At 32.3% G+C, this 60,948-nt stretch overlaps 1 protein-coding gene and 1 long non-coding RNA gene across 2 annotated transcripts; both read left to right on the top strand.

Moving 5' to 3' along the window:
* The first annotated feature begins 9,917 nt into the window (after window positions 1-9,917).
* Window positions 9,918-34,435, top strand: LOC132949887 (uncharacterized). The gene is made up of 3 exons (XR_009665149.1): window positions 9,918-10,051; window positions 10,118-10,161; window positions 34,308-34,435. It is a non-coding gene; the product is annotated as an uncharacterized LOC132949887 (long non-coding RNA).
* Window positions 21,377-26,657, top strand: LOC132950932 (neurogenin-3-like). Its single transcript, XM_061022562.1, has 2 exons — window positions 21,377-21,865; window positions 24,365-26,657. Exons 1-2 carry the CDS (start codon window positions 21,678-21,680, stop codon window positions 25,131-25,133), a joined length of 957 nt encoding a protein of 318 aa, XP_060878545.1. The 5' UTR covers window positions 21,377-21,677; the 3' UTR covers window positions 25,134-26,657.
* Window positions 34,436-60,948: the final 26,513 nt, after the last annotated feature.

The raw sequence follows: 60,948 nt of genomic DNA, 5'->3' as shown, positions 1-60,948 counted from the left end.
ACTCTTATATTACAGGTGTAAAATAAAATTAGATTAGAATTAATATCATAGGGAATAAAGTTATTAAATAATATATTCTCCATAATATATTCCTTATACGACCATTTTTAAAAATGTTTGAAGAATTTTCTTTCTATTATTGTTTTAATCAATTCTTGAATGCCAATTGCCACACATTTTCTACAATGGTTTTCTCTTAATGGTTTTAGCTTACATTGATTTAATACTATTTTGCAAGTGGTTTGTGTTGATGGTAATAATAATATAATAACGTATATTTTTTCTGTATATATTTTGTCGGAAAAATCTTCTTTAATATTTAATAAATCTCATACTTGAAATACACTATAATTTTTTTAAAAGAACATAATTTTTGGTACAAATGTAATATGTAATCATAATGACTAGCGGTTACGGGACGCTTGTCGTATGCGTTCTACCACTTGATTACAATGATGGTATTTAATGTACATACTCAAAGGATAGAAAGTTTGTGGTAGACTTTGAGGCTTAATCCTGATATGCTTCCGACATATAAAATTTATATATAATAATAGAATTTTTTATATTTATAAATATAATTAACAGCTATTACACGTATCTTATTGAAACATGATGGTAATGAATCAATGAAAGGGACACATTTAACACCTTTCTAAGGGACATGGCATTAATATTTAATTATTTTTATTCTAATTATTTATTATTTTTTAAAAGAACAAAATTTAAAAGCATACATTTGTAAGTGATAAATAACGAGACGACAATGACAGTGCTGTTGATAATATTATAACAATAACCTATTTGGGTTGTCTATAAGGTCGTCCTTTAGTGTGCATTTTATCAAAAAAGTATTATAAATTTAGTGTGGATTCTACCCATAAAATATTTCAAATTCTTAAAAACAAAGATTCTATATTAAAAAATAATATACACATTTACTATAAGTTTTCTTAATACTTCCTAATCGTAATAATCATATTTTAAGTATATTATGGATTTGTCTTCTTAATCTTTATTGGTTTTAGGTATTGATAACATTCATACCCCTCAGATGATGTAAAATACAAAGAAAATTTGGTTGACGCAAATTCTAGTACAAATACCCAAAGAATAAAGATTGGAAAGTCTGCAGTGAACACTTTTTTGGAAGGAGTAAGATGTGTAAGATGTGTGGAACAACTTAAGATTTACAACCTAGGTATAACATCTATTATTTATATTTATGTATATTGTATAAGTATGTATATTAAAATTATATTCCCATTACCTTATATGGTTAATGATTATATAGAATCATTGGCGGAGAGCTATGAATGCCGACAATATTTGTTGAGAATATTTTGAGGCTTGTCAATTGTTTCTTGTATGCCGTGTTCTTTTAAATTAAAATTTTTCAATTCTAATGTTTATTGTATACATTTATAGGTGCCAAATGGAAGTCAGTGTGTACAAGGACCAATCATGAGCTAGGCCAACACTCTTCAAGACTTAAGCCACTCATGAAAGTTATTCTATTATGGTTTACGCCTCAGTTGTGATACCACATGACAAATAATAAAAAACTTAGCATGCTACTTGATATTTTTTCTCTGAGAGGAAAATCTATGAGTCATGAATATGTTTTCTGGGGTAGAGGGACACTGAACTTTGTCTGTGAACTATTTTTTAAAAAATTCCAAATAACGAGCATTGTCGACATTTGTCAACATACCTAATTGTATATTGATATCAATATTATCACAATAATATTGTTAATCTGTCTTATCTGAAACATGTCTAGTATAATATATACGTAACTTAATTAGTGAAAAAATAATGAGATATTATATTTTAATATAATATTTATATCTAGAACAGAGGGTCTTCCAGCTTTTGTTTTCTGCGTACCTATTATTCATGTCTATTACCGATCAGTCATGTATTGCTAATGGCTAATAATAGAATAATTGAAAATTTCAATACATTTTTAACAATAATAATATATAAAAATAATAATTTAGGTACCTACATTTATTAATATAAGCAGTGGCGGCACCACATATTTTTTATTAAGGGGACGATACGGGGGCAAATTTTTTTTTGGTAGGGCATTTATGTATCGCTACTTGATCACCCACTAATTTGCATTAAATCATATATTCAGAAAGTATTGCTAAAAATGATTAGGGTATAATATGCTATAATACCAAATTATCAAAAAAAAAAAAAAAAATTAAATAATTAATAAATAAAATGTCTTTATTTACTTACATATTTTTAACATAATAATGGAATCCAAAGTAGGTATAAGGTATAACTTAAAGTACTTATAATATGTTTTATATTAATTTGTAATAAGGTTATATGACTTATGACATACGAATGTGTTGTATGTACATTCATTGCAATTAAATAAATAAAGAGAGGGATTTTTAAATATCTAAATAGCAACATATTGGTATTACCTATTAAAATAAAAACCAATAAATGCAATTTATTTCGTTAAAATTATTTATTTTGTATTATTATTATGATTATATCTAAATATCAACATACCATTAGTTATTAGTTAGAAATATGATTATTATGACACACATCAGGGGACAGGCATCACCGTCATAGGCGCAACAGGAATCATATTAATATCGCATGGATTATAAAAATAGAAATATTGCCCCGAAACCCAATAAAAATCAACAAATTATACTTAAAAATAATCTAATCAGCGATAACAGAACAAATTAATAAGATGCATTTTCAGCTTAGATGAAAATGTTCAACATTAAATTATAGGGGGGGGGGGCAAAGGAGCGGCAAAATCAAATGTTAGGGGGGCACTTGCCTCCCTGGGCCCAGTATAGCGCCGCCCCTGATAATATAAGTGAATATAAGTGAAAACAATATCCCATGTAAAAAATATACACAGTGTCAAAACATATCAAGAGTTTCAAGTGTCAGATATCTAGGTTTTATTTTTGATAAAAACTTGTGCAAGAATTTATATGTTAATAACCTTGTTATGAAACTACAAAGTTTAAACTCTAGTTTCTATAATTTACGTCGTGTAGTTACTATTCATACCCTGCGTTTAGTGTATTTATCTATCAATAATTAATATATTTTTCAATATAGATAACTTGTATGTAGGCTTGAATGATAATGCATTATATCCTTTACTAAATGAACAAAAACAAATTGTACGCATATGTCTGAGAAATGGTATGTTAGAAAGCCCTTCAAAAGAAAATGTTAAGACATTTAATGTGCTACCCTTCAAATTACTATTTAAAAAAGACCTATATTGTGGCTTATAAAAAATTTAAATTACTGGGTAAATTGTAATGTTGAAAAAAGAAAACATATAATGGCCTTTAATGCCAGTTATTTGTTTTAAGAAATCTTTATGTAAAAAATTTGTGGACTATCTTGCACTGACCTATTATAATTCTATGCCATTAATTTTAAAATAAAATATTTATGTAAATAAGAGTTTAAATGTTAAGAAACTTATACTTGAATGGTTATTTTCATCATGTATTTAATATTTAATATTTAATAATGTATAATGTATATTGTGTACCTATAAAACCTAAATTATGAATATAATAACAATAATCTTTTGTTTTTTTCTCATCTAATTTCTTTTTTAACTGTATACTAAGAAAGTCTGTTATTTAAAATTATAAAATGTTAAATCTAATATATTAATAATCTATATATTCAACTCTCTGCTGTCTTCACCACAAGCGGTAGATAAATTATGTAGTTTTGTTCTTTGTAATATGTAAATATTGATATGTATAATTTAAATTTAAAAAAAAATTAGTTCCTATTGCATTATAGTAATGTATTAAGTACATAATATATTTAATTTATTTTAGAACATTATAAATAATTTTGTTTTATATTAGATATATTTTTATATAAGATTTTTACTAATAATAGCTAATAATATTTTCATCCAATATTTTCATAGGACTATATATGTAAATATATATGTACTATATGTGAATCATGTTAAATACACAGGGCTCTTAGATAGCTCATCTACCACCATGTATAAATGCATCCTTCTTATCATTATTTATGATTTTATTATTCTTGGTTTCCTTAATTCCAGATATACCGACGTCTGAGACCATAGATTAAATAACACTATAGATAGTCAACGCCAATGTAATAATTTATGTTCATTATTTTAATTTAGACTTGACTTACTAGTGGTAAATTGTGGCAGGTGGAGGCAGGAAATAAGTATCTATCTATTGTCTGCTGCCATCATGAGCCAAAGACAAATCCAAATTAAAATAAATGAGCAATAAATTATTGCCTTGACGTTGCCTACCTATAGTGTTATATTTTTATTCTATGCTGATACTTACTTTATCACATATTTTGCCAGACACAACCGACTGCAATACAAAAATAGTAAATATCTATATAGGTACCTTTAATCTTTATAACTATATACTTAAATAAACATCAAGTGTACCTACAATAAATTTGTGATTAAAAATAATTATAATTGGGTGAAGCTATCGGTTTTTTGATTTCTTTTTTTCTACACACTAGTTTTTCGCACGAGACAATAATATTTCCACCGTTACTGGTAAATGCATGTAGGCATTATTATGTAGGTATACTCTTTACTCAGTTTTACCCGCGGTTATATCTTGATCAAAAACCAGACTCGGATAGAGTTAAAACAAATTGAGATGTCAAAAAGAAGAAAAAAAAAATGTGAATTCCGACTGTACGCATACAAGACAAGAACAATATTATAATATATTATAATTGGTCATTGTCCTCGGTGTTTATTTGTTTATTTTTTCAGTTTTTCAAATCGATCGTAATTAGTAAGTAGTCATTGTGCCGATCGTTCGGATGATAAATAACGTTTACAATAGAGCGAACGCCGCCGCCGAATAAACAGGACGAGAATCTTTATAATAATATTAACAGTGATCGGGCTTATGCAAACGAGCTCGGGTCCTGACCGTTATATTATAATAATTTGTAATGTGCAGTGAATAAACACTTGAGCGTCATTCACACATAGAATTCGTTTATAATAATTGAATAGGTTGGCTTTATTTTTTTTAAATAAAATATCTCAATAACAAAAAAGTAATCAATAAAAACCTACCTACCTAATATTAAATAATAAAAAGGTTGATTTTGTCTTATTTAATAATTTGAAACAATATACACATGGAACAAATTAAGAATAATATCAAATTACAATTATTAATGTCAAAAATAAAACAGCTATTTATATTATTAATTATTAATTACCAACTAAAAGCTTATTATTATGATGAACAGACAGTGTATATAACTCGTAAATCGTTTGTCTATTTATGTAATAGTAATAATAGGGTATAGAAAATCTAAAACTAGGTATAATATAATGGTCTGCAAAATTGTATTTGTTTTAAAATGATAGCGTTCCGTTAGTTGGTGATCCAGGATCCTATAATATCTCTATTCAAGTATCAAAGGGCTTGAACTTTTTTAAATAGACAATCCACAAAATAATAGATAATTTTTTGTTGAGACCATTAAATATATTTTTCTTATGTTCATACTGCATGCATACATTATCTTAAAAATGAGCGATTTAAATTATGGGCTAAAATGCACTTTGACACGCTCCTCTCGAATTCCAATTTTTTTTTTAAAAATACGCGTTTTTTCAATGCTGATTTCGAAACTGTTTGAATTTTTTTGCGGAAACAATTATTTTGGAAGTTATAGTTATCCATATTTTGCGATTTTACGTTTTTACGCATGTGCGCAACACTACTTTAATGCTGCGCAGAGGAACTCGTTTTTGGTGTTTTTTTTGGTTTTCCAATCATATTGCCATATTGGTAACAATTATTTTGTATGGGTACCTACATTTACTGACGTTAAATTAAATTTCGAATCTCTAGTTATAATATTAATTTAATATTTTGATGATAATGAACGAAAGTATTAAAATGTTGGATTAGGGGGTTTTCATACAGGGTGAAATTGTTATGAGTCATGGCGTGGCAGCCGTGAATACCGATTTGGTTTAGTTTTCCATGACGATTGTGTGCCAGTGTGGCAAGTTGGCGACACTGCGCGCAAGTGTCTTCATGCACTGTTGGAAACGGCGTCCGGTGGTCGGGTCGAGAGGAACGCGTTCTTTCCACCCTACGTCCATGTCAGTATACACTTTAGCCGTTCGCCATTTTCAATTTTCTCTGTTCTGAAGACACCGTAACTGAATTTCGTAAGTATTAATTTTTTGTAATATTTTCATGGCTTTATAGTTTATATGTGTACGTTTTGCATTTCGAAACCCGCGTAAACCGTATTCATCGTATTCTACGACCAACCTAGTATCGAATCGCCACCGCGAACAACGACGATACGGTGTAGAACGGTTCGTTCGGCAACCTCGTGACTTTTTTGCGCGCAATAGTTATTTTTTTTAAATTGTTTAATTTATTTTTACATCATGTTTTGCAGGTTGCGTTTGAAACCGTGTCGAAACTCGTTCCATGATCATCCAAGTGCCACCTGCGTATATTAAATCGGCACCTGTAAAAATGGCGACGGATTGAAGTCATGGCACGTGGAATTGGGACGATTCAGACAAGACTGCCATCATTTTGTCCACTACCTCGTGAGTATTGTTTATTTCTTCAATTTTTCGAAACCAGAACGTTCTACCTTAAGCGACCAACCGAGTGTGGCCTGCGTCTATCGAATCTCCGCCGATAACAATGGAGGATGTGCTAATGGCATGACTGAGAATGATTCAGAATTTGAGATCGTTGTCATTAATGTCGGATGTCGACCTCGTAAATTTTTCACACTCCTAAATTTACGTTTGTTGTCATTTTAAAACCCCTGTTACCTTTTCGTGAGTAAAATAATGACGTTTTAGTTTTGGTGTTTTTTAAGGCGGTGTTTCACTATTAAACTTCCTCGTTTTTTTTCTTATATATTAATAAAGGGTTTTCTATATTATGTTTGATATTGTTAACACATGATGACTTATATGGGGCGTTGATAAATGCTGTTACCACGCATCGATTTAGTAGGAATATTTCAATAGGTCGATAACATGAATTGAGCACTCGTGGAATAGGTGCCGGTTTTTGAAATTTTCTGCAATTCTATAAAATTATATTTTTTATATTTTAGTTGCTACATTAGTTATAATACTTTTCAACTGATCTACTGCCCTTTAGCGGGAGTTGATGCAGTGAATTATATCGAAAAAATTAACAGGAATAGTTCTCAGGCCTTGTAGAATTGTCGGATTTTTGTAACTATTTTTTTTATCTAAAAGATACAAACCTACAGGCCGCATTTAACTCCGATTTTTATTTTATTTAAAATAATGATTTAATATAATTTGTAAAAAAAGCTTAAAATTATACTATTTTTGAAGACATATTATAAAGTTTGATATTAGTATATTGAAAAAACGGAGTTCAAAGCAGCCTGTAGAATATTATCCTCTATTAGTTAAAAAAAATATCAAAATTTGTTTGATTTTACAACCAGAATCATTATTCCAGTACCGTATTTTTGTGGACAAAATTATCTTGGCACCGGGTGCTCCTGTTATTTTAACGCGAACGTGGAAGATGTAAAAAAGCACCTTGTGTGACCAGGTTATGCACCACAAATCAGCTGTTCATAAAACTAGTTTAGGTTAGTTTTCAAGGTCCTTGGCCCAAGGAGCATCGTGTATCTGGACGGTTGGTGTGCTTTGAATTGTAGGTACTGCTACCTGGTGGCATTTTTTCGTTCACGCGTCGGTCTCGGCGCGTCGTGTATTTGGCTTTCTTTTATTTCTTTGCAACCGTCTCGACATACGGTCTGCTGTTAATCCGTTTTTGTCTTAAAGTTTTTTTATTTATGATTTTTATTTTTATTTTTTTATTCTCCCAACGTTTGATTGCATTTCAAAAACCGCGTAGCCGTATTGACCACATTCGACGACCATAATATCTATACCCGAAAATGGCGCGACCGCCGTAGTTTTCTTGAGTTTTAATTTTCTGAATTCCCCCCTAGGTCTGTTTGCGTGTCGTTTGCGTATCGAAACTCGCGTGCACGAAATCGTTCGACGACCAAACGAGTGCCACACATGGCAGCTGACCATCACGTATCTAAAAGCCGCTAAAAACAATGGACAACGGATCAATATGGCGGACCACGTTTCCGCCATTTAACGATCGACCCACACATTTTTATCCACTTTGATCCAGCCACTCGATTGCTGTGGAGTCCGTTGTACTCGGTATACGATTTCGTGAGTATTTAATGTGTTTATTCTCCCGTCACTTTTTCCGTTCGCCGTGTGCGGTATTCACTTTTTTCGAAGACTATCTGACTCATGATAATGGCGACCCGTATTTATCAAATTTACGCAGACGACGATGTTTGAAGGGTGCCAAACGTTCTTAGTTTCTAGGTCTGACGATTAATCCACGTGTTGTACCCGCTTGTTTGGGTCTAAGGTTTTTACAGATAGTTTGTTTCCGAAATGTTCCATGTTTTTTTTAACCAATTAAACAAGCGCCTCAACACGGTTACATATTTTATACTTCGTTAAGTAGTTAGTAGATGACGTTGCATGTAACCTAACATAATATGAATATAGGTAGCGCGCGAATCGATACGTCGGTCCTCCTACATAACACCGAGGCCACAACCCATGCGGCCACGCGTCCGGCCTCGGCTCATCGTGTCCCGTACAGTACCGCATGGCTGGTAATTGTGATTTTTTTTTTGATTTTTCCATCGCGTTTGACGGGCGTTTTAATTTCAAATTCCGTGTCAACTGTTTTCACCGCGTACTATCCGAGAGCTGAAAATGGCCGTACGCAGAGATAATTTATTTTTTGCAAATCTTACTACTGCTATAGTGTTAAATCCATGCGTTGAAATTAGAGGTGTTCCGGGTACCCGGCTATCGAGTCCAAACCGGGTACCCGGTATCATATTCAGTACCCGACTAATACTCGTTACCCGGCGAATTATTAAAAGATGACTTGGACAGTACCCGGTACCCGGTGTAAAGCTACATTTTTACCCTGGAATATACCCGGTACCCGGTTTAATAAGCCCGGCACACCCGGGTTATTAATAAAAAAAAAAAAATGTGTGCCCGCAATCGACCAAACGAAAATATTTTATAAAATTATAATAGTACTAGCCCCTCCGGCCACCATGCTAGTTGTTATGACTATAAATCGTTACGTAATTAATAATTATACGTTTACCGATAACGATTTAAAAATAGAGTTACCACGCACAGCGATTATAAATGTTGACAATTGACAATATTATCTTGTTTATCTAAAATCTACTATTTATAATCAATGGGTATAATATTATTAATATTTAATATTATATTGTTATGGGTTGTAGACTTGTAGCTTGTTAGTTGTTGCTTTATTTCTCAGTTGTCAGTTGGTTGTTCATACATAAATGTATAAAAGTGATTACTTCCTAGTGTCTACCTACTGGCTTACTGCTTATGAGTTGTGAGTGACGATTGATCACGAAAGTTGTATACAAGGTACGAAGTTCATACTATATAATATATAATTAATAATTATTATTTTAAAAAAAATTATTACTCGACCAATACTCGAGACTCGGTTTAAAAAAAATTATTACCCGACTAGTACTCGAGACTCGGTTTTAATAAAAATTATTACTCGACCAGTACTCGAGACTCGGTTTTAACAGATATTGTTGCTCGACAAATACTCGGTACCCGGTTTATAAGTAAAAACTGTACCCGGAACACCTCTAGTTGAAATTATATCAAACCTGAACAAAATAGACGTACGAGTATACGATAACCCAAAGTGCCTAGTTTTTTTTTTATTAATACTGTGTGTGTCGGCCGTGTTTAACCATGTGCTTCTGTTTAGATTAGAACTGTTCGAACAAGATGGATCGTATGCAATTTCAACCGAGTGCAGTAAAAACGTCAGTGTGTTCCAGGTTCCTGTTGAATTTAGAACGAGATGGAGTTGGTCTCCAGAGCTTGCAGAGAGTGCTGCCTGTAAGTATTAATGTACTAATTTATTTTAGTTTTGTCAATTATTGAGTTATAAATGTTTTTGTTTAGGCTAGAATAACGGCCCAACGAGATGGAACATAACATCAAAAGTGGTAATTATTTTACTTGATTTCCGTTTATTTTTAATTTTTAATTTATTAATTTAATTTGAGCATGTGGTTTGGTTTAAGTTATTAGTTAGTAGATCACTAGAGCTTTAAAGAATTATTAGGTACACAATCATTCAATCTACTTATGTATTTGTGGTTGTAAGAGGTAGTAATTTGCTTAATTTATTTTGTTTTATTACCTACCTACTTTTTTTGAATACAATTTAACTTTTATATGAGACATGAATTTTCAGTATTATTACTGTTCGATCATCTGCTCGATACTTTGCTAACAATATTTATTACCTACTAAGTCCTCGTTTAACGTCGCCTCATTTAACATTGTTTTGCTATCATGTCGTAGAAGTTAAAGACTTAAGTCCTTTGTTTCTTTTAACTCTAATGAATTCGGCACAACGTAGATTTTATAACAAATTATGCACCTACATCCAAGGCTGTACATTAACGAGTTAAAAAGTTAAAGTTAAGTTAAAAAGTTAATTTAATTTAAACTTTTTAACTTAACTAGCTGCTTTTGGCTTTTCATTAACTTAACTGTTAACTTACTAAATTTCTTTCTTAATTAACGTGAAATTAACGAGTTAATTTTTCATTTTAAGAAGTAAGTTAAGTTAATTTATTTTGTTTTTAATTTTATAGTATTTCACTATTTCAGTCTATTTCGTTTTCATGTCAAAAAAAAAGTATCAATTTTTTTAAGTTAAAAATGTATATCATTCGAATCTAACTTATATGGAAATACTGTATGAAGTATTAACACTATATATCCTATAATTTAGTCTTGGGTTGGAAAAAAATTAAGAACGCTAGCGTTGTATAAACAAATTAACTTTTTTTTAACTTAATAAAAAGTTGACAAAAAGTGTGTATTTACTTTTAACTTAACTGAGTTAAAAAAATCATTAACTTGCCCAGCCTTGCCTACATCAGATTGTTATATTTATATGTATTTTTATGTATATATTTGAATTTTGTCGACCTTTTTCAGATAATACTGTTATTGATTTTATTTTATCATTTTATTGATATGTAGGTACTATTTTTATGTATAGGTAGTATGTAAATATGTATTTCGTATTAATTTTTAATTTTATCGATAATCAGTTGTTTGATGACATTTGCTGTTCGCAATACAGTTTTCACAAACATATTACTACTATGGACTATTTATACTGTTAATTATTAATTTATAATTAACATCGTAACTAAACACCCAGGCATGTCCAAAAATATTTAAAAAAATGTTTTAATTCTCGTTCATTATTTACTAAAACTGTGGTACATTTCTCTCGTGGAACATTTAAGTGTACATTAAATTAATTTAAAATACAATTTTCCATTACTGTACAATAATACATAATAATTACCATTATAATACATTAACTTTATCTAAAAGGAGGTACCTATTACAACCTTATTTTCTTTATCCAATTGTCATGGAATTTCTAAATTTGAGATTATTTAAACTGGCCCTTCCTGTTTTCAAATAAAGTTGTCTTCAATGTTAAACCAAGTATACTTAAAATTACATTCGTTTGTAACTTTTTTAGCAATCCATAGCAGATTTTTATTATTGCACATTTGTATTTACTGTAGATTCATTAAAATGTTTGAATTAGTATGTAACTGTTTAGGCAGCTTAAAATTATTTAGAATTGAATCTTTAATAGTAATTGAATTTAACTTCACTACAATTTTGGTAGGATTCTCCCCTAAAGGAATCTATTATATTACGGTTTTGTACATTAGTTTTGAACTTGTCACTCAATCACTGTCTTAGAAATTTCAGACAGGTTTTAATTTGATGCCTTAAGAACTCTGGAAATTTCTATATCTATATCTAATATACCTACATTGTAGCTTTGAGCATTATATTATTTTGTAAAATATTTCTTAAATCTTATTTTAATAACTATTGTATTATGTACCACTAATATTGTCTCAAACTATTATCTTTATTACCTGTAAAAACGTTTCTCAACTTATTATTACAACTTACAAGTCTCACAATTTCAAACAGTTTTTACTACACTGATATAATTTGTCTATGTTTTAAGTTTGCTACTCTTAGGGTGATAATTGGAATTACATCTGACATCACAGTTTTAGATGAAAACACTAATATTATACTTTCTTCACGCCATTATTATCAGTGTAATTATATAAGAACAGTCACAAAATTGCAGACTAGAGTCACTTGTGACAACTGATCTGTATGAACTTATATTAACAGAATTGCAGTATAAACACAATATGATTCTCATTAAACAAATACCAAATTTAATAAAATACTTTAATAATGCTATTATTTCTTTCTTAAAATTTTGATTATTTACTTGATTTTTTAGTAGGTACAAGACATATTTTAGATAAAATTATTATGTTTGCTTTGCCCTTATTAAGAATAACTATAATAATATTACTATAATTAATAAATTTACTAAGATAATCTAAATTATAAATGATTAAACCTTGAAAACTATGTTGAATTTCGGCAAACAATTATTTAATTACCAGGAAAAGTCTATTAATGGGTATAAACTGTATACCAAAACCAAATTTATATTATTTTACCTATAAGCTCGTACTTTTAGATATATATTTTTTAAATATGACTAGAATTTCAGTTAGAAATACCTAACAGTTATAACTTAGTTGTAAAAAAATAATACTAAATTAGAATTTAACTTTGAAAGGCAGATATTTATCATAAATAATATTATGTAGGTACACCTAGTAATTACAACTATTTTGTATGCATATTGAATCATATGTAAATACATTTTACCTAATTTTTGGAACAAAAATCTATTGAGAACAAAGTCTAAAGTGTATATGACAGTGCGTAAATATCAAATCTTGTAACCCATTATACCTACTCTCCACTTGTATTCGCAGCTCCATCAAAACTTACTAAAATATTTTTCACTACTTCATACTGATGTTTCCCAGTAGATGATTTAATTGGAACCATGATTTATAATTGTCCTTGTATACCTAATTGACACAAATATTTAATTGGTCAGTTACTGAAATATCTAGAGGGAAAATTGACTTGTCGATCTTATTTTGTTCAAAATTAAGTGTTGCATCTTTTGGTAGATAATTTTAATTTAATTTAAATAATGATTAATTTAGACAAATAAGTAATCAAACTACTTCATCTATGACTTACATATTTTCTTTTTTTCTTTTATCATATTTTTGTGGTTGAAGTATTAGTGTTATTAACTCTGTCAAAAATGTAAAAAATGTATTTGTTTATGTAATGTAACTGATTCCGTACATACTAATATACTAGTTTTATCATTTTATCAATTATAATAATTTTATATAAATGTATAGGTATTGCTAGTGATTTTAAACTACAAATATACAAAATAATCGTACAGATAAAAATTAAATCAAGTATGTGCTATATATATGTATATACAGCATGTATATCTTTATAACAATGCATAAAGGTATTTTTTTTTAAACAAAAGTTATTACCTACCTATTTGACTTAAAATTCAGTTTACTGGCACCTTTCAAAAATTGCAGGGACAGCCCAGACACCCTTGATTGCCAATGTACCTAACAAAAGTATATTATGTGTTTAATGATACTCCTAACTTGAATAATTGTGTGCATTCAATAATAATTATTAATGCTTATTTAACTTAAGTTACAACTATAACTTAGCATTCTATGACATTATCATAAATTAATTTTTCTTATTTAATCACTTCTAAATCTCAGTTATTTGCATTTACTAATATAATTTATTTTCTCAATACCTAATTATTCATAAATTAATTCAATATTTGTTCTCATTTATATTCAACTCAATATTACATTCGACTCCACATATTTTGGTGATATTATGTATGTATATGTATCTACTAAATCAAAATAAAGTCTGTCTAAAAATCTTAGCTAAGCTTTAAAATTCAAATATAATATAGGTACATGCTAGGATATGATTACTTATAAGTTGTCATTTAAAAAAAAACGATTGTGGTATAAATGTATACATTATATTTAATGCAAACTAAGAATATACCATGATGTTGGTTGGTTATTAACTGTAGCTACAGTTTTTTATGATTGCTATTATAAAAGCCATAAGTAGTGTAATAATATGTCGGTTTCTAGTTCAGATATGAGAATTAACATTTTAAAAGAAGTACCTACCCAGAACTGAGCACGCGCGATAAACAAACATACGCGATAGACATTCCTCTTCGTCAGCCACCGCCGTGGTGTCGCGGTCGATGCTTTTCTTCTCCATTGGTGTTTTCACAATAATTATGGCCGGAGGGGGGTGGCAGTTGATGTGTGGCTCGCACCAAAGAGTCAAAACAAATCGTCGTGCCGCGAGGTCTCAAGTTTCAATAGACGGCGGTGGTAGCTTTACAATAACATTTATTTATTTTCATTCCTATTTAAATGTCGAAATATTTTTCTATTCATGTAATATTATTATGGGTAGGTATATTATAATAACGAATACCGAGGACTCATCGTGACGCGCGCGTAGAAGGTAAAAAAGTACACACACACTTTTGACACGTCATCTTTTCTCTGTGACAAGCCATATTATTTTTTCTTACTTAGGTTTACTATTTCTGTTTTTTCCATCATCTTCTTTTAAAAAATAAGTATAATATATACCTATTCAATAATATTATTTTAATACTGTACAATTATACCTGTATTATTGTAATTATTTTTAGTCTCTAACCGTTTGGTTAGTTTTTATAACAGTGAAATGGTAGATTGGTCGGTAACCCGCGACATTGCATCATATTCTTCTTAACAACTTCTCCCTAGCCCTAATCGGAATGTAACGCATATATTACGGTTATTAACATCTAATAAATTATTAAATAATTGAATATAGGTTTGTCACCTTGTATCTCTAAAAATACAATTTTTTCTTAGGTATTATTTGGTTTTAATTTAAGATATCAAGTTTTTCTTTTGATTCTATAAAATATAATATGATTATTATTTCAAACGATATTTCATGACATTGTATATTTTACAGATTAATACAACTTTAAACTGTTTCTATAGGTTTTTAGATTGTCTTAACTTAAAAGTATGGGTAAAAAATAATAAGGCAATTAGTGGTAGTCAGCGGAGACTAAATTTTAACAGTAGGTAACTAGTTAAAAATATAAAATATATTATAACATAATTTATTTATCATCAGAAAGTCTCATAAGTCATAAACTCATAACCAAATAGGTACCAATACAATTACCCATCGGCCATCCCCATAGTTACCTATTTTATGATCATAAAAATAAGTTCCAAAATGTTGGTAAACTTTTCCATGGATTTCTAGTTTGGAACTAATTGTAAAATGTTTACATCATTTGCCATGATTTATTTTATTGACTTTGGCTAATTTATTAAAATATTTAAATTTCACAAATTAATGCCATTAATGCCATTATTAGCATTAATTAATTTTTACATCTATGAAAATCACGAGACAATAAATTATAAAAATATCATTATTAGAATACAAAACGACTTTTTTCTGGGTGTATATTTTATAGTGGGCATCAGAGAGAGTTCATTCATGAATTCATGAATTCATGAATGAGTGAATGTTGTATGAAGTAATATTAAAAATTGTATTGTAATATATTATGTGATCAAATTTTAAGAGGGATTTATGACGTCCCCATAATAAATGTCTATTCCTGGTTGCCTTGAGTTCAGTGATACTTACGAGTTACGAGTAGGTGGTACACTAGTCTCTGTAGTTAGTGTCCTATTCAAATTACTATATGGAACAAGGCGACGACGGCGATAACTGTTGACCGGATGACGTAAAACTGCTGTTGCTCAACGACTGTCGATCGATATAAACATACATTTATATATATATATATTATATTATCTTATAATATGTATATACATTATACACATATAAAAAAGTAAATGTACTTCAACAATTCCGGTCTATTCTGTTTTGTAATTTTTAATTTATAATTCACATTATAGGTACCTACTTATATTAATTTTTTAATAGCTATAGGTATTATCAATTGAATTATCAGGGTATATTACAAAATACTTTTATTATAGTGGTGGGTACATCGTACATTGTATAATACTTATCCTTCTATTTATAAATGTAGATAATTCTTTACATTCTAGGGGGGCTTCCCATCAGTGGCGTAATTATGGGGGGAATATATCCCCATCCAGAGCCTTTTTTTTAAAAAAAAAAATAGCTGTCTTAAATTCTTGTGAGCCCTTGGTTATAAAATATTTTAAGGTTATTAAATTCAAATTAATGGACAATGGTTAAAAGATAAGATCCCGGATAAAACTGAAAAAACTTACAATTTACGACTTCTGATATCATTTTTAACGGCCTTATTATTTATACCTTCGTAGTAGAAACATAGAATAAATTAAAACTGTTAATATTATTAATAATTATTATAGTTGTAAATTATACAATAATAAGGCCTGGGATTGTAATGCCATAAAAACCACAAACATAATATAAAAAAAGCTTTTATGCCCTTAGACTATGAATAATACACTTTCAAAATGCTCTACATTTTTTGTACTTTTTATAATATCGTTACAAATTCTAATATAAATTTGGTATACCTGCCTAAATTATAATATACCTACGTTTTAAGGGACGGTAAAAAACTAACTGATCTTTAATCTGGAAAAACAATTATTTTCATAGATCCTATGAATTTTTATTTATATACCCTAGATCATATATTTATTTACATGTACATAGTTATAGTTTGTTCAATTTATATAAAAATTACATAAAAGAAAAATATTTAAATTTAAATATGCCTCAAAAGTTCTAAAATGTTCTAAAATATAAAATTTTAAATCATCAAAAAATGCAAATTAACACTTTTTATAAAGATGTGTCTATGTTTAATCCAAATCTCAAGTAATACGCGCATAAAATTTAAGTTTTACCCGGCATGCTTTTTTTAATAAAATAATATATCGATTAAGTTGATATTAATACAATTATTAAAATTTAAGAACTATTTCTTTTTTTTATCTACCTACTTAATATAATATTAGACCTATTTCTTATGATCAATTAACAATTTGAAAGCATTATTGCATTAGTTATGTTGCATAAATAATAAAATCAATTAAATTTTTTTGAACTATTTTTCGTTGGACCTCGTTGGTAGGTAGTGCTTTTTTTCTAAAAATGTTGACAGTCGATTCATCTATACATTTGTGGTTAAGTACAACCATCTAAAGTTTGGTAAATGTATAAACACAATAAATATATTTCAATATTTTATTAAGGTACTATAGCTGTATTTTTTTTTTATAAAATCTTTTAATACAATTTCGTATCTTTTATGTTTTTTAAATCAGAAATTTAATGATAATCAAAAAAGTATTTCATTTATTTTTGTTATAGATGCTAACGAAATATTTAGTAACAGTTGTACGACAAACGAACTAAAACCTTGCTTGGCTAAATCCATGGCTTTAATATACAAGGTTATTGCACATAGATATACAACTAACAGTGTTAGGGTATAAGTTCAGGTATAAGTTGTCCCCTTACGCTGACATTTCAATTCCTTAACGTGACAAGTGAGGGTACTATTGCAATAACCTATAGTATATTTAAGCCATGGCTGAATCATAAAACTTTTTCTCCATAATAATTATACGCCCATGTTAGAATACTTTAGTTTCAATTATTATTATAATACCTATTATGTACTAAGTAATCTCTATAATGTCGCATAAGAATGTGAAGATATTATAGGTACTTTATATTTATTTAATCAATACGTTGTAGGTACTGGTGTGGTGTTGAATACACAAATACATGTAATGATTGCATACCTACTATCGTAGTGACCGTGTGAGATGATTAACTCAAAATTCTTCGAACAATCGGGCGCAGGTGTGAGCTAAAAATAAAAAATGAGGTACTTTATATAAGAGACGCGTCGCGCGTGTGCAACACTCCGGGACGCGTTTCATTGACGGGAAAACGACAGTGGCGCCAAGGCTGTTCTGTGCCGCCGTTGCCGCCGCTAGTGGGCGGATAAGACTATTTGGGCGCTGTTCTGTCGTCCCACACAATGTTTTTGCATTTTCGCTCGGTCTCTGTGCGTCTTACGTCTTAGCACCGGGGCACCGCCGTAGCCGCCGTGCGTTCACCGGAAGTCGTCGACCGTGATAATTATTATTACCTGCGGTGTACCTACGTGTATGATAATGGTGTTATACGAACGTGTTCCGACGACGACGGTATTTAAATATTACATTATAATATAATATTATAATCGTCATTACCGGAAGTTCGGTGGGGTTCAGCGGTGATGATGTGGAGTAGGTGGTTTCGTCGTCATCGTCGTCGCTTTTCGGCGCGTGCTGTAAATGTTATACCTACGAAGCGCGCGCTCGCGATTAAAATATTACGCAACGGCTGCAACACCTCTTTCGCGTTTCATTCATAATAATATTATAATAAATACTACGCGGTCCGGAAACTAACGCGGCCTACGACCGACAACGACGCGCTGCCGTGCCCACTATGACCTACTCTCAATGTGCGAGCTCGCATGATAGTCTTGTGTATCACGAACGTCTTCGAGTATTTAATAATATGTATGCACGTCGTACTTTACGGGTGATGTAGATATCGACCAACGGTGGGCACGAGTTTTTGAAAGTTTTTGTTTTTTTCGAGACCTTTATTAATTATTGGGCTTGATTTTGAAAACAAAATAACGATTAGATAAAGTCTTAATATGCGGGACTGTTAATAGAAACTTACGGGATGTCGTGGCATGATTTGTTTTCAAAGCTTATAATATAAACTATAAAGCACTGACTTCTATTGTATGAGTATGACGTATTTCTAAATTCTAAGCCCCTCAATAAACATTTGGTTTGAGTGAGTATTAAAATGTACGGGTATTAATCTTCAAACTTATTTTACGTTGCCATAATCTGTTTTATTTTATACTTTTCCATAAATAATTGTTTGACGTCAAGGCCAAAACTTATATCGGTTACATTATTATGCATTGTGTATATTACCTATATAGTTGAAGAATATTGATTTAATAAAATAGTAAGAGAAAAATTCATACCCACAGACCATATAACTCTGCCCACGGTTATTATATATTATATACATATTTTTTTATTAACGGGCGTTTCTGAATGTAAATTTTACTATTTTTTTTTTTGTGAATAATTATTTATAAATCATACATAAACAGACTCTTACATTACGTATAGCCTATAGTTTTATAAATAAGTAACCTACGACCTTCAATTCTGTCTTATTTGCTTTCAATGTTTTCGATTTTGTCCATTCATCGATTGGAACGGTACAATAGCGTATATAGGTATCATGATGTCTAATGGATTGTCAATGCATAGCGTGGTTTAAGTGCATTTATGATTGCCGTGGGGATTATAATTTATTATTTAGATGTAACGAAGTTAGTAATATTTTGAATTTATCGTATAATGTTCATTGATTTTTTTCCCCACTATCCGAATGATCTGCAAGTGTTGTTCAGTTAATGATTTTGTAAAAACGTCAAAAGACAAAAGTTATGTAATTTGTTATATACTATGAAAATACGTGAATTGTTTGTTGAGTGAAATAGTTTTACATTTATAATATTGATCATGTAGTAATGTGAATCTAGTATCTAGTTCTCAATATCCTAGTAGATTACACTATAATAGTGGTGTCGATAGAAACAGTAGGTATATTATTCTGGTCATGAAACCTGGTTAGTTAAGTTTTTGATCACCAGATAGCAGCTCATGTTTTACGTTTCATATTTTTCTATAACTTGGCATCGTAAACTACCTAGGACCTACAATCAATACATTTTTACAATTAACACAATAAACACAAAAACGTTCATGGAAAAGGTTTTTTTTTTATTGAAGGTCCATAAAATAAATATGTTGTTTAATAGTTTATGTACACACTAATGCTCTAATATATAGAAATAGATAACTATTTTACTTTCGACTTTTAATCCATGCATTTTTGATTTCTAATTTTAAATTTGTTTAAATGCCACTAGAGTAAATTAAAATTAAAAGTTGTATATTTAATAATGTTATAACTTATCCATATAGTATTTTAAAATTTCACTAAATATGTTTTTATTTTTTAAATAAACTAAAAAGAAATAGGTATTTGGTAGTTGGTGCTTAATTGAAAAAGCACAATATTTTAATATATTGTTGTCAATGAGATCTTATTTAAAAAAATACAATTTCATTATTTATCCTACTCCTTCTTAATCTGTGTTAACAGACAATAATTAATAGTACCTACTTATTAGTTTTTATTCATCGACTACCGTTCAAAAAAATTAAAATCCAGAATTCTAATCAGCTATAAATTAATATTTCAGATTGTTCAATAACACTACCTAAATAAATGTATAAAAGTATAATTAAATTGAAAAACATAATCAGCAAAAAGAGTTTTTACTGGAACATAATATAAAGCTCTGAAGTTAACCCATTTTTTACAAAACACAATTGTTTATAATATGAAGTGATAATATTATTTTAAATGTACATGAATGGCGAAGGGATCACAATAAGACACGTGAACGCTTTAAATCCACAGCCCATGTGTGATTGGTAAAAAACCGATTTTTTCACACATCACCTCATATAACGCCTGACGCAAACACTTGCAAAGAGATATCCGATCCCCGAGAAATCTAGCCGATAATATTTTGATAAAGTAAAGTAGCAAAAAATAAAAACATTCGATACTGTTTGTTATCCTCCTATATATACATATAGGACTATATATACATATGTATAATGTATATATATAATTATTATTAAATATACATGGAAAGAAAGAGTGTGAGAGAGAGATACCGATAATGCTGTCGAAGTGTAACATCGGTAAGAACAGAGATAGACAAAAAGAAAGAAACAGAGACGAAGAATAGGCATAAGAAAAGGGAAACATAAATAATGGGTCCGGTTTTTTATTATTATTAATATTTTTTTGGGTGTCGCGGGGGCAGCGCGCGTGTTTTATTATTGTTGTTATTATTATTATTATTATTATAATAGTCTATACGCGCGGCAACGTATATTACGTTTATAAGAGGAGGGGGCTTGTCGAGCGCGTGCCCTCTGCAGCAAGCCTAGCATTCGAACGGCCGGTAGAGATCGGTCCGCCGCTGCTGCACGGCAGTCTTGTCTCCGGAGCCTCGTACGAGAGACTTGAACGACCGGCGCCGCGCTACTCGAGCCAGTCGGACATCGTACGCCGTTAATGCGCGAGTTCTCACCGCCGCGAGTCTGTAGTGTGATGTGTAATAACTTTTACGATCGAACGATCGATTTTGCGTACGTTCAGCGATGAATTTTGACTGTCATTTGCAGTGAATAAGTGTTTTGTTTTCCGCATCAGATATAGACTTTTTTTTTAAATCGATTTTATTTTATTCCCACACTTCGTGGAAATGGCTGAGTTCGACGCGAACAACAACAGTGCGCTGCCGTTACCGGAAAAAGCGCAGGAAAAATACTCATTACGACCCAGGGCGTCGTTGAAACGCGAAGAACCTGACGAGGATCACGAAGACAGTTGGAAACCATCAACTCGCGGTCGGTCCACCAAACGGCGCCAAAAACCTAAGCCCCTCAGCAGGTAAGTCGTATTATATTATTATGTCAACTAAACATTTTTCCACGACAATTTTGTTTATGCTTTGTGTGCCTGTTTGCGTACATTTTTTTTTAGACTTCGGTTAAGATAACAAATGTTTTCGTGACTAAATTTTAAGATTTCTTTTTGCTTTGAAAAATAACATAACTAGTTTTAGCGATAATATAAAGGTACATTTTTTTATCGACGATTCGCGTATATATACGCGATATAAACTATAGTTTACCCTGAGTGTCCATTAGAGGAGTTTCCTAAAATATTTTTTTTCGGCTTCATCGCAAAAAAGGGATTGTGGTGTAGATAGTCTTTATGAAAAGTAATTAAAAACTTCGTTATTTATTATTTTTGATAATAAAACATTTTGTGACTGAAATTTAAAAATAATTATTTATGCTAATTTTTTTATACAAAATCCGTTAAAATAATAAATATAAATAATGAGAGGATGATTATGTTTCCATTTTTTTTAGCAGTATCTTAGACGTATTAATACATTTTCAACGAGTCATAAAAATAAATATTTGCATAGAAATATGTTAGCATACTTTGTAATATTTTTTATGATTTCTATATGAGCGATATCCTGATTTTTTATTAGGAAATTAAATTAATTATTCAAATAAAATTGTCAAGTTACCAAATTCAATTAAGTTAGTGTTGATATATTATAAAAAAAATAATAAAATATAAATTTATTTTTGAGATAAATTATAATTTCCAACTACTTTAATTCTTTATTAAATTAAGTAGATAATTATATATTGTTAAAAAATTCCTTACATAACTTTATTGTTGTTTGACCTATATCGAAAAAACGAATCGTCAAATACATTAAGACTCACCGCGCCCGAGGGCGGTGTAATATTACGATCGAATAATATACATTTTACAACTGTAGGAGTACCCAAGGTACTAGTACCCGTAATAATGCTTAAATTAGGATTCCCGTAAGATTGCTATCGTTTGCAAATCGATTTAACGTCGTTATTGTGTAGTTACATAGTTCTTTGTTTAAACTAAAGCCTTCGTAATAATAATAAGACATTTCCTTCCGTTTTTATTATACCTATTTTCTTATGACAAAAATAATAATTATTAATTTTTTTCAACAGACTTGATTTTAAAAAATAATTAATTCGAGTCTTATATTAGTTTAATGTACTTATTTATCGAGATTAGGTAATGTGATCTTATAATTTTGGGTTTGCTAGTGTTACGCCCTTGGCATGTTATTTATGGATATTGATTTGAATGAATTCGGGGTGGGCGCATATTTGAACGCAGCAGCGATATGTGTTTAATTTGTTTTTTCTTTACAATCGAATGTTAACGTGGCTAGAAATTCCAAGTCGTATATAAAACCAAAAACACACAAAACACCACTTCGACGCCCTGTCGAAAATAAATATTCGAACATGCTTTGTCACTCATGTACTATTATTTAAAATAATATGTTGACTTTCGATTTCTGTAAAAAATCCTAAACCACCGATGGTAGGTACTACATTAACACGCTCGTTTTATTTTACTATAGTCATCGTGAATAACATTAGAAAATAAGAACATGTATATTTATGACGATGGTAATTATTAGGATAATCTGACTCATATAAATTATGTTGATGTATCTCTTTGAAAATGTATGGTACGAATTAAAATAATTTTCATCGGCAGTTCAGATTTAAAAAAAATTTTAAAACCGTTGGATATTGTAAACAAGTGATAAGATAATATACTTAGCAAAATTAAAAAAATACATTACATACACATACCAATAATTCATCTACAATTATAACTAACCGATAACCAATAATATATAAATTGCACTAAAAATCTATAACTATTAATTGGTTATGCATATTTTCTAATTAAATTTATTCACCAATGGTAATATATATTTTTATACAATGTACAAACTAAGTACATAATATAAATATGTAGGACGTAGATATATAAACTGAATTGAACAAGATGCGCATAAAAAAAAAGCGTACATAATAATATATAATAATTATATTATATTATATTATTATATTATGTAACAATTTAAATAAAACGTAGATATGATATGAAAAGAAATTTTTCTATTTTTCATATGGGACGGTAAAATAAAAATCTTAATGCGCTTATGAAATTAATTTTAGTTAATATTTTTTTTTAATATAACTACTTAATAAATTAAATTAGGAATATTGTGCCTCTTAAAAAAATAATATTTGGAGATCTATTTATTATTATACAAAAGACCTTAATAATAACCTTAAGATATAACATTTAAAGTATTTAAAGTACAAAACTAGATTTTATAATAAATTGTAAATATTTACATGGGTATTTTTAATTGAAGGCATTCCAAATAAATAATATAAATAACTATATCCCTTACTATGTTCCCTTATAGGAACCACTAATTAAGTTACACCCAACTGCCATGCGGCGCTACAAGTGTGGACATAGTAATAATTCGTGAACTGTTCGCAGGTATCGGAGGAAGACAGCGAACGCACGCGAGAGGAGTCGCATGCGGGAGATCAACGAGGCGTTCGAAGCGCTCCGCCGTGCCGTTCCTCACCTGGCGGTGGAAGCACACAACGAGAAGCTGACCAAGATTACCACGCTCCGGCTGGCCATGAAGTACATTTCAGCTCTCAGCGGACTCTTGACCGCGGCGCCCGGCGCCCAGTCCTCGTCATCGCCGACCACTGCCGCCGAGGCCGCGGCGGCTACAGCTATAGCCGCGGCCACGACCACCATCTGCGGCGGCAGCATTGGTGGCGGTGGAGGACTCGTCGGGACAGCAGCGATGTCGTCGTCTTCGGCACCGCTGCCGATTACCACCGACCACTTGGCCGCGCTTGGCTGCTGTCTGTCGCCTTCGACGTCCGACGACGTGGACTCGCTGCTCAGCGAGTACGCATCTGACTTACTCTGCGGCGGCGGCGGCGGTAGCGAGTGCTCCTCCGCTGCGTCCACCGTCGGGTTCCTCGCCGATCACCACCATCACCATCATTCGGCCGCGTTCCTGCGTGACTTGCCGGGCGCGGCCGCGACTTATTCGCTGTCCCCGTCGTCGTGCTCCACGTCGGCCACCGACGTCGTCGGTTTCCCGTCGCCGCTTCTGTCCGCTGACTTCCCGGTGGACGTGGCCGCGGCGTTCATGCCGTTCGCCGACCACCCCCTACCGCCAATCGACTTCAACGGTGACCCGTACATGTTCGAAGACAACTTCGCGTGCACCGAGTTTAGCTAGACCTCGCACTGTGTCACGGTCGGTTGTCGTCAAGGTGCCATATATTTACGACATATACTTACATATTATACGTGTTCGGTGTACATTTTTTTAAACATTTTTTTTTGTACGTCTCCCGAGATTTTGCGAGAAAAATGTGTCGAATTTCTTTTCCATCGAAAAAATATGATATATTTGATGTTTTGACGTATTGTCGTTTGTATTGTAGCGTCGCTTACTCCCGTCATGGCTGGATGTAAGTCGACCGTCAATTTAATACGTGTACAAATATTTTCCCTTCGATTTTCTCTCAAATATATTTTCAACTGTGATATACTGTTCCCTCGTACTACGTGGCGGCGGCCGTCGATTTCGACAACTCCACCCCTCCCAATAACCCGCCCATACTCTTGCCAGTAAATCGGTACGCGCGCTGTAATGACATTGTGTGTGCGTGTGCGCTCCTTAGTAAATTATTCTATTTGTTTTAAATGAAACGTGTACGTCTATTCCATCCGATTAATAATAATAATAAAAAAAACCGATCTAACGTTTTTAAATCCGACTGGTGAAACTGGTTATTATTTATTCTATATATATAGACATATAGTGTATATAATATATCTATTTTTTCTTTTGGATCCTTTCCTTGGCTCTCTTGTACATAATATTTTACACTTTATATACGTCCCGGAACCATATAACAATCTCTACGCATATCGTCGTATAATCGCGATTTAAAAAAAAACCTAAATACTTCTTTTCGATTTGTCATTGTTTTCACGTGCGACGAAAAAAAATAATAAGATAAACGGGTTTATTCGATTAGGTTTTTCGATCGATTTCGCGATTGTCTTGATTATAGATCGTATTTATAAACATTGCACGGGAAGCATTGCGGTATACTGGTGATATCCGCGTAATTTTTACAGTTGATGTTTTATATTGATGGCCAATCTGTCCTGGACGAATAAGCAAATCAACTCATCCGACCTCCCGTCGAGACTAAACAAAATAACCGACGTGCTCGTAGACGTGTTTAAATATTGGCTTAGGATAATATATTTTATTCCAATATATTCTAGGCACACACATACACACACTCAGACTATGAGATCTGACACCTTTTTATTTTTTACCATTTGTTATGTGCAGCTTCACGATGACGTGCGCACGTAATATACTGTTCTCGCGTCCGCGCGCTCATGTATGGTGTTGCACTTCGATTTTTCCCATTTCTCTGAAACTTATTGGATAGTACGCATTGCACACTGATGGATATCCTTACGTGTGCTGTACCCGATAAAAAACGGGTATTTCGGTTTTTTTTTCTATTGTATTTTTGTTACCTTTAGCGTTATGACGTCGTTTAGTGTTGTAATTATATACTATATATATATGTGTGTTGAAGATAATTTATACGCATATAATGATATATTTGTACGTTAAGTTTTGTAAATTAAAATAATATTATATACTTGTACATAAAATTGATTTATTATGATCATATTATTATTTTTCAATAAATTATTCGTATTTTTAATATATTATGTATATAGATTTGTGTTTTACGTTACTTATAGGTACTAATAAAACAACGTGCATTGACAAGAAAAGTGTCTACGCTAATTATTATATAACAATGAAGTAAGTACTGTGTTTTGAAGAAAACTGAGAAAATTTCGATCGGTTACGTCGTTGTACAATATGACTAAGACCGGCGTCGGCGACGAAAGACGGGGTAATTAATCGCCATGCGGTATATACCTACATACTACAAGCACGAAACCAACGGGTTATAGGTATACGTCCCATTCTCTGTCCACCATTAAGCGTGACTGATTAATTATAATACCACGTGCGTTAAACCGTGTAATAGGTACACCTATATTTAACGAAAAATTATTATCTCACCTTTCGCGTGACATACGTTGAATGTTGAATCATAATAACGAATAACAATGATCGTAGGTAATCGTGTTATATATCTTGTCAACCACCTCCCATTTCGCAATTTAGGTTTTGCGCGAAACAGGGGCCTTTCGCTATTTGCTGAGCTGGTATAGCGTACGTCGAGGGAAAACGAACACTTCCCCACCCCGTACGGATTGGTCATAAGCATTACTTATAAGGCTCGTCGTCCTTTATTACAGTTATTATTATTTAATTATAATAATCTGACCATCGTCTAGATTTCACATCTCGTCGTGGTATAATGATATACTATGGGTTAAATATAATATGTTGAGCCGACTCGGAGAAGTAGATTTGGGCCGCTTGATAGATAACTTAGGACAGTGGGCTGTAACCTTTACAGTCAGTGTGAATACGCGATTAATGAAAGGATTTTTTCTTGTAGGTTTAATCAAACGATAAATACACAATATTATCAACATTTTATTTTATTTTTACAGTTTAGAACTATGTATACCTATTATTAGGTAAAGAAGATACATAAAAAACCTTAACCTGATTACTTCTTTTGAATTTATTTCTTTGTGTGATCATTCTTGTCGCTGGATCCAAAGTTTGTTTTTGGAGGGGGCAAAGGCATGTACAGAACTAAATTACAAAATATGCCGTTATAGATTTTCTCCCATTTTTTAAAGTAGGTAGGTGATTAGTAATTACGTGTATAATATACATTTTGACGAAATTTTTTAATATTCTTGTATTTTGGGGACTGGGGTGATAAACTTATAACCAATTTGCTTTTGATTCGTCATTCCATAATGTAATGCTAATTAGTATATAATATGTAATAATTAATTACGATAACATTAAAATGTAGTATAACAACACGTCGATGGTTTTGTAACTACTGCAATCAGAATCTAAATTATTCCTCCAGCGTATAGTTATTGTAGGTACCGTGGTTCAATTTTATTCTTAGATATTGATTTTACAGTTGTGTAATATTAATGACAATTATGGAAGTCGCTGCCTCTGGTCGCTAGCCCCTCTCCCAGTGCGCGAAACATCGGAAAAAGGGGCGGCGGCGACGGCGGGGGAGAAAGCGTCTGGCGCCGTCGCGCGTATGTGGGTCGGGCCAATAGGCGAGCGCGATGGGCGTCGTTTTACTCGTGGCCACGAGCGACAATCGCTACGGCCAGCCTTGGGGCCGTATAGTATTGAAAAATTAATAGTCACAGCCAAAAGATGATCGGTGGACAAATTTCGTACTCAGATGTGCGTTTGTACTCGATCAAAATGTATACATACGTACTATAGGCATATTATATATTACTATATAAAAAATAAGAGTGATGGTTGAATGTAAGTTTAAGTGGATTGAGCTTTGATTTGTGTGTGTAGTAGCAATAAAACTAATTTCGGGTAATTATCAATAAAATACCTTTACACATATGTGTAGTAGGTAAACGATTAACACTCAACCGTTCACCGGTTTTTACGGTTATTTTGCGGAGCACTACATTAGTACATTATATTGTTATCGATTTACTTTTAATTTACTCAGCTCACTAGCTTTTTGTTCATTTGAGATACGTCGTTTTATATAATTTTCAACCGATAAAAAGACAGTTAGAAAGTATAGAATCTACTTAAACGTTATGTTAATTTTGGTATGCTACGGATTACGTGTAATACAAAAACTGACTTAGTATGTTTTAAATAGATAGCTCGTGATTTATACTTCTTACAATATATTTATGGCTACTTCTGTCGAATTTTTCCATTTTTAAAATCGAAATATCCATCACGGTGAATGAGAACTAAATAAACTTAGGCCGGGTGAATACAATTTTTTCAGACCACCCAATATTTTTTTTCTAATAGACAAATAAATTAATAAAACTTGTAAACCGTGTTACGTTCGAATGCCGTTTTAAAGAAATAGTACGCTGATACTCAATGGTTTTAACAAACGTATAACATAGCAAATGTGCATTCAGTTTTATCTTGTGTTATTGGATTTAATATTTGCATGTATTGACCTATTAATAATCTTATAAAGTTATGAACATCACCTGATTTACCGTAGGCATTTTTACGATATTTTAATTGTAATATTTTACATTTTCATAATAAGCTTACACATTTTCATGAATGTTACACAGAAGTAATAAATTATATTCTAAAGAAAAACTATAGACGTTATGGTAATAATGTAGTATTTAATAATTTATATTATAATGACTATACAGCACACGCTGTTCAAATTCGTAAATATGTACTAATAGGTACTCATTTAAATTTTCTTATTGCGCACTTGCCACTTAAAATAGGGACTGGGTGGCATATTGACCTATAAACTAAACGTATGGATGAAAAAAGGTATGTAAATGGTCCTCCATGATATTCCCAAACGCATAGTTCTTTCTACCTCGGACCTCGTCCTCTGGTTTCTCTCTCTAAGTGCTGTCCATTAGTTTATAGATCTTTGCTGGCAGGTACCGATGCAAATATATGATAATATGTAAACATTTATCTGGTCGGTGATAACTTAAGTCAAGATACAGCGATTAACATTTAGATTTGGTGCGGACGAGATATTAATTATAAAGGCATAGCCGGGTAATTGATGTGTTAGTTTTCGTCTCAATTTTATTCCCTGTAACGTATGATTAATTCAGAGGTAAATAATTAGTACCTGTAACAAACAATAATTAGATCCTATTACTATCAATAAAAATGCATAATATGGTTCGACGGTTCGAGCCGGTGAGTTTCAAATATAGGCACCGAACACGATTACTAGGTATTTCGTTTCATTGTACCATAGGCCGCCTATGTTATTATAATTTGTTGATAGTAGGTAGGTATTTAACAATATTTGACCGTTGTTAATGGTGCACGGAAATCGGCAAGTCTATGCTGAGAATAAGTTTATGAATTGCTAACCTCCACGATGATTTATGAATAAATTATAAAGTTTGTATTTGCTGAAATCGGTAAACAATAAAATAAATAAAATCTTGCAAATATTACGTTCGTGTAATGGACTTTCCATTTGATTACATTTTTAAAAAGTAGTACACTCGTAACATGCACAAGATTACACATTTTGCTGTTTATCATACAGTTTATTTGTGCTTAAAATGTTTAATATACTTATTCTACTTGGTAAATATCAGGCTTAATATTTTTTGTAATAGTGTTAATGGGTTTTATGCCAATGTATTATATCAATTCGACCTATATCATCAGTGATAGGCAACCAGATCTGTTCAAATGGCTTCTAATGTTTTGCAAATACATTTTTGATTTTGCTCTACCATAACAATATGTACCAGGTACCTAGCAAAAAAAACCTGTTAGGCTTACTTGTGTGGTTGTGTTGCATTTAATCCGTTTTATGAAAATTCAGTTTTATTGTAAAGCTATTATATCATCCATTTCTTCGTCTTAGAAGTTATGCCATTTCCTCGACATGATGTGCAACTGTGCAAATACAATGATGAGTAATTAGTTTCTCTCGAGAACCGATAAGCTATGTAATACAAACAATAAATTGGCATTATAAAAAACATTTGGAGCACATCATTTCATAATTAAATGTTAATTATATTATGTGTCTTACGTTTGACACGAATTTTCTCAATAATTATGGATACATTTTATCATTCGAGTTTAGCATGTTGTGATACGTTGTTATCTATATTTGAATATGTTGTATAGATATTGAAATGTTATTATTTTATGCAGTATAATCATTCCGGAACTTGTGTTAAATGCTTTTTTTTTTTTTATTAATAGGCATCAGAAGTTTAATTGCGTCATTAATTAATTAAGAATTTTTTCAACATTCATAGTGAATCAATTTTATTTTCTAGAAATACATTCTTAATTTCTAAAACATAATATTGTTTTAAGTATAGGTTTGCGGCTACAACTACACGCCCCCCTCCCCCAATGACGTTTGCGTTTATCGGCCGCCGCTACCGGCTTATTCGTTATAAAAAGAGTCGCTCGCGAGCATGGCGATATCGGATCTCGTTTTATTATTATTATTATTATTACCGAGAAGATGATATTTTCAAGAGTCGAGAAGAGGAGTGGAATAAAAAAAAAAGATTCCTCCGACTTTATAATTGGGCAATAAATAGTTACACATATTTATATATATATGAATGTATCGTGCGCGGCCCGGACGCAATAAAGTAAATTCATTAGCAGCTAATGACAAAGTAGTTTGCCGCCGTCTGTGTGTGCGCTCAACTACTACTGTTGGGTATAAATCATTCCGCCGTTGTTCGGGTTAACATCGATATTTATTTCGTTTCGTTTTAATTCTTTATCGGCGTATCGAGTATCGAATGGTCGGCGGAGGCACACACGCAATCGGCCGTCCGTACACATAATAATATAATATAATATTTTATTACATCATATTCGTACGCATATAGTCCCCCCCCGTCCTCCGTACCCCGGCACCCATCACTCCCTTTACTTCGGCCGTGCCGGGGTCTCTTATTAACGTAAGAGTTTTTTTCTCGCACACGCGCACTCTCGCACACTCGTGGCACACTCGCATACACCGGTAATTATTACACACGCACAGACTGCGGGCTATAATTTTCTAACACCTTTTCGTGCCACTGCGGTACAGTGCTAGTGGTGGTAATAGGACAACTTTTTTTCCCGTCCTTTATACAACATAATATATATAAGTACCTACTGGCAGCCGCCCGTTTACGATAAATCGAATATTATTTATTAGGCGTAGCGCGGTAGGGTCTCCGGCGGAACGGAAAAAAAAATTCCGACCGGATTCGCGGCTGCTGCGGCGAGACGACATCGTATTATTATATTATCATGAAAACGTAATTAATGCGTTCTAAAGAACCCGCCGCCATGCGAAATCACACTAGCGATATATCCTATAGCATAAAAACGATTTCGTTTCATACACCGTATATTATATTATAATACTATATACCTACGATTAGTCACTATATAATTCGGCTCCCCGCGGCACTCTACTTAGTTTTTATGCTAGTATAATCTGATTTATTTTTCTACTATGGTAAGTACGTCTTCTGTTTAACGACTTGGCGGTGAAAGATCCGACTGTTCGTCCGGTGGCGGAAAAGCACTCTACAGTGGAGGTTCTTTGATTCTCTCGGTGTGGACATCGATAACAATAATCGTAGTCAGCGTTTATGACGAAAACGCGAGCATCGTGTATATACGTATCGTGAAAAAACCTGACCACCCGATTATTGTCATCGACGCGTTTTACGTAGATTTTCATGTGTGCATTTCTATTATTAGTTTTAGTATATGCAATTAACGTTCTACCGATTACGATTTTGGTCGCGGATACGAAGTGGATACTAATGGACACCGGGCAAAAATACAAAAGCACAATGAACTCTGGTGCTAATGCTAATTATTATCCATTTATCCATATATTGGACATTGACCCTTTTCATTTTTTGTTCCAACGGTCGTGTACCCGTGGTAGTAGTAATTGGAGGCATGTGGACGTCCGTGGAGTGAGCCACCCTGTACATTGGACACATAATGTGTAAACATATTTATTTTTAAAACGTAGAATATCATAAATATTACAGTGGTGCTGTATAATAATAATATGATGTTGTATGAAAAATGAGATCGTAGAGTAAATAAATTCAGTTCCTAAACTGGTCGGCGTTAACGTATACCTATTTATTTCCTAAACTATTGTTAACGTCTGCAGTACCTTTAACCTATGTATATTGTGCATTATATATTTATATATGCACGTATAATATAATGCCCAGATACTGGTTATTGCGTAATTTCAGCAAACACAATTTTTCAACATAAAATAATTTATATTTTTTATCCGCAAAACGGAGTATATTACACGGTGTTTTAAATTCCACGCCGTCTTAATTTATTACACGTCTATAGCGTCAAGTAAATTTTTCCCCCTACCTCTTATGTTACGCTATGCTTTGAAACGCGACTAGAAACATCTCGAATTGTTTTTACTCCAGTCCCGTTGTATATCGTGTACAGAAACCCGTCACATTGTCGTCGTCGTGTACTCGCATATATATTTTATTCAACCATAACTTTTTATTATTTTTTTTTTAACGAATCGAACGAGTTTAACTCATGTAAGTATCCGATCAACAACAATCGATTACACGATGCACACGACCCCCCTGTATATTATATTGAATAACTATACCTATATATATACACGTAGTATTCCACATTAACAAAGTTCTCGCAGAAATATGATCAAACACAATAATGAAATATACATTGGTGAATGTGCGCGGGGGATTAATATAAGGTATGACATATTAATCTAAAAAACCCCTCTGACACAAACTTCAACCAGGTCGTGTGATTAAGTAAGCATATAAGTATATTATATTATATTGGCAGTATGGCCTGTTAATGAAAACTTGCAAGAAACGCAATTCATTTATGTTTGAATATAATATTTAACAAGGCATTATTACTCGCTACCTAACATATTATATTTCTATATTCGTTCCGTGATGGATCGTTATCGTAAATTGTTAACTTCTCTGTCATGGTATTACCTTCGTGTATAATATTAATCTGGTGAAAAATCTGTAAGCTATTTTTGAAACAGCTTTGCCTATAATATTCACTTTGGTATTCCGTTATTTTTACGTCCAAACTCTTTTTAAACAAGTTGGTATTATAGTGCAGTTTTTCGTTAGGTTCATCTTATTCACAGTCCCTTATTTCGTCTTAACGGTACGGGAAAACTTGAGAACTTGTTTTATTTTAATTTTAATCATCTCAATATCTAAATTTGTTTTCCAAAAATCTTTACTTTTACCATCTTACTATTTTAGTATGGGCTGGGTCTATTATAATTTTTCTTAAACTTGTTTTATTGAACACATTGGCAGACATTTGGTGGCATTTTTAGGGGGAGGGGCTTAGCCTCTCCCCGATGTCCGTCTATGATTGAATGGGTGTAGATTTTACCTTTTATCCAGTTGTGTTGTATATAAGATATACCTATACTCTAATAACATATATTTTGCCTTTAAAACAAGTGAATCTACTAAAATCAACTAAAAAACCAAAACATGCATAGTAAATGTAAATAATACAAACATAGGTAATTTTGTTTAATCATTTTTATTTAACATTTATGTTAAAACTTCTGTTTATGTCTTTTTTTAAGTTTTGTAATAATAATAGTGCATTAAATCGTATTTTTAAAATAATTTTTTTTTTTTGTTATTTTAGGACATTTAAATCCGCGCCCTACAATATCCATTGCTGCCATACGATGAATTGTAAGTAATAATCAGATATTTTATTGTTAATAGTGTGAAGTACACTGACATACGGCTTAAGTTGTTATAAGAATTTCTTTAAACTACCCTCTTGCCCTGCAGGGTCCTGAGATTTTTAAGATTGTGTGACGTCATTATGACTATTAAACTACTAATGATTAATGAAATACTGTTTGGTATCTGGATTTTTTTCAAACAATTAAAAGGTTATATACGCATAAAAAATTGTATATGCGTGTCTGGTTGTAAAAAAATTAAAAAAAAATCACTGTAGTATAATTCCGGCTTATCCCACGCCAGTGGTCCGGCGATCGGTCTTCGTTGAGGCCTCTCACCGGGGAAGTTACTACTATACGCGTAGATCTTATGTTCGTTAATGTTATGGATGATTTTACGTCGGCGTCTTGTATTGCGCTTGTTCATCATCGAATCGGCTGGGTAGTGGCCAGAGGATGGAATGCTCGCGCCACTGTCGCCACCACTCGGTAGTAGCGTGTTTCAACTTACAAGATGTGGGCGTGTACTGTACGTGATATGTATTGATATGATATTATGATATGTTTAATAATATGTAGGTATCGTATGCGGCTGCGGTGATGGAAAGATGAAATATAACATTTAATAGGTAACGAAATTGATTGATCGTTGTCGTCGTCGACGAGGCCAAAAGGTTGCGTATATAATAAATAATAATATTATATTAACAGTATAATCTTCTATAAACGTCCATTAACTAATTGATAGCGTAAATATTATATTGCCATGTATGTAATATGCCTATTTCCTTACCACCACCCGTCTGTCTACCTAACTACCTACTGATTTTTATACTCTCTCAGTTCCGCGGACCGCGGTAAACCCGAAATATTATTGTAATTTCCACTTTTAGCGACACTCCATCAGATAATACTGTAGACGTGTGTCGTAGGCCGTAGTAATGAAATCATACTCAGTCCGGGGGACTTGGACGATCATGTGAAATTTAAATTGGTTAAGAATCAAGATATTATGATATCACGTCGCAGTCACATCATCATAAACCGTAAACAATTCTCCGGCCTTCTTATACATAAAAACTGAATGATAGTTAAGTAGTAACCTAATTAAATTCCAATCTATACTAAACAAAGTATAACATATAAATAATTTTGATTGTGCATAAATTAATGCCTGCTATAAAATAAATGGGTAAGCACCCATGTAATGTTACTCTTGTGTTTTATAATACCTAAACAATTTTTCAAATATACCTAGGTAAATAACTTTACTATAATATTATACAAGGCACTTAATTTAAAAACTTTAGAAACGGTATTTTTTCTTCTTCCTTCATGGACATTTTCGAGTTCTGATTTTTGATTATCAACAAGATCTATAAAATGAATATTTTTCTAAATATCACCACTGTTATTTCATTATATATTATTCTATTATTTTATTTTTGTAAATACATAATTTTTTTAAAGTGCTATTTACCAATTTTGACTGGTGTTTTATACATATTTTACAATATACAATATACATTGCATGAACTTTTCCTTTGTACAAAAGCATCTAATTGATACATCTATACATCAACATGGCTGTTTAATTTTGAATGATTTAACTAACATATATCATTAAAAAATAATGTAATATTAAATATTATACGACGGGTCTTACTTGTTAAAAATTATGATGAATGCTATACAAAGTTTCTTTGATATAACTATCTAAAAATTATTAGTACTTAACTAATATTTAGGATTTTCTATTTATACTTGGGTATTGAAAGATAAAAACGGTTGCTACATGTTAAGACAGGTCTGGTTACAGGGATTGATTACGGCATCTTATCCCGTGATACAAAGACCGACTAGATATCCAAGAGACCAATATCGTGTTTAACTGCCACTACCACCACCTATAACTGGTGCTTTTGAACGTTATTAAAAGTCACTCATTCCATCGCGATAGTGCAGTAGGTGTACTACGGCATACTAATCGCTTTGTCGGCGGTCGTTCGTTTTTGAGTACGATTAAGTCTACGCCCTCTCATATAAACATTATACCTATGTAATATGACTTTGTGCGCGCTACGTACACACTCAGTGGCAGCGGCTACGTTAAAAACGGTTTTATTACGGAGACTTATAAATGAAACACGACGAGTGGGTTTAATATGGTTGTATCTATAAAGCCGCGTGCAGACTTCAGACGTACTAAAACCAAAATATTCTTCGTCAAACGCGTGCGTTGGTGGTTGGGCCGGTAATCGCTTTTTAAAACGTTACCGATCATAATCATGTATAACTATATTAATTTTTTTCGTATTTTTAGTTTTGTTGGTTTTAATTTTTTTTTTTTTTTTATTGATCTTTTTGTAGCTTCGGTGACATGGGCCATTAGCTTCTACATTGTTACATTTGTACATTTAATTTGTTTTTGGGTGACAATTGGTTACAATTGTGGGGGGATAACAATTGTATCATCAAATTACTTATATTACTTTTATGACTAATAATTTTTATTTATATCATTTTTGTAATAATTGACCTAACATTGTGATTTTCGGTGTCATCGATGTATTCCTCTTTAATTATTCCATTCCATACTTTATTCGTTGATCTGAATGGTTCTATATTGAACTGTCTCTTTTAATTATTAATATTTTAGCATTAAACATTAATATGCTTAAAGTTGAATCACAAATATCCGTAAATACTGCAGTTTTTCTATTTTTTTTTTAGTTACTTAGATATTTTGACACAACCCTTCAACTTTCTTCAATGTTAAATTTCTTCCTAAATGATATTCTATAAATAACGTTTTACGGAAGACATTTTTCATATAAATAGTGCCATTTGTTATACATAATAATATAAAAAAATTGCAGTTTCTTGATAATTTTTAATGTTATACAGTTATACTAAAGCCAGATCTGAATTTAAATCGTAGTTTTCAGGTTTAAGTGTTAAGAATTTTTTATATATTTCAGCATTCAATACCACATTATTTTGAAAACGTTATGTAACCGCAAATTTTCTTAAAAAAAACATATTTTCGGGTTCTAGAAATGGCCAGGTTTCATAAATGCATTTGATGCTTTTTTTATATGTGCTAGTGGCACACCTGGCCAGTCCGCTCCTGCTGAAGTGTGGGTTCCTTAAGTATGAGTAAAAATGTAAAATGTAAAAAGTGAGTTTTCAAGCCTGAAGTATATTAATTGAAAATTGTGTATACTTTTATCTATTAAATTATTTGCAAATTTGTGAGTTTTATCGAAATTTGAACTTCATACTCTTAAACAGAATAATATGACTATGGGTTTTGGATATTATGTTTGATATTTAGCAGTTGGTAATTTTTTTGCGATAAGTTTTAATTATTGTAGGCGGTTGTTGCCTGTTGGTTGTTTTTGCCATACATTTAATTTTATACTCTAGCGCATTTTGTCTAATGCATTCGTTCGCGTTCGGAAGCATTGGCTCCAAAGGCGGTCTGATCAAAGCGTTCGATATGGGTTTGAATTTGTTCGTTCATCCATTCATGTTCGGACTACGGTTTATGAACATATAGAGTAGTCGATAGGTTCATTAGTTAGTCTAAAATTAGTTCATTTTAGAGTATTAAGAGCAGAAAATGGTAATTTACATGTTGTATTTGAAACTTGAATAGCAAGCCGTTCGGGAAAAATTCTGTTACCTCACTGCTCTTTAATTCCGACTGATAAATTTTAATTTGGTACTGATAATCATAATAATCATTTTTGCCTGGTGAAATGTCACTATTCATAGCAATCGCCAATCAGTGTGATGCTTATTCGGGTGTCATCGTGAAATTAAATGACTGGATGAAACTGAACCTATGAAACTGAAATAAAATAGATAATATTATAAATACAACTACCTAACTTAAGAGAGTGATCATACAATATATTACCATAATTTTTTGAATTCTGTTGATTGTAAGGTCTGGAATTTTGTTTTCAATGGGTTTTTATGCTCTACAAATATTAATATATTATACATTTCAATGTATTTAAATTTATTTCTGTTTTATCATACGGATATGTTATAATGTAGTCTATGATTCCATTATTAAATTTTTTCCCAGGATTTTACGGCGTCCCTTGAATTTGTATTACTCGTCTTTGGTTATTGTTGTTGACTGAAGCCCCTTTTTACAATATATAACTATACAGTACATAACGGCTAACCGAGTAGGCAACAAGTATCTCATAATGACCATTTGTACAACCATATGTACATTAATTATACAACGGCATCAAGACAGACTTATTGTATTATGATATATAATTTTGAGCATAATTTGTTCGTTACCTAACTAGATTGGCGTCTACGTTGTGTGTGCGTGTGTTACACAGCAGATTATCGTGGGAAGTAGTTTTTACCTTAGTTATATCTACTCCGGAAGTTGAGATTTCACCACTACTCACAAATGTTGCCAGTTGATACGGTCATTACATGTTTACGAATAATAATCGACGAGTAAAGATACACGTTAATAATAACTCGAGAAGTTTTTTTTCTAACAAATCATAAATTATTATAAACGTTTTTTTTACTATCGTCGCTTCATATCTATATAATATGTTCATTATTTGGTTTGACGTGTATAATACACTTATCAATTCGTCTTCATCCTCGTAGTGCTCTGCACCTTAACGGCACATTTCCCCTTGAAGAGCAATCTTTAATTTATTAAAAAAAAAATTATTTACTTCATTTAAATATGCATTTGAAATAAAATGAAATATAATTTATAGATGTATAAATTTAACTCATACTTCCACATTTTGGTCAGTACTGGCCCAGTTACATCAGCATCATATGTTGGGGTCAGGGTTGGGCAGTTTTAAAGATACAATTGTATCTTGTATCTTGTATCATGGTACATAATTTTAAAGTATCAAGTATCATGTATTTTTTGCCAAAAGATACAAGATATCACTATTGTAAAAATTTGTACTAAATAGTACCAAACCATTTTAAATTTTGATATTAGATAATTTTGTTGCGTATTGTATTTTTACGAAAAATTGGCCAGGTGCAATCGAGCCGAAATTAACGATAACGAAAAAATGTACCACGCAATCTTATAAATTTAAGATAATTTGATAAAAATAAAATAAAATTAAGGTGCCCGTATGGCCGTATGCCCGTACTCGGTATACGTATCTACACGCAGTAAATAGTCATACAGAAAAGCACAAAACCGTAATTTTCGTTAAAGGCCATAACCAATTTTATTATTCACATAAAGCAGCTATATATATTTAAGTATAAATTAAGATGTAATTTGCATGTAATTTATTAATTTTGGTGTATTTATATTATATATGTGATGTATTAGTTATAAATGTATATAATGTGCATCTATTGACTTATTCTGTTATTTAATATAATAATGACTTTATAAGAATTTATAAATACTATAAAAATAATATTTTGTATTTGTTTGTATAGACAGTATAGTGAAGTGTGTATAAACGTTTTACGTTTAATAATTAATAAAATTCGATTGGAAATATAAAAGTATCATGTATCTTGTATCTTTTCTACATTTGCAATGTATCTTGTATCTTGATACACTAAATGCATGTATCATGTATCATGATACTTTTTTTTAGTTTCTTGCCCAACCCTGCGTGGCTGCGTGTATTACATTAGACCCATTATTGACTTCTTGGTTGATCGATTTTGACTAAAGGATTTCCGTAAAACTATTTTTCTATTTTTTTTTTTTTAGTTAGATATTTTGACACAAATCAGAATCGACTTCGAAATGATAATCATTGCGATGACATTAATATCCACTATTATTGCGATATAAGATGGCGTAGGGAATGTTGCGCACCACCTGATGCACCTTTGCAATAGCCACACGCATCCAAGCTGATTAGTCCGGTCCTTCAGGTGGGGTTTTAAGCGCAGGGCTAACAACCCTGTCTTATATATAAAAGTAATTGTTCAGAATTCAAACAACAAGCCTCGGGATAAATTAAACGAAAAACATTGCTATAAAAAATTACCCAGTCATCAAAGATGGTCAACTCGTCACCGACGTCGGCCGCGGCGACGGATACGGCTTATACGATGGCGTAAAATTATTACGTCTCGTTTGTCGAAACGCGCGCGCTAAACGACACTAATTGTACGAGGTGTCGGCGTCGGCGAAGGGTGTCTGATTACACACGATTGCGGGCACCTTCTTTCCGCCACCTCATCCACACCGGTTCTGACGCTGTCTTGCGGATGTCTCCGCGGCGTCGTCGTGTCGGCGGGCGTCATTGCATTTGTATTTTATTTTATTCGCGCTGGTCGCGGCAGGTGCAGTTATGTATTTCATTTTCACGACTTGTAAACACGTACCATACTTAGGCACCATACATAGGTGCAATAAATATGTTTAACGATCGGATAAGATGGCGCTCGCACATCGCGGCGACCTGTATTTAAAATCGCGGTATGGAAATCATAGGTTAACATAGAGCTAGGATAACCTAACGGCGAGATCGAAAAATCGTCAAATCCGACGAAAGCCGTTTGAATTATCCACAAACAGGTTCAGTGGGACCCATTATATTCTTAAAGAATAAATAAATAAATAAAAAAAAAAAACAACAAATATCTAATTTCGTCCAAATTTTAACTTGAAATATCTATAAAAATAATTGTGATTATGTATATATTTTTATATTTTTTTGATCAATACTACTTAAATGTTCAATCCAGTTTTATATTCTGAGTGGTAATGTTAATACATTTATTGATTACCTTTACATTATTCAATATACATTTTTATACCACTAGATAAGAGATTGATTTAACCTTATAGGACGTTTTGAGACCAATGAATCTTTAAATTTCAACTATTAATTTTATAAAATTAAAATTTTAAATATAAATAATTAAAATTTTTCTTAAATTCTTAAAATATAGATTATACCTTGTGAGATTTTTAATGGCTACCAAGATCTACTTATAATACTTATTATACGTATATTAATGTATTATTATTGCCTACTTATTAATTTTACTGGAGATGATTCATATTCGTCAATTGCAAGTACATTTTGTACATTTTGTACATTTTGTACATTTTGTACATTTTGTACCTATCCAAGATTTGAAATTAGCATTTTCATCACAATTCAATGTGTAATTTTTGTTTATTTACAAGTACCTAGATTAGCTAATGTATTTAACATTATTTTACTTTAATTCCTGCCTCGTGAATCATGAGTAATAATTTCTAAAGAATTAAAACATTTTTAAAATTCTTGAAATGTAGACAAGTTGAACCATTTTGAATAAGATATTTTTTAAATTCCATAGTTGTCATTATTCTCAAAATATTCTTCAATTTTTCTAAAAGTTATTGTTCATCTGTACCTATCTAGGATTTCAAATTTCAAATTAGCTTTTTGATCACAATTCAATGTGTATTCTTTGTTTATTTAGTTGTTATTTAGCCCATCAATTTAAATTAAACATTTTATTGGATATGATCCATTTTCTTTAAAAAATGTAAGAAAAAAGGTTAACGTTATGTATGGTAACAACAAACAATATGAAAAAGCTATGTTTAATTTCCCTAAAAGTCATTGTTCCTGAATTTTCAAATTTTGACATCATTTTTTTTATTAAATCATATTTTTATATTGATATCGTAATAAAAAGTGGAATAAATCAGAATATTTTAGATACTTATATTTTGATACCTATGCTATTATGCTAATGTATTTAACATTATTTTACTTTAATTCCTGACTCATGACTCGTGAGTAATAATTTCATAGAATTCAAAAATGTACTTAATAAATATTTGCATATATTGGTTTCTGTTGGTTTGTGTTAATAAAATTATAAAATTTATAACTTTTTGACTTTAAAATTTTAATGCAGTAATATTTTACAGGGTTATTATTCATACAAAAGCAACTATTTTGAGGGAATATGATACATTTATCCTATTTAAAATTTTTAAATTAGGAGTTTGTCTTAGTTTAATTTGGACAATTCTACCTCGGACATTTTTTTCTGGATATTTTTTCGGACATTTTTACCTAGATTTGTGTTGTACGCGTAGGATATTTATATAATAATTATTTTCACGCTGAGCGGTTTTTACATTTGTACGCTAAAGCCGCCGTATGTGAGTGCGTGACCGCATGACTAATATTTTCATAGAATTTAACAATTTCTCAATGAATACTTACAAGTTTAGTTTTTTGTTGGTTTGTGTTTATAAAATAATAACAATTTATAACTTTTTAAAGTCTTGCAGTTATAGTTATAGGCATTTTAATTGTAAGCATCATTTAAAAACTGTTATAAAAGCCCTGAAATGTACAATAAATAAAACTCATTGCATATATTGTAACATTGGGCTTATGATTAATGTAGGAATGGTATAACTACCTAAATCTAAATAAGTCAATTTAACAATATTAAACTCAACGTATTGAAGAATGATATTATGTTAAAAAAATATGATGTTTTTATCAGAATTTGATAAACTAACTTAAAACATTATACGACATCCGAAATATTTATTTAATGATAAAAATTCATTATTACAATACTTCTTTTTAAAATTAATTTTTGATTCTGTGTCCTTTTTATTCTCCACGATCAACGTTCCGTCTGTGCAGTACGCGTGCGACGTCGTCGGATATTTATATGATAATTTTTTTCTCTTTTCACGCCAAGCGTTTTTTACGTAGATCCGCGAAAGCCGCCGAAGGTTGTACGTGTGTGCGTGCTCATGTGACAGATAGTGACAATCCGAGTAAACGTGTATCGACTTTTACTGCGAATATTATGCAAAACTTGCTGACCAGTTTAATATACGTATATATAAATGCTTTTCTCCAATCACGACACCAGTATCACCTTTCCGTTGCGAGTTGGATAATGCGTCCCGCAGCCCCTCAGGCTATCATCGTTGGTATCATCGTATATAAGTATATACCTCGCGCCCGCGACCAGTTCCGTCGTGCAGACGTTAAATCGTCTTCGGACTGGTCTCATCGGCTCAAGCGCGTGTCACGTAAGCATACATTCCGTGTCATAGGTTTTGCGTGTAGTGCGTTTGCAAAATGCCGTAAGCCTTTTTGACATCGTGTCCGACACTGACCATGTGGTGTGCTGCGTAGAATGCTTATAATAATAGGTAATAATAATTTCTTTAGTTACGAAAATAAAATCTAAAGACAATAATATAAATTACAGTATGTGTATACGTAAATGTAATGGGTAAAATTATATTAGTGATATTACTAATATACAGGATGTTAATCATGTTCTAAATTTTTTTGTGACAGCTGATTGTACTATTAAATTAAAATTTAGGAAAAAGTAGCCTATGTTTGAAATCTTACTGTTTCTGTGGCCCCAAAATAACACCATATTATTTGTATTTTCATTTTATGCGTAGTTGTCACAGCGTATAGATTTGTATAACCACTTTTATTCAAATAAACCCTTTTAAAATCAATTAAATATTATAATCTTTGATATTTAAAAAAAAAATGATTATCATTGGTAGGTGGTAGAAATGATTTTACTGATATTCAGTTCAGTGTTAGCATCTATGTTGTATGTATGTGGTACACCCAATATATATAGGCCCTGCAAAAAACGTTTCACACATGGCCATGATACTCATAAAGCCGCCCGTGAAATATGCCACAACAGAGCGACACACACTTGGCCACCTTTTTAAATTTGGTTTCTGGGTAAAAACTGAATAAAAAAAGGTTTTATAATAAGGAATTTTTGTACGAGGTCGATACAAATATATAAATATTGTTTACCTATTAAGTAAATTTGGCATCAGGAAATCAAGATTTACAAATTCACTAGCTTATGATGCGTTCCCAGCGTTCTGTTTCAAATAAATAGAAGGGGTACGCTAAAAGAAAATTTAAAAAGAAGGGGGACTCCATCCCCCGCGCATCCCCCCAAATCAACCCCTGCCAAACCGTCTATCACAAATATTACATTTAAAGGGTTGTTCTCCAGTTTGAACGTGTATGTACTTTGTATGAACGTTTAGACTTGATTTAGAAGTAAACTTTCCAGTTTCTATCACATTTAAAAGGTTTTACTCCAGTGTGTTTTATGGTATGATTTTTTAAATGACATGGATAAGAAAAATCTTAGATTGCAAATATCACATTTATATGGGTATTTTTCAGAATGTGTTTTCTTATTTAGCTTTGCTCTTGATATAATTTTAATTTTTTTTGAGGTTTTTAAACATTGATAAGGTTTATCATTATTTTGAGGAATGAATTCTGATAAGTGGCTTTCATTATCAACTGATCCTTGAAAAATACAACCCTTTATGAAATCTTTTTTAACTTTAATTTCTGTAACAGTTGTCTTTACTTTTTCTTCAACTTCACATATTATAGTTCTAAAAAATAAAATTATTGATATTATTACCCATATTAACAAGATGATATTATACAAGATGATTCTTACATTCATTCTTCAAATTATAAACATTTTACACTAGAACAAAAACAAACTACAATCGAGAGTTATCTTCATTCAATTTGGATATGAAATCCAGACGTTTAAAATTCCACAATTTAATTTAAAAAAAAATAAAACTTTATTAAATACGCATTTAGTTCTGTAAATTTCTATTTATTAATACTTTTACGTTTTAATATTACCTTTTTTGTTGTTTAAAATAAGTACAATTTGGTATGTTTTTATCTGTAGTTATACTTATAATAACACAAAAAATGTCAAGTTATATAATTCTCTAAGCAAGCCTTACTAGAGTGAATCAAAGAATTAATAAAATTATAAAAACTATAAAAAATTATAGATAGGTTTCCATTTGAATTTTATAAGTTACCCTTGAAATCTTTCCTTTTTAACAAATAAAAAAAAATAATTAATATCAAATAAGTTTAGATTATATGACTCATAAAGTTTTGTTTTCTTATTTTAAATATGTCATGCTGAAATGTAGTTTCACATAAAATTTGGAACGTCCGGTATAGATAGAGAGAAGAAAACAGTGTAATAAAATTAAATAATATAAATATAATTCGATATGATTAACGTAATTAAATTAGGGATACAATTAAATATATCACATAGGAATTTTGGAATTAGATTGGTTTATTCTAAATTTTAAACGCTCGAGAATTTCAAGACAATCGATAATATTGTGTATTAACTTGTTCAAATTCTTACAGTTTGAGACAGATTAAGAAATTAAAAATCCATTTCTCTTAATTATTGAAAAATCTACCATATTTCGATCACAAATATATTATTTGGTATGTTGGTACGTGTCTAGGAGAAAATGGCTACAATACTGTGTCAAGTTATTTTTCTAATTTTTCATTGTATATATTTGCAATTAATGATAAAGTATTTTTTATTTCATGGGTGACTAAGAACAAGGCCCCAAGTGGTCGGTCGGCGAGCATATAAATGTACCTACTTTATACAGGTACCTACTACCGTAATACAGTCTATGTCTACGGATAATGCCCACTATTTTTTTCTCTTCGCCCGAGGATGGGTTTTTTTTATCATCGTGTAGGTACGCGGCAGAAGTAATTACTAGCCCGGATGGAAAATAAAAAGGAAATACGTGCACACGCCATTTGTGTGCGAGCTTGGTCGGGCGCGTGCGTTTGGGCTGGGCAATTATTGAAGACATAGCATGTAATGCGTTTCGTTTTTTACTTTTTATTCTTTCCACTACTGGCACGCGCGTGCGGCCGTCTGCTCATTACACGCGTCGTTATTACCACCGTTTTGGCGCTGCCGACGCATGATGATTGATAAAACACACAGGCAGTAATGAACGCGCCGACGATAAATCATCGGCTGCCGACGCCACTGAGCCATCATATTATTATAATATGCCTATTTTTAGTTTTGTTGGTTTTAATTTTTTTTTTTTTATTATTGATCTTTTGTAGCTTCGGTGACATGGGCCATTAGCTTCTACATTGTTACATTTGTACATTTAATTTGTTTTTGGGTGACAATTGGTTACAATTGTGGGGGGACTTAATGACTTATGACTTTATGACTAAAAAACTATATAAAGGTATTAATTTTAACATTGTATAAAAAAAACGATCCTGAGTGAGACGTTATGTTAGAATTGCATACATCACGTTTTACGAGAGACATTTCTCTATATAAATAAATAGTGCTACTTTTAATAATATAATTTTGACAAATTAATGCGATGGATAATTTTTTATATATTTAGTGTATTTGTCGTTGTTTAGCTTGGTTTAAACTAGAGCTCGAATATATTATCCATTACAGTGACACACTCATATACAGCAGAGTCACTTACCAACCCTCATACCAAACCTTTTTATTTATTGATTTGTATAAACTATATCTTTATAGGTAAAAGCAAATGTTTAAAAAAAAATTAATAACAATTGTATCATCAAATTACTTATATTACTTTTATTACTAATAATTTTTATTTATATCATTTTTGTAATAATTGACCTAACATTGTGATTTTCGGTGTCATCGATGTATTCCTCTTTAATTATTCCATTCCATACTTTATACGTTGATCTGAATGGTTCTATATTGAACTGTCTCTTTTAATTATTAATATTTTAGCATTAAACATTAATATGCTTAAAGTTGAATCACAAATATCCGTAAATACTGCGGTTTTTCTATTTTTTTTTTAGTTACTTAGATATTTTGACACAACCCTTCAACTTTCTTCAATATTAAATTTCTTCCTAGTGCAACTGCGTAGGGTTAGACTGCGGCGTTGGTCTTTTAAGTATTTGCTAGGATCGAAATGTCTCGAACAGAGCGCACTGAGTTAGTTGAACATCAACATCGTACATTTTCACTGTAAATTGCATCCACGTTGGTGTCTTGCGTACGGCATCCTTTGGAAATCTGAAGATCCCGAAATGGCAATATATAGATTAGCACTATATAGTGAACAATACAGATAGAAATAATATAATAGTTCGCGTAGGTAGGTAAATGTAATATGTATAAAATTAATATGGAAAACAAAACATGTCTATATCGTTATTCATTTGGGTATTTGAAACTATCTTATTTAAACACCTCGTAGACCGTAGTCAATGAATGTTGTTTTTAGATTCTGAACTGAGCGAAAGAATGTATTGGTTATACAATGATGTGTGTGTTTTATAATAATATACTATAGGTACATAACTAAAAATAAATTATGATGTCTTATCTATATAAATAGGAACACTGAATAAGTAGTTGGAGTGAAAAGAATCCAATTGAGTTTTAGAATCTATGAAGAAGTCGTTATCCATAGAATAATATTCAAAGGTACCATTTTTAAACACCATAGCTTTATCAACATTAAAAGCACACATTGTAGTAGTACCATCATATGCTATATTAAAAGATTTCGACATCCTTTTTTTTTAAAGTTAACTCGTTAACTCGTTCATTGGACAAACTGTGTAAGTTAATAGTACGCCGACAGTGGAGTAAACGTGAAAACAAAGAAAGACATAATATAATATTATTATCATACGCCTGTGGGAGCGAGGAGATGTTATCGAAATATATAGTTATTCGTTTTTGGACCGCCGGCATTTATTATAGTATAATATACATCGTCGTGGTCGACGAGGATCGCGGTATCGTGGGTATACAGACATAACACTATAACCGTGTGCAGGTGTACCTCGATTGTGTGAGTGCGCGCGCATTAACATATTATTATTCCATACGATAAGTATAAAATAATATAAAAATAACATAATACATAATATATATAATATAATGTGTAATGACACATCAAACTGATTTGTGTGTGAGCGGTTTTTTGTGCGGTGCAACTCGACTTGTGTCGTTGCGAGCGCGTGACGACGCGCCGTTGGACGTCCGCGTCCGTTGAAAGGCGGGCGGCCCGACCGAGGTGTCACCACAGTTGTCGGTGGACTATTTGTCGCGCACGGTAGTCACTCGTGGGCCGACGCGTACACGGCGCGCGCACCGCCGAGTGTTTATAATACAATATTTATGTATACCTACACGCGATACGGGATGATGGACGGCGTGTATTATGTGGAATATTATTTTTTTTCGTGTCGGGAAATGAATAATTCATCGGCCGTAATTTTCGGGGCGATGCGCTCGGTACGGCATCCGTACTCTTCTTCTTCTTATTCTTCTCCTCCGGGAAGACAAGAGTTTCCCCCGACTGCGAACACTGCAGGACGAGCGATAAAATTATGTGATCATTCTTCTGCGTCGCATACGCCATATTATTATGCTGTATAATATACAGGACGAGGAGAAACCCGTTTTTTTTTTCTTCCGTCCGTGAATAATGGACGAAAATTATGAAACTTACAAGACGTTGTTGTCGTCGTTTATATTTATTTTTCCGAAATCCGTTTCGCTATGTACACGTTATACCACATTATACTCTCTCTACACGCATAGACAACACGACGTCATGGCGAGCGATGGCGACGGTGGTTTTCGTCGCTCGTTCGTTTATTTCATTTTTATTTTCTTGACGACTGGAAATTGATTACGACGTTGATAATAATAATTATTATTATCATAATATTATAATACTGACGACGACTGAGAAAACAAGTCGTCGTATACCGATAACGATCCGATAGGTACCCATTGCGAAAATCCAAGAAAACTAGGTGTTGAAACTTTTAAGATGTTTATACGAGCGCACGTACGTTAGGTTAGTGATGTTTCATGACTGCAGTGTGTGTAGACTAATACGGGTATACGACCTTTAAGCCGCCTGTCAAAATGTTGCTGTCCGACACAAGGTAAACCCCATCGCACGACCTGTGTACGTGTTAGCTATGTATTTGTATGTTACTATAAGTATGTATATATATAAATATATGATGGGATCTACGAAAAAAATAAAAACAAAGGTGATTATCGGTGTGATCCTTCATTTGACGCAGTTTTTTTTCTTCAAATTGTATTTTGCACAGAGGCAGGCTCAGTTTTTTTGAATTGGTGGGGGGGGGGGGGAGTGTATACATTTTTGACTCTCAGACCACGTCATAAAGCAGTTAATATACTTTCATTGCTTTATCGCTTTTATCATATATTTTATACGACAAAAATAATCCAAAGCGAGGGATATGACACCCTCACCCCTCCCGCAAGCACATCCCTGACTTTGCCCAACACCAATGCTACACACTACACAGTGATTATCTATTAATGCATAAATAACTTTCCAAACTTTTGATTTCCGTGTAGCGCTTTGAAAAGCATTGCTTAGATAACGGGCACGTGCCGCATTCCTAGGCTGGTCGGACGGGCATTCGTGCGATGATTAGATAAAACGCGCATCTCCGACAAATGGATTCTGTTGCTGCCGACGCGATAATTGGACTGTATGGGGAGAGGAGTGAGGATGCGGAGATATGGGTCGATTTGCAAACGGTATATTGGAATGCCTCGCGGCACGAGCGATCAAATGCGATGTTCGTGTCGTCATTTGTCAACTCTATTACGACCGTCGCGCGTCGTCCTGTGGTATACGCTGGACGTACGCCTATCTCCGATCGTCTCACTTAACCTGACCTAACCTATACACCACGTTCCGGTCTTTTAAACCTCCGGCGGGGACAATAGAAATTCTCGCGACTATAATGTGGAGCGCAAATACCACGGATACCGTATACCCAGTATGTATACGTTTTAGTCACTGGCGCCGATCTCGCAGGCATTCTCTTGCACAGTGGTCCACTGATGATTTATTTTTATTTTATCACCATATCTATACAGAGGACCACGGCAACCAGTAGAAAAATATTCCATGCCGATACGAATCGATTACGGGCTGCAATTGTCCTTCTAGGTTTTCGCTTTTAAGACTTGGCCCGTATCAGAGTAAGATGCCAAGGCTGAGGTCTTCTTTAATTCGCTTTGGTAAAAGTTTTAATTTCAAATTAATATACCTACATATCTGCATAATATAATACATTATAAGTATAGTTGATTATTGGGTTACTACTTAATCCTTAGGTACATAACAATCATTCGAATTACAGTTAATTAAATTTGTATACCAAGTGGTTTTTATTATAAAGGCATAAAAAATAAATATACTTTATACCTATAAGTGAGCTCAGCTAATTGAAAGATTCATATTGTTCACTCATGACCTCAATGATTGTAAGAAAGCCATCATAAACTGTGGGCAGAAAAAAAAATATTAGATAACATCAACACCCTATAGTTATAAAAAAAAGGTATCGAAATAGGGTACTCAGGTACGGTCAGTTTGGTAAAAGTTTGAAGTTGAAAAAATAGTATTGCATTCAAATGATAAAAGTTATTTTGAACTACGGTTAGGTCAACTTATGATGTAAACTTACGGTTGTAGCTTCAGGTATCGTATTCGTTTATATTCAGAAGCTGGGTTGAAATAGAACTCAAATAGAACTCTCGCGGAAGACCTTGAGGTGGCGGATGACCTTTGCGGATGAAATGGCCGTCGTCATGTCGGTACTATATGAGCGCGTGCACGTGACCGGTCCGGACGCGGAATCGTTTAGCTGCATTCCCGCGCACCGGTCCTCCCCAAATACGGAAAGTATGCGCCGTTTGTTCTTCTCTATCTCTCTTTCTCTCTATCATGCACTCCCCTCCTACTGGTAAACTATTGCTTTGCCGTACACGGTCTGCCGTGGCAGACAAGTGGACGCGATCAAATAAAGATCACCTGCCGGAGAATACAAAAAAAAAAAAAAATAAAATAAAAAAATAATATGTATAAAAAAAAAAAAAAAAATAAAAAAAATGACGCTCGCGTCTTTCGTTGGATGACGATTTGCCGTTGCTGATTTCTGGGAAATGACTGGCCAGACACTTGACCGATCGCCGATGACACACCGTCTCTAGTGTATATTGTTATTTTTCTTTCAATTCTCAAATCACTTTACGTGCTTGTTTCTACTGCATATTGTCAATACCGCCATCACTCACAGTGTCGCAAACGCCTTTGGAGTTTTTTTTTTATTAAGGGGTATTAATTATAATATGATATGTTAGTTACTAATAAGTTATTAGTAATAACATTAGTTGATGTTGTGTAACTTCTGTTGATAGTCTTTAAATACTATGTTGTGTATTGGTGCTACTCCGTTGGATCACCGATACATAGCATTCTGTATGGTGATAATCGAGATCAATAAATTTAAGTTGGACTAATGCAGAATCCTAACCTGTTATGTGTATTCAAAATGTTGTCTTTCAAAGTTTAATTTCTGGTAATTTCATCGGGTATAACCTTTGACGACTCGCCTCACCATCCGTTTGGGGCTCTGGAACGAGAAAATATATTTATTTTAATTTTTTATGATTTAAGTCCTAGCTAGTTTTTTATGCGTCTGATCTCTCACCAACTTACAGTACAATTCACCAGCTATATTTCGCATGACATAACGACATAGTCAGATGCTTATCGGCCGACGCTAATGAGCATTGCCCCCGCGTGTGATAATGGTCGTCGTATTCACAGGACTTAGGATAGTACCTATACAATACGATACAATACAATATCATATGTGTGGCTTTAGAGGGTTACACACACCACACACGAGAGTATAAAATAGGTACAACAATATAATATATTTTACGTAAATATATATATTATTGTACAGTGGTGTGCTCGATGCGACGCTTATCCCGTACTTGCGGTCTCCATCATTCTTTTTAAATATAATATATACAAACGAACGATTTACGATTTATGAATAACGATTTTCCCTAGATCGTCGTGTAAATACTTACTTCGGTCGTGGTACGACAACTGTCGTCGTATCGACGACGGCGTGCGCCGCGTGTATTGAAACGTCGTTACGACGTTTACTATAGGCACGTAACTACTACCTATATTGCGTATAAATATATTATTGTATCCAATAAAAACAATACCTATATAGTATGAACATAGAAATGTCGATGTTTAACAGAACCACTGCACTTTATTTATTTATAAATATTTCAAAACATTTTACATATAGGTACAAATCAAAGGACATAATATTTTAATATATAAAATTTTTTTGCACACCAATATTAAATACTTGATGATAACAGATTTAAAGAACAATTTTGCAGTGTAAACTTCCCAAGCAACATTTTGGTAAGTAGGTACATTACTATTTTTAATTATTGGGTTGAACAACGTCTGGTCCCGTGGTCGTGTTTTCTCCATTTTATATAATTTCCAATATTTTCCGGTTTATATGATTGTATAGAAAGTACGAAAGAGAGCGCAATTTAATATAGATTCCTAAATAAAATTAACTTAAGTATACATTTGTTCTATAGCTGTGTAAATGTTGTAACAGGTGCTGTGGCATGTGAATGGATTAATTTATGTATTTTGAGATATTCACAGCAAATTCACAATCGATTTGTGTTGTCCTTACAAAGATAAATAGTCAGTGTATTGTCAAATTACCGAACTCTCGATTTTCTTGGTGCCGGCAATGAGTCCAACGTCAAAGTGCCAGAATGTATAGTAGTATATGCCTCTCAAGTCTCAACCAACTATAATATTTTATACGTCTTAGGGAATTCGATATGTTGTACAATGTGTATGATTCACGCCCCGTTGCGAATCGTCGCAGTGATAGTTCGTGTGCTGCTCTACAGTCCACACAAAACATACAAATAATAACCATTCCTTCCTCTTCGTTCGCACTTCCGGTGGCGATGATAGCGTTTGCCCGCTCTACTGTCGCCGCGGTGTGTTTGACAGGCGGACTGAGCGGACTTAACACACGACGTGTCGCCGTCAACGCGGACTGCGCTGTCCTTATTAGTTAACGCGCACACACTAGTATTCACGTACACGCACACATTACATGTTCGTACGCAACGGTATAATACGCCGTATAACGCGTCTCCAGACAGAACTGGATCATCGTGTGTGTGCGTGAGTTCTCGTGCGAGTGTGTCTGTATGTGAGCAAAAGAGAGAATGTGGAAATAAATAAATAATAATAATAATAAAAAAAAAAATAAAATAGTAGAAAAAACAATGCGTCGAATCTGTGCAGTGTATTATAGAAGCCCGTGGGAAAGTCGAGTCTGTCGGATTTCTCGGGCCGTACACACTCACACGTGCGCGTGCACGTACTAATACACGAGAACGCGTGCGTGTACGGAGTTTGCAGATATAGTTTGCCGCCACTGGTATATAGTGGCGGTGGTGGCGGTGATATACAGTCGGGTCGCGTCCGTTTACCAATTATTTCTTGTACGCGCCGCGTGGTTTAAAATAATATGTGTCTCACGGTCTCTATGTCGGTTATGTCAGTGTTGAGGAGCGGGGCGCTCGCGAGGGAAGGCCGATATCCGCGAATATGACGTCGGACGAATATATTTACACAATATAATAATAATAATAATAATAATAATAATAATACAAATAATAAACAATAGATAATGTCAATAAATAATAATATCACCCGTGTATCCATATAGTTTTACGGGAAATTCGTCAGTTTTAACATAGATGATAATATTGTTGGTATTAATATGGTTCTTGGGTTGGGTACAACTTTATTTTTCTAACGCGAGGCCGATTTTTGTAGAAACGAAAAAAAACTAAATTCAAATAAAATTCAAAACAAAATGTAAAATGCTACTATTGTTGTTGAATTTGTACCGAAAACATATTTTTATTATATGACTGCAATAATACGTTTCCAATCGTAAGTCATGTTCTTCTATTTTGCCGTACGTCCATATCTATACATCTATTTTGTGTGATACCCTCCACCACTTTCCGGAGATTACCTACCGTCGAAACGTGACACGATGCTGTGGTAATTGCAGTCCAAGTCGTTATTAGGAATTTGTGTCTGTTTTACGATGATATACAGAAATCTAGAACGGTCGACAAACGATATAATGGTACTTATGTGATTTATAATATCTCCAGCAACGTGTTCCTACATGAGCAATATACAATGTGTGAAATTTAAAAGCGCTTTCGGAGATTTTGATCGATAAACGTTTCACACGCTTGGCTGTATCGATGCACCCGTCAACCTACGACGTGTTATAATGGCCCGGAAGGAAATTAACGTGGGCGAAATTGATAAAGTCGTTTATTATTATTTTTTTTTTCTTTAATTGAATTTTGTCATCATGATTGAACAGAAAAAAGACGGTTGGTTCACAATGGTCGACTGGCGCGCTCAGATAATGGATTCATATATATTATATATTAATGCGTAATTTCGGGTGCGCAATCTTCAGTCGTGATCTCAAATTAATCCCGTGATCGATCGAATGTTTTAATAGTTGTCTCATAATGAAAAAGAAAATGACTTCACCTGATTGAGTCCCACACGCATGTTTTAAAAGGGGGTCACCAAATAGCGGACCCCCTAGACGAAAATGTGTGTGGACAAATAAGTAGATACTAGACAGATAATGATATGACAAAAGAGGACAAATACTAGGAAAGGCATTATTGAGAAGAAATAGCTGACTAAAGCAAGAAAGGGATAATTAATCTTGACAATAACTCACAGAACTGATTTTGTTGTAAATTCACAATTATTGTTTTCATTCTTCGTTAAAAATTTTCATTTTAAAATAATGTCAATATGACGTGAACGATACTTAGGTAGGTAGTGTAGTAGGTATAATGGTAATAAGTGTAAAATTTTATGAAATATATTTAAATTTAACTATAGCCTATAGGTACCTAATCAAATATTCCTAAAAAATAAATATTACAATTTTAGTTTTTTAAGGGAACAAACCTAAACACGTTTTTATCCTCATCACTAAGCTTATGAGTTTATGACTGCCAATAACTTTAATGCGAATAATATTTTCGTTGTATCTGTAAGATGTGTTAACGAAACTAGCTTTCTGGAAACAAAACTATCTGAAGCCACAGGATAGGTCATAGGTAAATTAATTTTGAGAGTTATGAATTAGAATCCCTTATCTCTTTTGTTCATATTTTTCGTCAGTATGTTTTAGAAATATAATCGTAATTTAATCCATATACAGGGTATACGGAAAATAACGGTAATAGTATAATAGTCACATAGGTATGCATGGCGAATATCAACGGTGATTGCGATTTCTAGAGCGATTTTATTTTCCGGCACATGGCGTGCGTATGAAATCGCATGCCGTGTTATGGGGAACAAAAAAGCTCTATAAATTATATTATATTTCACGTGTAAACGTCTTGCAAATATTATTATTATTCTTGGTCCTCATCGCTGTCGAACGTCGCCGGTAAATACTTCGGGGCACGTATGACCAAAGGTTTTGTTTATAATTCTGATTCAGTCCGTAGGTTGCACTATCGCGGCTGTTTCATCTGCTTTTTTTTTTTACCTCTTATCATCGCCGAGTACATATTAATATTTTATTATTATATACCACGGAGTGGAACCAGCGGTGTTATACACGACTCCCCCGGTAACTTCTCATATTATAGGTATACATGTTGGTACTCGCGTATGATATTTTAATATAATATAGTATTCGTTTCGTAACGCATAACGAGTCTTGACGTTTTTCTGGGTGGTCACACACACATGCAGACAATACAAACCGTCGTCGGTGTGCAGTAGCTTATATTATATAATACGTGAAGATAATTTCCGAAAAAAATCACATGATAATCGTAATAATAATCATAATAATCATAATACAACTAAAATAAATATAAATAAAACCGACCGCATATAGGCCATTGCCGCCACCGCCACCCGTGGTCACACGAATGGACTACCGAATAAATAATCCGCCGTCGTGCGTAAATTAGGAACGCTCGGGGACTCCTCTAATGTCCGAAAATAAAAAAGACAGTGTGTGTGTGTATGTATAAATGTCGACCGGAAGCTTGAAATTAATAACGCTCGTGTATATTTTATATTACGTTTACCTACTACTTCTGAAGCATCAGCTTGCCCCATGCGTCTCGGTCGGTATTTATTTGTGTTATTCTGTTTCATGGGTTTCACAAATTCTATTTCGTTATTTATTTTTCCATAATATACTTTCGTCGTGCTCGTAACTTATCCTGTTCACCGGACGTTTCTAATGACTTCGGACACGGTAGCCACTATTTCTTACGCAAAAGGGAGGATGCTCAATCGACGATAGAGATGTGAACTGCACGGCACCGAAGTCTATATAGTCGTCTGGTCACGATGTTTAAATCTTATCTTTTCAATCTTATCAATTTGCTTAATTTGTATACTATAGTTACATTTTAGATTCTGAGCGAAGCGAGGAAGCTAGTAGTTTTACAATAGTGTTTATTTATTTATAACCCTTAAGTTAGACTCCATATTATGCAGACTCTCGTTAAGCACCGCTCCTTCAAATGCAAAACTCTCGATTAAATCTTTTTCGACTTTTATTTTGGTTTTGATTGGTTTTAATTTTTCTTCATTTTCACGTATAAATCTGAAATATATAATTATTTTTAAAATATTTATATTATTTAAAAATTGGGAATTATTTTATTTCGTTCATAAAACAAATATATAGATACGACACAAAATCTAGAAGACTTTTTGGTTTAAATTTTATGAGATTGTCCACCTTTTAATTTTTTACAAATGTATCATATAGTAGCTGTACATAATAGTATTTATTTACGGTTTGCTACTATGGCCACGATAAATGAGTTATACATTTTAATATGTTATATTAATTAACTCGACCAACTCTATGCCCGTATTCAACTGTGAAACGGGCTTAACTAATTATATATAAATAATAATTGAACAATATTCTTTTGTCTAATAAAATTAAAGCAGAAAGACTCAGTTGTACTCTATTATTTTAACCACCCACCCAATTTTCAAGGTAGTTCAATTGAACTACCCGAAGTACGTGTTCGGCGCCACTGATGAAGAATACTTTTTTATTCGTTCATACTAATTAGCCGAAAAAAAGTCACACGCATGCATAAATATAAATAAATATATTTTTCCGAATCTCACTGGCCTTTGCTCCTAGGTTTTCAAAACATTTGCCTAGGTATACATTTATACAATATGGATTTATGAGTAGGTAATTGAAAATTATTTAACTATATAGGTAGTATATAAACTTAATCGTGAAACACTCTTTTAAGTTTTTAGATGATTTCAATCATCTACACTTAAATATAATGGCTAGGTGATACCACTGAGTGCTAATTAAGTTTTCTTGGGATGTTATCATAATTGCTTGTTATACTTATATATGCGTCTAAATTGTAGCCATTCGTTTTTAATAAAATTAACATTTTAAGAAATCGGTTTGTAAAACTATAAATTCTATCACCACCATTGCATACTGCATACCTACCTACCAATTCGCTGTTTTAAATTAATTTACTTGAGTTGATATATGATGCACCATCACTACAAATTATACCGCCCCCGCCGAGAGCTATATACCCTTTTTATATATTTATATAGATATATATTGAGGTCATCGGTTTATAAGCACCAATTTATAATAATAATAATTGTACTAATCGCGAAGATCGTGAATATTTAATTAGTATATTATTTAAGATTATAACGTGCCGATTAGTGTACGATTTTATTGTAACTACCGTTATAGTTTATAATATTTTTCTCGGATTCTTTTAATGTGATCATTTAATAACAAACACACACGTAGAATAATTGAAATATTATGCAAATCTCCAACTTATGATACTGAAAACTTGTTGCTTCTTGAAGACACTTTTTCTATGTTTAGATGTTTCCCACTTTGGATGTTGGCTATCGTTTATCTGATTAGAGCACTATAATAAATAATATAAACACACACTTAGAACGGGCTATACTTAGTATACACTTATTGCGCATTGAACTAGTATTCAATCATGTAAATTGTCATGTTTTATCCTCCGCATAAAACTATAAATACGATATTATTTTAACGATAATAACCTAATTACATGATGAACATACTTAAAATGGGTATTATAATAATCGAATAATCAGGGGAAGACTTGTTAATGCAACTATAATTATAAATAATTACCTGTAATTTTTCCCGCTTATTTATTCACAATTATTCTCCGAGCCGTTTTTTAATATTTTTTTGTGCTACGACGTTCTTACAGGGTCTGTCTAACCGTTTTGGATTTTTTTCCACCGGGTCGTATAATAATGGTTAATGGTTAAGACATTTTTCAAGATAAACAGAATTTGATTTCAAAAACTGATCACTGTTGGAGTTAAAAATATCCATAACCATCAAAATTGACACATAAAAAAATTACAAAATAATTGTTATTTGTTTTATAATATAATTTTATAAATTATCCTACACAAAAAAATTGTTAAAAAAAATTCATGGGATGCATTAACGCACCCTTGCATCCCACAAATGACACCACTGACTTTAATACTAATATTATGGAATTAAATATATCATAGTAGTATAGTAATCAAATATTTCGTGTACCTATGTCAACTTGCATCCTTGTCGCATATGCTTTTACTTCTTAAAAACCGTTTTCAATATTATTTGAAGGTAGTAGGGGCAACAACATTAACAATTTTATTTTATTTTATTATAATATTGTCGCACAGAATTAATAATCCTATAATAGGAAATATTTTCCTCCAATACCCCCTGAATTTTATATTATGAGAATCTGTATCCCTAAATGGTTCTCCACTTACAATACGTGCCGCGATGATATTTTGATTTATCAGTAAATATATGAAATGAAACATTATTCTAATTAAAGCTTGAAATTAATATAATATGTAGGCATAAATACTTTACGGAGTTGTAGGTATAGAAAGTCAGCCGTTCTTATGTAGTTCTGGTATATAACCGGAAGACAATGTAATAAATAACATCATTCAGTTACAACATAATTATATCCAAAATAAGTTAATATAAGAATTTTTCTGTTGTCAAATAAAATAAAAAAATTTTCTTAAATATTTATTACGCGATTATATTATAGGCGTAACCAGCTAACAGTGTCGCGTCATTGCGTGTCACGAGTGATATTATCTGTCTTTTAAATATATTATAATATTCTATATAAATTATAATTTATATCCACTCAGCGGGCGCGCGTTCTGTACAATACGATAATGCTGTGCCAGAGCACTGCAGCTTTACATACGGTTTGTGACTATCCTAAGTGAATTCCGATACGCGTGTCCACTCTTATACGATTCGTTTGTATGCACACATATTATACTTATAATTTATATTTATAGGCCAATGCGGTTTTTTTTGCTGTGGCGAATATCTAATTTATTGCCGTGGCACGAGCGCGCAAAGGCGGTGTCGGATCTATTAAGATTCGATCTGTGACTGCGTTCGGTCGATCGCGCGAAAACCGTATTATTATTATTATTATCATACGGAGATAAATCATTTTACATTATTATTATTATTATTATTTATCTAACAAGCCGTTCTGTATACACACAAGCAATGATAATAGCAGTAATAATAATAACACGTCTCTGCAAAGTCCGTTAATATACCGAGTGGAATAATATTTATGTGAATAACACAATCGTATTATATACATTTTATACGCTGGACACGTTTGTCGCAGTTTATAACGTCAAACGTAACTGGCCGTCGATAACACATATTATGTACATTGTACATCATTGTATCCAGGGCTTGAAACCGAAAATATAATTCCCGATTTCGATTTCGGTTTTGGATATAGGTATTTATTTTTTTCCGATTTTGGTTTTGATTACCGGTATTGGGTTTTTTCGATTTTGTTTCGGTTTTGGTTTTTTAATCCAACCAACTGACAAACGGGAAAATAAATTACTTTAATAGCAATAACATCATAAAATATACCAAGTAATGTATAAGCTAACCTGACTGTCAAAACTCAGAATTATTTTTGAATAGCTTGGTACAATGATCTTACCTATATAATTGAGTTCAAATTTAAAACATCTATTACAGTGACCCACATGCCATTTTATGTACAGCAGAACAGGACCCACTTGCCAAATCTTTTTATTTATGCATTTTTACAAACTATCTCTTTAATCTTTATAGGTTAAACCAAAAAATAATAAAAATAAAAATTGTATCAAAAATGTTATATTACACTATGATGTATGTACATACCCTTTTACGACAGAATTGGTATTCGAAACACATGTTAATCGAGTGACTGGGACACGTCGTCGCCGTCGTTTCATTAACACGGATCGATGTAATTGTGGTAGCAGCAGCACACACACACACACACTTATATAATATATATATATATAAATATATTAGTGGATAAAGTATATATTCGAATATATTATTGGAATGTAATGCGTACAACAACGACAGGTAAATTGTTTAATATGCGTTCTTTGGACGACGTTTATAATATTGGTCGCGCAATCTGACGCCGGTGATCTGCGTCGGTCTGGCAGTGGCGGCGGCGGCCGTCGTGTCTTAATTATTATTCATTGAGAATTTATATCGAAAATAAATTTGTTGTGCCGTGTTGCGACGAAGATGAATAAGTAATAATAAAAAAAAATTGTACGTACGTATTAAAAAAAAGACTCGC

This window comes from Metopolophium dirhodum, chromosome 8 (assembly GCF_019925205.1).
Source record: "Metopolophium dirhodum isolate CAU chromosome 8, ASM1992520v1, whole genome shotgun sequence".
Classification (NCBI taxonomy): Eukaryota; Metazoa; Arthropoda; class Insecta; order Hemiptera; family Aphididae; genus Metopolophium; species Metopolophium dirhodum.
This window is presented reverse-complemented; position numbering and strand designations above follow the sequence as displayed.

What these genes read in the sequence shown, in the direction of transcription:
- LOC132950932 (XM_061022562.1), top strand. Translation starts at nt 21,678, where the DNA reads ATGGCTGAGTTCGACGCGAACAACAACAGTGCGCTGCCGTTACCGGAA. An exon ending in AAACCTAAGCCCCTCAGCAG is followed by an intron (nt 21,866 to 24,364) that starts GTAAGTCGTATT and finishes AACTGTTCGCAG; the next exon opens with GTATCGGAGGAAGACAGCGA.